This window comes from Zingiber officinale, chromosome 7B (genome assembly GCF_018446385.1).
Source record: "Zingiber officinale cultivar Zhangliang chromosome 7B, Zo_v1.1, whole genome shotgun sequence".
In the NCBI taxonomy this organism is placed as follows: domain Eukaryota; kingdom Viridiplantae; phylum Streptophyta; class Magnoliopsida; order Zingiberales; family Zingiberaceae; genus Zingiber; species Zingiber officinale.
The window spans coordinates 72,915,895-72,977,336 of NC_055999.1; the positions used below are offsets into that span (position 1 = coordinate 72,915,895).

At 43.8% G+C, this 61,442-nt stretch overlaps 2 protein-coding genes across 3 annotated transcripts; one reads left to right on the forward strand and one right to left on the reverse strand.

Moving 5' to 3' along the window:
- Positions 1-5,477: 5,477 nt before the first annotated feature.
- On the forward strand, positions 5,478-7,254 carry LOC122006009 (WRKY transcription factor 23-like). Of its 2 annotated transcripts, none has more exons than XM_042561305.1 (3): positions 5,478-5,972; positions 6,301-6,444; positions 6,841-7,254. In XM_042561305.1, the coding sequence occupies exons 1-3, from the start codon at positions 5,608-5,610 to the stop codon at positions 7,085-7,087; spliced, it is 756 nt and encodes a 251-aa protein (XP_042417239.1). In that variant the 5' UTR covers positions 5,478-5,607; the 3' UTR covers positions 7,088-7,254. The 2 variants fall into 2 exon arrangements, with proteins under 2 accessions (XP_042417239.1, XP_042417240.1); XM_042561306.1 differs by having other exon boundaries at positions 5,483-5,972; positions 6,313-6,444; positions 6,841-7,251.
- A 1,070-nt stretch (positions 7,255-8,324) lies between these two features.
- Positions 8,325-26,048, reverse strand: LOC122004436. Its single transcript, XM_042559326.1, has 3 exons — positions 25,818-26,048; positions 9,386-9,928; positions 8,325-9,308 (listed from the first exon to the last, which is right to left on the reverse strand). Exons 1-3 carry the CDS (start codon positions 26,046-26,048, stop codon positions 8,994-8,996), a joined length of 1,089 nt encoding a protein of 362 aa, XP_042415260.1. The 3' UTR covers positions 8,325-8,993.
- Positions 26,049-61,442: the final 35,394 nt, after the last annotated feature.

Consider the following 61,442-nt stretch of genomic DNA (forward strand, 5'->3'; position numbering starts at 1 on the left):
AAGTTAGAGACTGAATTTGTATTATGGTTTCAAATATATGTATTTTAGATAATTTATGAAATTTTTTAGTTCATGTGTATTAAGAAATATCCTAATTTATATCATAATTATGTTTATAGGTGAAAGACAGTAGAATATTAAATGTGTAAGATAATAGGATAATGAATATTATATCAAGACCCCTCAATAAAATAAAAGTGTACTCTGGTTACTATGTTAATGGCCTCAAATTCCATGAAGCACAACGAGATTCATGGAGATTTAATCTATAATTCTACTATTTGCGTCAAAGGATCTATAGACAATAGTAACACTGAGTTTGATTACTATGGTAGACTTGACGAAATTATAGAGGTTGAATATCTTGAATTACCTATAAAAAGGTGTGTATTATTCAAATATTCATGGTATGATTCGACCTCAAGAATAGGTACCAGAATATATCCAAATTATAATTTAGTTTAGGTTAATGTAAACAAAAGGTTTAATAAGTTTGAACCTTTTATTTTCGAGATACAAGCATGTCAAGTTTTCTATCTTGAATACCCTATGATGAGAAAAAGATCTAGTGAATGGCGGTCTATTTGTTGAATAAACCATCGCTTGACCATAGAAATGTCAAACACCATTACTGCTCAAAACTATGATGCATTTCAGAATGATGAAGTGGAGAAACATTCAATTGATTCACAACTTCAATTCACATCTCAATTACTTGTAGATGTTAATGTCACTTACGATGATACAGATAATGGAGAAATATCTAGTAGTGAGGATCTTGTTAATCTAACAGAGTCTAGTGATGAGAACTTAGAAAGTGCTAATGTTGATTAATCAGATGTTAATGATGATTAAATATTAGCATTATTGTTAATTAAGTAAGTTATGCTTCCATATTAGTTTGTATTTATATTATCATGTTAGTAAACATTATTATAATATATTCTAATGTTATTTTATAGACATTATGGCAGAGCAGCATCAGATAATAACACTCCGTGGCTATAAGGTGCTACGAGTTGTTGGGGACTTGTAAATATTTTTTGTTATTAATAATTTAAATTCATATATAACTGTATTTATAATATATTGCCCATACCTTAATATTTTTTCATATAAGTTTATTCCAGATGGTCACCAGGTTGCCACACCTATATACCGAAAAATTCAAATAAAATGTATGCACTTTTGGTACTATATGAAGAAGACATGTAGACCAGGAGGCGAAGAGATTTTATTATAATGAATTTGTAGTAAGTAAATTTAATATATTTTGTATTCTATAATATATTTATCCTTTAATATACTAAATTTTTTATTCAATTTATAATTGTAGAAACAATATACATGGGCGGTCACGAGGAATAATTTAAAAATACTTGGAATAGTTATTGTTCCAAACTTTATAGAGATCTTCTTTATTATATGAGAAAGAAGGGCACCATGCAAGAGTATGTGTTAGCTAAGATATGGAGTGCATGGACGATCACTTGGACTGTAGAAAGGTGACAAGCAAATGTTGAAAATACACAAGCAAATAGGAATATAGAGCCAGGTGGTCCGAGCACCAAAATCGCTCGGCATACGTCCATATCTAGATCTATTATTGAATATGCTATGGATCTGGTGAGTTTAATTTAAAGTTATATAAGAAAATTTTGTATTTATTATCAAACTTTAATAATTTTATCCCAAATTATTTGTGTATGCAAGAACATGAACTATCTCGCCAATCCACTTGTATGGAGGTCTTTCTCAAGACTCACAAGAAGAAGGATAACACATTTATCGATCCTCGATCCTAGGTCATACGAGTAAAATTATTAACTTTATTGTATTTAATTAATTTTATCTTGATTAATTTTAGTAATTGTGATCAAATTGAATATTAATCATATTATATTTTTTCACACAAGATCAAATGATAAATAGAGTGGCTCAGATATCTCAACCTCTAGCAGGAGGGAGTCACAACCTCTATGCACCAAGGTGCTTAATGAGCTTTATAATGATATTGTCGGTAGATGGACAAAAAACTCCACCCTCTATGGCCTTGGCTCCCATGCAAAAGTTGCATTTGACCATCTGAGGACTCCTAGGGGCCATGATAGTTTCTCTTCCTCTTCTTCTATTGAGGTGCAGTCTTTAAGAAAGGAATTAGTGGATGGCTATAGAGGAACAAAAGAGGAGGGTTGCTGATGAGTAGAGGAGAGTCGAGGATGATCGGAGGAGAGTCGAGAACGATCGGAGGAGAGCCAATCATGAGGCTCTCATGGTCTATATCCGAGCGATTGTGGTTAATTTCACCAGATCTAAACACCACATGGTTTTGAGTTATAGAAAATTCAAGACCCATCAGATCATATCTGAAGTTTGTTTAACTATAACTTAGTTTTTTATTTATTCTAGTAAAATATATTTATTCTATTTTGATATTTTAATCTGCTCATTTCTAACTACTGTATTACTATATGTTTAAGGAATCTTGATCTATTGACATATTAATGATCATCATCATCTGCTCATTTCTATCCCGTTATTAAAATTATTTATATATATATATATGCAAAAATTGTAATTATACATATATTTGATATAAATCTTCGTATTTGACTTTTTATAGGTTTTCTATTAATATCTTATATATGGATGTATTATATTTGGATAGTTTAGTTTTTTCTATTATTTTGATTTGTTTGTTTTAGATGCTTATGATTATTGGATATTTAAATACTTTCTATAGTGTTTTCATAATTTAGTATGTTTGTTTGTATAAATGTTAATTTAATTTGTGTTTGTGAAACTATGGCTTCTAAAAAATGTATGTATGAATTGTTAAGATATATGAAATGTGTTTTTATATGTGGATTGTGTGAAATGTGATCGTATGGATGTAAATGTATAAAATATTATGATTTCTTGTGTATATGGAAATTACAAATAGGGTAGACACTAAATATAAATAGTTCCTAGATTTTTTTTATAATACCGACTAAATCAGTATTCCGTCGATAAATATTGAAAATTTTTTACCAATGAATTTCCATCGGTAATATCAAATGGAATTATCGACGAAAACAGTAAACGTTACCATTGAAATTTATTTTTCGTAGTAAATTTTACCGACGGAATACTATTTCCATCGATAATCACCGACGAACCCTATATTGTGTCAGTAAAATTATTTCTGACAAATAAACTCTCGATAAATTATTTTCCATCGTATTCGATCCCTAAATCTCTTCATCGACGGAATTACAATATTCCATTAGTAAGCCCAATGTTTTTTAGTGCTTGTAGCATAGTTTCATGCTGAGAAATTTTCTTCGATACTGATGCGATGATGATGAGGGGCCCCACCCCCGCTGTCATGGTTGAGGTCAAAGTCCAGAGAGGGTCAACGGGTGGACGGTGTTGGCCAGTCGAGCGAGTCATACGCCGGTTGGGGACTAAGCACCAACCCACCGTCTTCGACACAGAGATTAATCAAACCGATGCTTAAGGGACGCGTAGAAGCTGGACCAATCGGCTCCTCCGCTCGGTCTAGCATCAGACTCGACATCAGCTGAGTACGCTGACAGTGAACTACCTGCCGAGTGGCTATCCCGCTCGGCTCAACAATCGAGCATGCAGACAGTGGGCTTCCGGCCAAGCGGCTATCCCGCTTGACCCGACAACGGATGACACTTGGATAATGAACTTTCAGCCGAGCGGCTATCCCGCTCGACAGGACAGCAGATAGTGCAGGGATAACAGAATTTCGGTCGAGCAGCCATTCCACTCGGCTAAGCAACAGACACAGCAGGATATCTTTCGACATCCTTTTGGGAGTTAGTGCCGCTGACAGATGGCATGGTCAGACAGAAGATCGTACAGCGGAAGCTTCCATTGTCACTTCAAAGATATGCTTGCCCCATTAAGGTACTGTATCAGAGATACTTTACTGACACGTCTTTTTAAGAAAAGCTTTGATATGCATGTTCGCCTTGGGAAGCGTGCACGTGCGCTTCCAAGCCTATATAAAGGGGGTCCAAGCATCGGCGGAGGTATACTTTACACGGGATTTCTACTGTTGTGATACAGTTCTCGTTTCTTGTTTCTTCTTGTTTCGCCGAACACTGACTTGAGCGTCGGAGGGCCATCGTCGGGAACCCCTTTCCTGGCTCGGTACTGACGCTGCTTATGTTGCAGGCAGGAGCGAAGTCCACCGGAGATCAATAGAAATATCACGTCCCCAGCATCCATCTCTTCGACTCTTGGACAGGATCAGATACTATCCAAAATCATATTTCAAAACTTGTTATCTTTTTCACTCAGGAAAGATCCAAGCTACAAGAAGATGGTAATAGCATGTTTCACACTTACTCATCCAAAATTGATGGCATTCATTTGATTTATTGTCAACAGATCATATATATTTTTTTTATGCTTATTTGAAGTTTTTAGGATATGGACGTATCTCTGATATAATGATTATATTTATCTTCCTCTCTATCGTTGATCCTAACACTAAGTAAGTCGTTAAGATAACGGATACATATTTTTCCTATTTATTTGAAGTTCATCTATAACAAATTTAATTTAATTTTTATAAGGTCTGGTTTATTTGGGAGGATGGAAATAAAATTATGGAAAGATTTCGGAATTTTTTTTCCTTATTTAATTGAAAAAAGGATGAATTATTTTTCTTAGTTCTGGTTATCTCCATAGACGGATTGTTCTTTTTATTATTATTTACTTCCGTCCAAGTTGGAATTCCTTCCTTCAACGTTTTATCGTGAATGCGAGCGAAATCGGCCCCACGATATCTGCCCCGCGAGAGCTACCGACGTCGAAGGTAGCTAAAGGCTCCAATTATTGACTGTTTTAGATGCAACTGCCACTCCATTTGCGAAAGCAGAGTCGCATTCCCCCATACCGGTCCACAATTTTTCTTTCGATTTTCTACATCCTCAAGTTTGACTCTGCGAAAGTTTTCAACGCAAAGACTTGGGTGTGCCGTATTTAATGTTCTCTGTAGTTTTTCGTTTGGTCTGGTCGAAAGTCTATGTATATTCCTGTAGCGCTATTGAGAAAGTCAAAGTCCATGTTCAAGTCACACTGCTCGCTTCGTAGCCTCCCAGCAGTAGATGGGGGAATTGGCTGCCGTCTGATTACGATCGGACGTCCAGAAGAGACTTCCATCTTTCTTGGCGCCGTATAAGCTGCCAAGCCTACTGGCTACGGTCGGACAGCGGGTGGACCAGTCAATGCCTGTGCCCCTTCCACATGCGACACTACATAGATTGAAAGAGCAGCGAGTAGTGAATTGTTTTTTTTTATTCAACTCTCTGAAATCGTTTTAGCAACTATTATTTTATAAAATTATCTTCTATCAAAATTTCTCATAGATGAATTCTGACACATAATCTAACGTCATAAGTCATTTAAACTCCCGTCTATCATCATCACACTGTAGCAAGCACAAAACTATCTAAATATTATAGTATAAATTAATAAGTGTGTTAATCAAGAACCCTAAAATTAAAGCCTCTTCCCCTCTCCCTCTTTCCTTCACCACCAAGCTAAGTATCTACTCGCACCATATCTCTCTCGCGTTCAGTTTCCATGTCGGGATCCGGAAGAGAACTCTTCTTCTCCGATGCCGGTGCCTACGACTATTCCTCACTTCACGATGATAGAGATCCTCTTTCACTCTTCATGAGCTTCGACGACGACTACTTCTATGAAGCTCTTGGCTCACAGAGCAGCAGCTTCACTGAGTCAGGTCATGAAAAGCTTAATTTAGCAGCTGATCACGTTGCCGCTCCATCCTCTCCGGCACCGTCTAGGAATTTGCCGGCTTCCTCCTCCTTCTCCCTTGATCCAGTGAAAGAATCAGGTGAGAAACCAGTGCAAGAGGGTAAAGCAGCTGCTGGTGAAGCAGCAGCAAATATTCTTGACGACGACAAGGACAAACCTAATAAAGTACTGTAAGTAGTTAACCTAAATCTAATCCATGCGCAAGATCTTCTTTTAACTTTAAGTTCTTTTAGCTACTTTTGGAAGTGCATGCGTGCTACTTTGCCACTTCCATTGATTCTGAAAGTCTGAACATGTGTGAAAACTTGCTGCTAGGGTTCCTCACCTTTTGCCTAACAAAACAAACAGCTACTGGTTGATTAGGGTTTCCACAAGATTCCCATCGATCTATTGGTCATATATAAGCACTACTTCAGGATTGATTGATTGATTGATCAGGAGAAATCAATCGATGATGATGACTGCAATTAATTTACAACAATTTATACAAATATATAGTTATAATTACAGGAAGAAAGGAGAGAAGAGACCAAGGGCAGCTAGGTTTGCCTTCATCACCAGAAGTGATGTGGATCATCTGGAAGATGGCTACAGATGGAGAAAGTATGGCCAGAAAGCAGTCAAAAACAGTCCTTTTCCAAGGTCAGAGATTATATTTTTTGCACCCATTTATTATTTATATAATTTACATTCTAATTTTCCATACTTAAATTATTATAAGCTCTTCTATTCAACCAACCTGTTCAGTATATTTGGTTCGACTTTAATTTGTTTGGTTCGATCCATCTATTTAGCCTATATTTTTAGTTAATTGGTTAGGATCAATGAATTTGACTTGTTTTATCCATTTGGTCTTGTTGGATATCCATCTAACTTACTCGAACTTGTTAATTTGTTTCGAGATGTTGACTTTGATAGGCTTATCAGACTGGTTCAACTAGTCCAAAATTCTACTGGTTCAAAGTGACAGACATGTATAGATTTTTCTTACAAAATTAATAAAAATATATAAAATTAAAAAATCATTTCCCATTTCAGAAGCTACTATAGGTGTACCTCTCAGAAGTGCATGGTGAAGAAAATGGTGGAGAGGTCACACCAAGACCCGACCATTGTGATCACAACCTACGAAGGCAGACACACTCACCTGAGCCCTACTCCTACTTCCCAAGTGGGAACCGGTGCAGTGAGAATGCCACCGGGGATGACACTATTTCCGGCCCCGGCCTCGATAACCGGAGAATGCCTCCAGTGGCATGCACCAAACAACCTCCGTGAGTATTAGACAGTGATCTAACTTGTTGTGTTTGTAAACTTCATGGCTTTCCTCTCATCACTATATTTATATGAGATTGATGTTGTTGATGAGGTTAATTATCGGTTAAGTTGGGGCGATGAAAAAGATTTTGTTGCTGAAAAGTTAATAATTTGTCGAAAAAGGTTTCGTTATAAATCAAAAGTACTTTCGGTTAAATTTGAAGGCTTTGATTATATATTTTGTAAAATTTATGATGTCGATAAAATAATGTCCGAAGCGGACATGAGAAGTTATTAAGGATGCAACAAATAGCGATTTACGGCTTAGTTGTGACTCTCGATCAGCCTAAAACTCGCGACTATAATCCCCCAAGTTGCGGGAGCAACTCGTTGGCGTGAATTTGCTTCTTGTTGGTTTGGAGTTTGCATTTGCTAGAGGTTTTGCCAGAGATGGTTTAGAGTGATCGACATATTTCCATAATGGATGAGAAAAGGACCCAAAAATGTTCCACAAATAGATTTAAAATTCATCCATTACAATTATTCATCCTTTCTCTCATCTATCCTTCGGAAATAATAGTGAAAAAGAGAAGGTTAATATTTGTGAGTAAGTTTAGTGTTTGAATTGATAAGAACTTAGCTTTTTATGTTCGGTTAATACGCATAAAATTAATTAAATAAATAAACTTAAATCATTCATCAAATTAAATGAATAATTAAGTTTGTTCATGAATAAGAATTATAAATTATTCTTGAATCATATTCATCAATAAATTTTTTAATAATATGATAAATAAATAAAAAAATCTTTCAAAATGAATAAATAATCTTATATTTATCATGTTTAATAACAAGTCAAATAAACTTAAAGCTATACAAATTTTAAGAATTAAACCATCTTAAATTGAGAGATAGATAATGTCTAAATGAATCAAGCTTAAATTAAACTTAAAACATGCTTAAATTTGTCAAAAAGAATCTAAAAATTAAGTTTGAATAACTATATCAATGGTTTGATTTATTTTAAAAAATGATAATCTCAATTAATCTCATTGACTATCCCGGTGGTGATCAACCTAACCCCTATGAAAATTTTCCACCGACCACAAAGATAAATTGAAAAATACACGCGATGACTAGTCTAGAAGTCCAACAACGGTACTATAACCATGGGGATATGATTTAATTTATTTTAAACTTGACTTAACGGGGTTAGATTACCTTATTAATTTTACTAATTATTGGACTACAGAGCACGAGCCCAAACGAGTACTCGGTCAAGCCGGGCTAGACCCGAACCAGGCAAGTCTGTGAGCCATCTCACAAGAAGAGAAGATCACGCTCTTGTTGTCGCTCAAATAACAAAATGCTGGCCCTTACTGTTGGGACTCTGCTTCTTTTTTGGGGTTTTCCCCCGGCGAATCAAAAACACACCGCGCGCATTCCTCGATTCCGTTGCCAAATTCCTCTTCTATTCGACCTGTGCGATCACTCCGATCATCGAAACGATCAAATCCATTTGCAGCGATCAACACAGAGGCGGAAACAAATCGTCCATGGAGGAGAAGCAAGCGTCGAGCTTTAAGCCGTACGCCAATCTGGCCTACTGCTACTTCATCGTCTCCATGCTCCTCTCCTTAGCCTCCGTGGCGATGACGCCGGCGAAGCTCGAGTGGCTCCTTGAGCTCTGCTTTCGATGGGGCAACAGAGTTCACCGCGGCCAACTCCTTTTGCTGTTGCTCCTAGTCCCGTTCTCCATGATGCTGATGTATCTCGCAATGCGGCGGCCGCTCGCGGTCTACCTGGTGGACTTCGCCTGCCACCTGCCTCCGCCGGAGTTCAAAATCTCCTTCAATGAGCTGGAGGAGCTGTCGATCCCATGCGGGAAGTACGACGAGGAGACGATCGCGTTCCAGCTCAAGGTTCTCGCGCGCTCAGGCCTCGGCGACGAGGCATACATCCCGCCGACTCTGCACCAGGTGCCTCCCTGTCCGTCCATGGCAGCCGCCCGCGAGCGCGAAGAGAAGCAGCAGGTCGTCTTCAGCGCCCTCGACTCCCTCTTCGCCCGCACCGCCCTCGACCCCTGCGACGTCAACGTGCACGTCGTCAATTGCAGCCGCTTCAACCCCACCCCCTCCATCTCGTCCATGATCGTCAACCACTACAGCCTCCGTTCTAACATACGCACCTTCAACCTCAGCGGCGTGGGCTGCAGAGCCGGCCTCATCGCCGTCCACCTCGCGCGCGACCTTCTCAAGGTGAGCTAAAAATTGATCGGTAAAAGATTGGGAAAGGCACAAATTTAGATATGAAAATTCAGGTATACCGTGAGGCGTATGCGGTGGTGGTCAGCACCGAGAACATCACGCATAACTGGTACATCGGTCGCCGCCGCCCGATGCCGGTCCCTAACTGCCTCTTCCGGGTGGGCGGCGCCGCCGTGCTGCTGTCGAACTGACGAGCGGAGAGAGGCCGCGCCACGTATAAGCTGACCCACGTGGTGCGCACGCACCACGGCGGCGACGACAGGGCCTGCCGCTGCGTGTTCCAGGAGGAGGACGAGGAGGGGAACATGGGCGTGGCTCTGTCGAAGGAGTTGATGCCCGTGTCGGCCACAGCGCTCCGCGACAACATCGCGGCGCTGGGCCGGCGGGTGCTGCCGATGAGCGAGCAGCTGAGGCTCTTGGCGAGCAAGTCGGCAGGGGCAGGGGCAGGGGCAGGGGCAGGGGCGAAGGCGGCAGCGAAAGTGCCAGACTTTAAGAGGGCGTTCGAGCACTTCTGCATCCACGCCGGCGGACGGGCGGTGATCCACCAGCAGGAGGTCAGCTTGGGGCTGAGGCCCATGGACGTGGAGGCTTCTCGTATGACACTGCAGTAAGAAGAATAGGGAGAAAGTAATAAATAATATGAAAGTAATAAAAATTATTGTTGATTGGTATTTGTTTAAGGATAATATAATATATAATGTTTAATCAATTAATAAATAATATAATTATTTTGAGAATTATTTTAATAATTATAATATAATTATTAGAATAATCTAAATACTAATTTGATTTGATTTGATGATTTGATCCGGTTAATTCTGATAATTCTTTCTTATCTCTTTTATCCCCGATAAGCTTAATGGGAGATATTTGACGTTGAGTTTGCTTGCTAACTTGTTGAAACGTTGTCTGAATAATGGTTTAGTAAAGATATCAGCGATTTGATCTTCAGCAGAAATATAAAAGATGAATAACTGCTGAGTTGTCACATGTTCACGAACAAAATGGAAATCAATTTTCACATGTTTTGTACGAGTATGAAAGATTGAATTTGCTATCAGATATGTTGCTCCAATATTACTGCACTAAATTTTTGGTGCAATATTTGATGCAAGATGAAGTTTAGAGAGAAGTGATTGAAGTCAAATAATTTCTGACGTTGTATTTGCTATGACTTTATATTCTGCCTCAGTGCTTGAACGAAATACTGTAGGTTGCTTTTTCAAATTCCATGAGATAAGATTTCGTCCTAGAAATATTACATATCTACTAGTAGAGCGTCTATCTTCATGAGAACTTGTCCAATTCGTATCATGATATGTGTGTTAGGATGTATACTAAAAGCCTAGCTTTTGGTATAAATATTTATCTAGAAATAAGAATCACATTGGTCAAATGTCTACATTTATAATAAATGTAGTTGCTCAATTAATTTATATTGAAGATAACATGGTGTGTGGTGTCATACACAGAAGATCATGTTATCGGTTCCTTATAACTTATAAACAGTAGCTCACGACCAAGATGGAAAGGAACAAACCATTGGAAGGTCGTAGTGTAATTAGGTATTAGTTTATCTTAATTATATAATTACACTAGTACACTTAGAGTGTATTGAGTAGGACCATTTGAGTTCATTCCTTTTATACTGACTTTATAAAGGAACAAATACCTCAGTTATTATGGAAGTGTGTGCTCTTAATTCTAATATAATAACAAGCACATATATTTTATATTTATTTCTTTAATTTATCAACGGGTGAGATTTAGTTCGATGAATCAATAAGCCCGATAAGTTGGGAAATGATATCACTTATAGTGTGTGTTGTTGATTATAGAAGGAAACTATGTCCTAGAGATACTAGGTTGAGAATGTCCCCAAGAGGAGCTCAAAAGGATTGTCATGTTAAACCCTGCAGGTGGACTTAGTCCGACATGATGATGAAGTTGAGTGGTACTACTCTTGGAGCTAGATATTAATTAAGTGAGTTGTCAGTAACTTACTTAATTAGTGGACATTTGTTATCTTAAACACAGGGAGACTAACACACTCATAATAAGAAGGAGCCCAAAAATGTAATTTGGGATTGGTGCGGTAGTTCAATAATAATTCTCTAGTGGAATGAATTATTATTGATAAAATTAAGTTGTGTGTTCGGGGCGAACACGGGATGCTTAATTTTATCGGGAGACCAAAACCAATTCCTCCTCTCAGTCCCTATCGTAGCATCTTAATTATAGAGTACTATACCCACCTATACCCACCTTCTTACCCATCCTATAGGGGGCCGGCCAAGCTAGCTTGGAGACCAAGCTAGGGCCGGCCATGTTTTGGTTCATGGGTGAATTCATGTGGCCGGCCCTAGCTTGAACTCAAGCTTAGGTGGCCGGTCCTATTAAAATAAAAAGGAATTTTATTTTTAAAATTTTTATTATGTGGATAACATGATTTAAAAGAGAGTTTAAAAATTTAAATCTTTCCTTTTATAAGATTCTACGAAATATTAAGAGAAGAGTTAAAATCTCTTTCCTTATTTGTAGATTAAAAGGTTGATTTTAATTTTGGTAAAAACTTTCCTTTTAATCATGTTCATGATTTAAAAGAGTGTTTAAAAATTAAATATCTCTTTTATAAAGCTTCTACAAAGATTAGATATCTTTCCTTATTTGTAGATTGGAAGAGATTTTAATTTTAACTTTTTTTTATCCATATGTTTAAAAGAAATATTTTAATTTATAAAATTTCCTTTTTATTGACCATCATGAAGGGAAAAATTATTAGAGAAATTTTTTATAAAATTTCCGGAAACAAATTAGGAAAGTTTTAATTCTTGATTGAATTAAATTTCCTTTGCTTGGTTTAAAGTGGCCGGCCACATTGTTGATGAGAAAAAATTATTTTTAATTAAATAAATTTTCCTTATCAATGGCAAAAGAATTAAGGAAATTTTTATTTAAATTTCCTTATTTGCCAATGCCAAGGATTATAAAAGAGAGGGTAGAGGTGCCTTCATGGCTAACAACTCTATTATTTTTCCTCTCTCTTTTTCTTCCTTGGTGTGGCCGGCCATCCTCTCCTCCTTTCTTCTCTTTGATGGCCGAACCTCATCCTTCTTGTGGAGACTCATATGATGGCCGGATCAAGTTTAGAGAAGAAGAAGAAGAAGAAGAGAAAGAAAGCTTTGTTTCTAGCATCCCTTGGAGCTTAGTGGTGGTGGCCGAACCTCTTCATCCTAGAAGAAGTTTTGATGGCCGAAACTTGCAAGGAAGAAGAAGGTGCTTGGTGGTTCTCATCTCGGAAGATCGTTGCCCACACAACGTTCGAGGTTAGAAGAGGAATACGATAGAAGATCAAGAGGTCTTTCTAAAAGGTATAACTAGTATTTTTCCTTTCCGCATCATACTAGTTATTTTTGGAAATAATACCAAATACAAGAGGCATACGATTTTAGTGTTTCGAATTTGTTTTCGATATAGTGTTCTTTTATTTTTCTTTTCCTTGTGATTTGATTGTTCTTTTTGGTTTACCTAAAGTTATTTTAGGAAATTAAATATTAGCTTTCCATAAAAGGTTTTGTCTAGTCGGTGGTGGTTGCTCCCATATCCAAGAAGGTCATGTGCCTCGCCACGTCAGTACTGGGAACCAATTATGGAAATTAATATTTAATGGAATTAATAACTTAAGGTGATTTGGATCAAACGTGTTAAGTTCCGCAGGAGATCCAAGTCAAAACCTAAAAGAACAAATAGATTAAGTTTTGGATCAAACGTGTTAAGTTCCGCAGGCGATCCAAAATTTAATTTAAAAGAACACATGGTAGCTAGGAAAAGGTTTAGACCTTTGTACAAATTTTTTGTACAGTGGAACCTCTAGGCTTTCCGAGTAGCAACCAACAATGTGATCCCGTCCGGAGGCTGAGTCGGACGGAGGCTGGTCGCGGCGGCTTGGTTGTTCACGGAAAGTCGTAGGTGATTCGGCTCCCACGGGTGGTTGACGCTGCTACAGGACCCTGCGCACACTCAGACAATCCCCCCGCTCACGTTAGAGACCAAAACCCAGGGAAAAAGTCCCCGGATCAGACCCTCCGACGCTCAAGTCAGGTCCTTTTTCCCCAGAAAAAGCAGAAAGAAGAAGAAGAAAATGTTGATATAGTCTGACCTGGCTGTTGTTTTGATGTTGACACTGATTTAAGTTTGTATCAGATAGTGTTTAAACTCAGAATGACTACTGATCGAGGTTGATCAGTTGGGAGGGAAAGTCCTGGTGAGTGAAGCCAGGCAAGGGAAATCCAGATGGGTCAAGACATCTGGTGAAAAGTCCAAGCAGGGAGCTTGGCACGGGAAAAGTCCAAGTATGGCGACTTGGCACGGAATGGTCAGAGAGGGCTCGGTAGCTCGTTCTCTGGACCGGACGAAGTCGGAGAGGGCTCGGTAGCTCGTTCTCCGGACTAGGTCAGAGAGGGCTCGGTAGCTCGTTCTCTGGACCGGACTAGGTCAGAGAGGGCTCGGTAGCTCGTTCTCCGGATTAGGTCAGAGAGGGACCTAAGTGGACATTACATGGCACATTGGATCGGTCGGTAGATCGATCCAGTGACACAAGAATCAGTGGATCCAGTGAAACTAAGTTCCACGGATCGGTCTGATGACCGATCAGATGACACTCAGTAGCACACTGAGTGAAATCTGATCGGTCTGCAGACCGATCAGAAAACACTCAGTAGCACACTGAGTGCAATCTGATCGGTCAGAGAGACCGATCAGGAGAAGAGCCTGCAGAAGAAAGAAAAGAGGTGGATCGGTCTTTGGACCGATCCACACTCAATCTGATCGGTCACTACGACCGATCAGAATGGCCTCAGATAGCCTGATCGGTCCAAGGCACTGTGATCGGTCTGGTGACCGATCCACACACTCTGATTTGTTCGCTGTATCAACGATTCCTTCACTGCTTTTGATATATCTCATTCATTTATGTGATGTAATCCTCTGTGCTGTTAGCTTTTGAGTTTGCAGGTTAACAGGTATCATTCCAAGCCTAATTTCAAATTAAGTTCGTAAGAGGAATGCGACAAATGGTCTTTCTGTTGGTTTCAGCGGCGCATGGTGCATTTCAGGCATCAACGGATACTGCTGTGATCTGGCTGCGATCTGCTTGACTCCTGGGGATTGGTTCGAGCTCAGAAGACGCCAGTGTTGACTGTGATATCATTGGTGTGAGTTCAGAGAATCAGAGAAGGAGGAAAAGGGATTGGCTGCAGCGCTGATTTGCGCAGTTTGGACCAGATCTGTGACAGCAGAGATCAGGTTTTGAGAAGCAGTAAAAACAGCGAGAGGGGAACAAGAACAGAACAAGAAAGCTTGAAAGAAAAGTCTGTGCTGTTGTGCGAAGTTCTTGAGCTCTCGGGTGAACTGCGATCTCTGTTTTCTGCTACTGATCCTCGCGTGGTTGTAAGCATTTCTATTCTCCTTTGCCACCGAGTTTCTGTAAGTCTCGTGCCTTAACTTAGATATTTCTTGAGACTTTGTGGGAAGGTTACTCCACCTAGAAGGAGGATCTTTAGCCGGAATTCTTCCGGGGTGCGATCTACCGAAGATCAAGGAGTCGTCCACCTTACGGACACGCCGAGGAGTAGGGGCAAGTTATCCCCGAACCTCGTAAATCTGTGTATCAGTGTTTGTGTGTTGGTTTTCGTTTTGTTTTAGTTTGCTTATTCCGCTGCGCTAACTAGTTTCTGTGTAGAACTCTCTGCTTAAGTTTTTAAAGAGGCTATTCACCCCCCCTCTAGCCATCTAAGATCCCAACAAGTGGTATCAGAGCCTGGTGCTCTTCATTTCGGCTTAACAACCCAAAGAGCTAAACAATGGCCATGAAGGAGGGATTCAGCACCAACCGTCCACCCTATTTCGAGGGAGCAGATTTCCAATACTGGAAAAGCCGCATGGAGTATTACCTCAAGACCGATATCTCCATGTGGTTTTCCGTCAAGGAGGGTTTTACACCACCAAAAGATGAAGAAGGTAAGGAACTTGATTCGTCTAGGTGGTCTACCGAACAACTACGCAAAGCACAAGCCGATGCCAAGGCCATGGTCACCTTGCAATGTGGAATCGCCAAGGACCAACTCGTCAAGGTAGGTCCGTTCTCGAGTGCAAGAGACCTATGGAACAAACTCATCGAGCTCCAAGAGGGAACTCGAGATTCTCGGATTGCCAAGAGGGACCTATTCTTGAATCAACTCCAAAATCTAACTATGAAGGACAATGAAACGGTAAGTGAGCTTCATGGGAGATTCAAGGAGATCATCAACGGTCTACACTCTGTGGACGAACGAGTGGAGAATCGCGATCTCGTAAGGTATGCTCTAAAAGCTTTTCCTAGGAATGCCTTGTGGTCATCTATGGTAGATGCCTACAAGGTATCCAAGGATCTTTCCATTGTTAAATTAGATGAATTTTTCTGTGAGATGGAACTTCATGAGCTTGCTAACAAAGGTCAAAAAGAGAAGGGTATTGCTTTGTTTGCAGGACCAAAGAGCAAGAATGGAAGAAGGAAGAAGGAAAAGAAGAAAGAAAAGGAGATTTCCTCATCCACCTCTTCCTCAGAATCCGATGATGAAAGTGGATCATCATCAAGTGAGATGGCGAATTTCGTAAGAAGAATCATGAGAAGGAGCAGGAGATACAAAGGAAAAGGTAAACCTAGTGAACAAAATATTGACAAAACTAATGTTACGTGTTATGAGTGCAGCAAAAAGGGACACTATCGAAGTGAGTGTCCAAAACTTAAGAAGAAGGAGGAACGAGCCAAAAAGAAGGAGGAAAGAGCCAAGAAGAAGAAGGCTCTCAAGGCCACTTGGGATGAGTCCTCATCAAGCTCATCGGAGGAAGAAGAGAAGATGGAAAAGAGCACACGACAATTAGCACTTATGGCAAGGGAAGTTTCGGACTCCGGAAGTGAGGGAGATTCGAGCGACGCTTCAACCGCGGCTTCATCATCGTCGGATGATGAAGAGGTAACCTCTTCTCATATAGAAAAGTGTTATAAGACTATCACTCATTTATCTACATTGCTTAAAAAGTCAAAAACAGAAAATAAATTGTTAAAAGAAGAAGTAAAAACCTTAAGGACCCTTAGGGAAGATGAGGTCGATGACCTACATCTAGAAGTCCTTGAGGATGAGAACAAGGCGTTAAAGGGTGAGGTTGAGAAACTCAAGAAAATGCTTGAGAAATTCTCAACTAGCTCTAAGACTCTAGACATGATTCTAAATGCCCAAAGGGCAGTCTACAACAAGGCCGGGCTAGGGTATCAACCCAAGGAGTCGAGTTTCATTTCTCTAATGTCTAGAACTCAACATAGTAGATCACATGTTTCTAGGGCTCATGGAACTAGGAAAGGTATGACCAAGGCATGGGTTCCTAGGTCTTTCGTTGTAGAAGCATTAGGTCCCAAGATTTGGGTACCTAAAACCTCTATCTTCCGTGTCTTGTAGGCATTGGTCGAGGGGAGCATCTATCAACTTGGTTTGTTGATAGTGGATGCTCCAAGCACATGACCGGGGACAGATCACTGTTTTCTACCATTCAAAATAAAAATAGAGGTAATGTGTCATTTGGTAACAATGGTAGCCTTAAGGTTGTAGGAGTTGGAGACATTCATATATCCGAATGTCTCCATATCAAGAATGTCCTTCTAGTCAAGGGGATGACTTTTAATCTCCTAAGTGTCAGTCAATTGTGTGATACGGGTTACACAATTGAATTTCATTCAAGTCAATGTTTGGTTAAACACATTGACACACTTGACACGGTACTAGTAGGCACAAGGGTTGATAATATTTATCAAGTATCGTTTAAAAGTGCTACTAATGCTTTGATTAAGTGTTTCATGTCGAAAGAAGAAGAGTCTTGGCTATGGCATAGAAGGTTGGCACATGTAAACATGAAGAACATCCGAAAGTTGGCCAACCAAGGATTAGTGCGAGACTTACCCAGCATCAAGTACCACAAGACCAAACTATGTGATGCATGTCAAAAGGGTAAGCAAACAAAAGGTGTTCATAAAGGTAAAAGCACTGTAAGTACATCTACTGCTTTAGATTTATTGCACATGGACCTATTTGATTGCAGTAGTGTAATATCATTGAATGGAAGTAGATATTGCTTGGTAATCGTTGATGATTTTACTAGATACACATGGACTTTCTTTTTGAAACATAAGGACCAAACTATAGATATTTTTATTTCCTTTTGTAGAAGAACTGAAAATGAAAAATCTACAACAATTAAAACCATTAGAAGTGATCATGGTGGGGAATTTTAAAATCATAGGTTTCTAGAGTTTTGTCAAGAAAAGGGATATAGGCATGAGTTCTCTACTCTAAGGACCCCACAGCAAAATGGGGTTGTGGAGAGAAAGAACCGAGTCCTACAAGAGGCTGCACGAAGCATGCTCAATGAGTACTCACTACCGAGTTACTTATGGGCTGAAGCTGTGAATACAGCTTGCTATGTGCAAAATCGAGTTTTAATACATAGGTTCTTAGGAAAGACTCCCCATGAACTTTGGTTTGGGAAACCGCCTACAATTAAACATCTTAGGGTGTTTGGTTGTAAGGTGTTTATCTTGAACACCAAGGATCATCTTGGGAAGTTCACGGCTAAGGCTGATCAAGGGATACTGGTCGGGTACTCTCTTACCAGCAAAGCCTATCGAGTCTACAACAATAGGACTAAATTGATTGAAGAGTCCTCTGATGTAGCTTTTGAAGAAATCCCTAACTTAAATGATCAACCAAGGGATATAGGAGAAATTCAATTTGAACTTAGAAATCTAAGTTTGAATGATCAAAATGAAGAACGAGTCGAAGTTGACTCTGATGTTGATGAGCAAAGGCAACAAAGAACTCAATCTGATCCTTTGCCTGATATTGAGTCCTTGCCTGTGCCGAGTGAGACCACTCATGAGGCACCGCCAACACCAAGGCAGTCTAGGTTAGCCACTAGTCATCCCCAAGATCAAATTGTGGGAGACATCCAACAAGGGGTTAGGACTAGGTCATTCTTTAGAAATGAATCTAATGAAGTCGCATTGATTTCAGAGATTGAACCAAAAATAGTTGATGAGGCATTACACGATCCTGATTGGATCTTAGCTATGCAAGATGAGTTAGGTCAATTTGAAAGGAGCCAAGTGTGGGACTTAGTTCCTAGACCTAAGAAGACCACCATTATTGGAACTAAATGGGTCTTCAAAAATAAGTTAAATCAAAAGGGAGAAGTTGTAAGAAACAAGGCAAGACTTGTAGCCAAGGGCTATAGTCAAGTCGAAGGTCTCGATTATGATGAGACTTATGCTCCCGTGGCCCGATTAGAGTTCATTCGTTTGATGCTAGCTTTTGCTGCACATAGAGGTTTCAAGCTCTAACAAATGGACGTTAAATCGGCTTTCTTAAACGGTCTCATCAAAGAAGAGGTCTATGTTGAGCAACCACCGGGGTTTGTGAGTACCGAAGCTCCAAACCACGTGTACAAGCTCAAGAAAGCTCTTTATGGGCTTAAACAAGCACCTCGAGCTTGGTACGAAAGGCTGTCAACCTATTTACTAGAGAAGGGTTTTGTAAGAGGCCAAATAGACCCAACACTATTTCTACGAAGAGATGGTGAAAACATTTTTGTAGCCCAAGTATATGTCGATGACATAATTTGTGGCTCAAATAACAAGGGCTATTTGAATGAATTCATTTCTCACATGGAAAGTGAGTTTGAGATGAGTCTAGTAGGAGAGTTGACATTTTTCCTCGGACTTGAAATCAAACAAACTCGAGATGGAATTTATGTCCATCAGACAAAATACACTCAAGAGATGCTTAGAAAATTCAATATGAGTGACTCTAAGGAAGTGTCCACTCCAATGGCGACAAACACTCGCCTTGACAATGATGAGAGTGGAAAACCAATTGATCTAACGCAATATAGAAGCATGATTGGTAGTCTTCTATATCTCACAGCTAGTCGACCGGACATACTCTTTGCTGTGGGCATGTGTGCTAGGTATCAAGTCTGTGCCAAGGAATCTCACTTAATTGCAGTTAAGAGAATTCTGAGATATCTCAAAGGCACAATGAGAGTAGGACTGTGATACCCTCGTACGGAGTCCTTTGATTTGATAGGCTATACCGATTCCGATTATGCTGGATGCAAATTGGATCGGAAAAGTACTAGTGGGGGCTGCCAATTTTTAGGTTCATCTCTAGTTAGTTGGTCGAGTCGGAAGCAACATTGTGTTGCTCTCTCCACGACCGAGGCCGAATATATTGCCATGGGAGAGAGTGTATCACAGTTGTTGTGGATGATACATACCCTAGAGGATTATGGACTTTATTATAAGGGTGTACAAGTGCTATGTGACAACATTAGCACGATCAACCTAACTAAAAATCCAGTCCATCATTCGAGGACCAAACACATTGAAGTGCGTCATCACTTCATAAGAGATCACGTAGCTAGGGGAGACATTGCACTCACATATGTTGAGTCAAAGTCAAATATAGCTGATATTTTCACCAAACCCCTTCCGGAGAATGAATTTAGTCATTTAAGGAGGGAGTTGGGAATGTGTTTGGCTCCTTAGGTCCTTAGGACTTCATCATGATCAATAAGGACTATTAAAATGACAAGAGTAATTGGGACAATAATTTGGACAACTTGGGAACATCTCACACAAACTATAAGGTTTAACAAAATATTTTTGTTTGCTAGAAATGGGGTGAGATGCTAGGATCAATCAAATTATTCAAAATGTATCATGCATCCCTTGAATAATTAGGTTGAAGAGACATAAATTGAGTATGGGGAAGGCCATTACATAATTCATGTGTATTTGGCTCCTAGATCTTACTCATATATTCCAATCAAGGAATCTTGGTTGGACTTTTGCCTAGAAATTATCTATTTATGGTTGTTGGTTGATGTGTTGATTGATATGGTTGTATGATTCATTTCATGACTTTGATTGTCAATACGATAGGTTGTTAAAGGAAATAATATTAACTTGGATATATTTTGGCAAACTTGAAACTGATCATAGCAATTCTAAGTCTTAATTAATACCTTGGCTCACTATATAGTTTTATAAGGGTTTCTGAGATTGAAATTCTAAGATTCCAAATGTCTGAGTTTTTGGATTTAAAGTTTGAAACTTTCGGGCTCTAAACAAGCTCAGACCATAAGAGCTCATTTTTTTAAAAATATATTTGTGGGTGTTGATTCGTAGATTCTAGGTTATGAATTTGGGAGATTTTGAATTCTTGAGTTCTGAACTTTTCAGAATTCTCGATAGATAACGGCTCATAATTTGACCTCTGAAATTATATCAGACACTGATCGGTCCAGGGACCGATCAGGATGATGCCTGATCGGTCTCCACGACCGATCAGGAGATTATACGATCCTGATCGGTCTCCGCGACCGATCAGGACATTCCTAACCACAGAAGGTTCACTGGATCGATCCAGGGATCGATCAGGAAGACACCGGCACGCATCGACCCTTCTGATCCACATCTGATCGGTCCAGGGACCGATCAGGAAGCTCCCTGATCGGTCCCCACGACCGATCAGGACAATCCCTGACCGATCAGGACGTTCCCTGATCGGTCAGGATTTCACTGATCGGACAACCGTCCGATCATTTCATCAACTGTATACCCATCAGTAACCATTAAAACCTCCTGATTTCTTCTTTTCCTCTTTCACGCGGAACCCTAGCTGACTCCTTCCCTAACCTCAATCTCTTCTCGTTGCACGCCGAACCCTAGACGAAGCTCTAGCCCTCGGAAGCCCTAGCCTAAAGTTAAATGGCACCAAGGTAACTCTCTACCTCTCTAGACCTTTGGCGTTTCGGTTTCATTTCTCACCATATATGTTTTTTTTGTGCTGGTGGCTCCGGTGCTCACTCATTGCCCCATTTTACCACATTGTTGACCCTTAGAAAGAAAGTAGTGGGTGAAGGGAGCTCTAAATCTAAGTCACCTGAGAAATCCAAGTCCCAGGCACCCACCCGACTTCAACCTTCCTCCTCTTCAAGGTTCCCGAACCGCCATTTTGAGCAAGCATTTCAACAAAGGACATTCAAGCTGCTTCCATGTCGATCTGTGGATCGAAAGTATATGGATGAATTTTGTCCTTCTGTGTCTGAAACCCTAGCCTATTTTAAACTTGACTCGGTAGTCTACTTAGAAAGGGACATCAACCTTGCCCTAGTTTCTGAGTTCTATAACAATCTTCATCAGAACAGTGATGGTGTTTATAAAACCCGAGTCGCTAAAATACCTATCGATTTCTCCATCAGAGAATTTTTTGGGTATCTAGGCTGCCGAATGTGTTCGGGGGATCTTTTTTCCATTTATCCTGATTTACCAGAATCATTACGTCCTCCACTTGATGTCTCACCTGACTCCATCTGTGAGTACTTCTTCGGTCATCCTAGACCAGATGACCTGGATGAGTTGGATGTTGACTTTCCCACCTTTGCTGCCCTACGACTATCTGCCCCTAACTATATTCTTTTTAAGATAGTCACAAACTGTATTCTTCCAATCACATCCAAACCTCTTGCTGAGATCCGACCCTATCATTGTTTGATGCTTTATGGGTTACGTCGGCGTCTCGACTTTGACATTATGTCCAGCATCTACTCTTCGATCATCTCATATTCTCGGCCCAGCGGCTCCACTATTTATATGCCTTATGGGCATATAATTACAGATTGGCTCGAGACCCTTCAGATAGATGTGTCTAAGGGTAGGGTAGTCAAAATGGTCAGGCAGGATTGCCGACTTGGGAAACGGGCATTTTCCAAGTCCGCATCATTGGACAAAATGGGGGTGTTCAGTGGAAGGATGGGAGAGCTTTGGGTGAGTTACCACGGGACCTCCACGACAGGTTGCTGCTGCGCTCCTCCTGCTGCCGACGATGGAGAGGCCGATCCTCGATCGCTACCGCATCGCCGAAATGAGAGCCGCTTTGATCAAGATGATGAGATGATATCTGCCGAAATGGATGGCTCGCGATTCGGATAGACCAGCATGATGACTGCGTGGGCATATTGAGCTGATGATATGCGCGTCATCGTGTGGTGACCAGCTTGCTACCTGGATGGATGGCACGCTACCCGCCTCCGCAGCCTTACCTGTGCTATCCATCCTCCAAGCACCTCGTGATTTCACCCTCCCGCCGATGATGGTGATGTTCCTCGGTGAGGATGTTGATTGACTGATTTGTTTGTTGACTGTCTGTATTTTGGATGTTATTTGTTAGTCTTTATGACTGACCTGGATGTTTGCACTTCTGATGTTACTCCTGTATTTATGCTACTCAGTTTTATATTTACTTGCTCGTTATTATGCTTCATTTTCTATCGGTCATTAATATGCTGTTCACTTGCATGTCTTGTTTTGTCTTTTATTTCCTTATTACTGTCTTAGAATACACTTAGAGGGAATTCTAAGCGCTTTAAGAACCAGACGGTAAGGGTTAAGGGGGAGTTCTTTAAGTTATCTTACCTTATTCGTACTTTTTCGGTGTTTGACAAAGGGGGAGAAGATAACTAAGTTTAGATGAATGCAAATGTGAAGACCCTCACATAGTGTTGTATCCGTCTTAGGGGGAGGATCTTGATTCCCCTAAAATTATGAAAATTTGAACAATTCTGATCTAAACTTAAATCGTGTTGTCAAACAACAAAAAGGGGGAGATTGTTGATACAGTCTGACCTGGCTGTTGTTTTGATGTTGACACTGATTTAAGTTTGTATCAGATAGTGTTTAAACTCAGAATGACTACTGATCGAGGTTGATCAGTTGGGAGGGAAAGTCCTGGTGAGTGAAGCCAGGCAAGGGAAATCCAGATGGGTCAAGACATCTGGTGAAAAGTCCAAGCAGGGAGCTTGGCACGGGAAAAGTCCAAGTATGGCGACTTGGCACGGAATGGTCAGAGAGGGCTCGGTAGCTCGTTCTCTGGACCGGACGAAGTCGGAGAGGGCTGTAGCTCGCTCTCCGGACTAGGTCGAGAGGGCTCAGAGCTCGCTCTCGGACCGACTAGGCCGAGAGGGCCTCGTAGCTCGTTCTCCGGATTAGGTCGAGAGGGACCTAAGTGGACATTACATGGCACATTGGATCGGTCTGCCGACCGAGTTTCACAAAGAATCGATGGATCGGTCGGCAGACCGATCCGGAAACAGTTCCACGGATCGGTCGATGACCGATCGATGACACTCATGAGCACATTGAGTGAAATCTGATCGGCCCGCATCGATCGAAAACACCGCAGTACATCGAGGTAATCTGATCGGCCGTGAGACCGATCGAGAAAAGCCCGCAGAAGAGAGAAAGAGGTGGATCGGTCTGTGGACCGATCCACACTCAATCTGATCGGTCACTACGACCGATCAGAATGGCCTTAGACCGATCGGTCCAAGGCACTGTGATCGGTCTGGTGACCGATCCACACACTCTGATTTGTTCGCTGTATCAACGATTCCTTCACTGCTTTTGATATATCTCATTCATTTATGTGATGTAATCCTATGTGCTGTTAGCTTTTGAGTTTGCAGGTTAACATGTATCATTCCAAGCCTAATTTCAAATTAAGTTTGTAAGAGGAATGCGACAAATGGTCTTTCTGTTGGTTTCAGCGGCGCATAGTGCATTTCAGGCATCAACGGATACTGCTGTGATCTGGCTGCGATCTGCTTGACTCCTGGGGATTGGTTCGAGCTCAGAAGACGCCAGTGTTGACTGTGATATCATTGGTGTGAGTTCAGAGAATCAGAGAAGGAGGAAAAGGGATTGGCTGCAGCGCTGATTTGCGCAGTTTGGACCAGATCTGTGACAGCAGAGATCAGGTTTTGAGAAGCAGTAAAAACAGCGAGAGGGGAACAAGAACAACAACAAGAAAGCTTGAAAGAAAAGTGTGCGGTTGTGCGAAGTTCTTGAGCTCTCGGGTGAACTGCGATCTCTGTTTTCTGCTACTGATCCTCGCGTGGTTGTAAGCATTTCTATTCTCCTTTGCCACCGAGTTTCTGTAAGTCTCGTGCTTTAACTTAGATATTTCTTGAGACTTTGTGGGAAGGTTACTCCACCTAGAAGGAGGATCTTTAGCCGGAATTCTTCCGGGGTGCGATCTACCGAAGATCAAGGAGTCGTCCACCTTACGGACACGCCGAGGAGTAGGGGCAAGTTATCCCCGAACCTCGTAAATATGTGTATCAGTGTTTGTGTGTTGGTTTTCGTTTTGTTTTAGTTTGCTTATTCCGCTGCGCTAACTAGTTTCTGTGTAGAACTCTCTGCTTAAGTTTTTAAAGAGGCTATTCACCCCCCCCTTTAGCCATCTAAGATCCCAACAGAAAAAACAGTTGTGGAAAAAAGTGACGAGGGAGTGTGTCCGCGTACCTGCGTACGAGGGATCTCTCCCCTTTTATGCGTCCTCCTCTTAGAACCTGCCATCCTGTCAGAAAATGTTAGACGCTGGGCTTTGTCGCCTAGTTCCGGACACCTGTCGTGCTGCTATTTGTCGTGAAAGCATCTTTCTGTTTAGGAACCTCCGCCTTCACACATGGGTTTTGTCTTGTAGTGAGGGACAGCTGGCAGGCTACTACTGGTTATGAGGGCATCTTTTCGTTTTAGGAACCTCCGTCTTCGCCCGCATTGTTGATATGTAATGATTATCCTTGACGGACCGTTGAGATTCTCCGCACCCGCCCTACTTAGCTCCTCCGATCCACTGTGACCTGCACCGGCTTGCACCCGTGGTTTGCATTTCCGGGCCTCCAAATTGCAGACCTACAGCCCGAGCTGTCTATACACAGCTACGCCGATCTCGACCTGCATCCTGCGCTTTGTCTTTCCTGGCCCTCCACCGCAGGCCTGTAGCTCGAGCTGCCTCTACTTAGCTCTGCCGATCCCGACCTGCCTCTGCGCTTTGTATTTCCTGGCCCTCCACCGCAGGCCTGTAGCTCGAGATGCCTCTGCTTAGCTCTGCCGATCTCGACCTGCCTCTGCACTTTGTATTTCCTGGCCCTCCACCACAGGCCTGTAGCTCGAGCTACCTCTGCTTAGCTCTGTCGATCCCGACCTGCCTCTGCGCTTTGTATTTCCTGGCCCTCCACCGTAGGCCTGTCGTCTCTCTTCGTTCTCCTACTGCTTCGCCCCTTCGATCAACAAGCCTGTCAGGCCTCTGGCTATCCCCTATGCTCAACTCTGACTGCCTCGTCAGCTTGACTATTTGACCGCCAAGTCGCTTTGACTATTGACTGCCACATCCTCCTGACTTTTGACCGCTATATGACCTTGACTTTTCTAACCCTTTCCTCATGGGCCCCTCCATTACCAGCCGTATCACAAGCCTCCCCCACAAGTCTAGTCGAAGGAGGACGACAGTCTGACTGACTAGACCTCCGCACATCTCTATGACCTCAGTATATCTCTGGGACCTCAGCATATCTCTGTGCTTCTACCTCAGCACATCTCTGTGCTTCTACCTCAGCACATCTCTGTGACCTCAGCACATCTCTGCGCCCTCTGCTTCCTGCGTCACGCGTCAACTTTTGTGTCGCGTCGCCTGGGATACCATGCCTCCTTAATTGCATCGCCAGTCGCTTGGGGCGCCGTCCCCAAGCAATTGCTTTGACTCGGGCACCCACCTTCTTTATAAAGAGCCTCATGGTCACTCCTTTACTCTATCCTTCTCCATTCCTGCTCTCCTACTTGCTTTCTTTCTCCCCCCAAGATGCATTCTCCTTCCTCTAACGAAGTTGATCAACCGCCCTCCCAAATGCAGATAAATCAGCTCACCTCGCTACTTGTCGTGAGAGAACGCGAACTGGAGCGCGTGTCCCAGGATCGGGATCGCCAGAAGGCTGCCCTGCGTTCCATGGAAGATCAGTACCGTCTAGCGAAGCACTGTGTACATGCGGAGAAGGCGAAGAAAGAGGAATGCCAGGCTAGCCTGCAGCGCCAACTTAGCCTCCAGGAACGTTTGCAGCGAGAGCATGAGGCGGAGTTATCCCTTCTCCGCACGTGCCTTGACGTTAAGCAAGACACGATCGCCCAGCAACAGGCGGTCATCGACTCCTTACGTGCGGAGCTGGCTCGGGCTCAGAACGCCCCTGAGTCTCCCGACAGGTCTTCACGTGGAAGTGCTCATTCTCCATGGTCAATCCCTTCCACGAGTTAAAGCTGGTCTGGGGGATGGTTGTCTCAGTGGCTCCTTTGTCATACGGCATTCCTGCATGTGGCCTTGGCTGTATCACCTTCTTATTGGACTGTGCTGCGGTGCTTGTACATCTGTCTCCTTTCGACATGGTCTTTTCTGCTCAATTTTCATCTAGAAAGTATTTTTTAGAAACTGGCCCGTATGTAAGAGTCAAGAATCGCTTCATGATTCCTTTTCATGTATGAATTTTGGATAATAAAACCGACATAGTGCTTAAGACTTAAAACTGTAATGAACGCACAAAACCTGATTTCGTAGTTAATATTGACGCTCTAGGAGTAGGGTAGATGGCCTTCCGCATCCTTTGCCCTGCGTATTTGCTGCATATTTGCAATTTGCGTAAAGTAAAGCCAGATGTAGCTGACCTGATTATTGAAAATGCTCCGCTCAATGTGAGGCACATCCCTCAGAAAGGTAGTCAGGTGTGGGCACCGAGCTTGCTTATGATTTTCGCAGGGGAGTTGATTTTTGATCCCCGCGTGAGGGCCGACCTGAAAGGTCGTTGGGCGTGAGGACAGAGCTCACTTTCGATTCTCGCATGGGAGCCGACCTGAAAGGTCGTTGGGCGTGAGAGCAGAGCTCACTTATAACTCGCACTGAGGCGAGAGTCTGGGGCTACCGACCTAAAAGGTCGTTGGGCGTGAGCACAGGGCTCACTTATAATTCTCGCATGGGAGCCGACCTAAAAGGTCGTTGGGCGTGAGAGCAGAGCTCACTTATAACTCGCACTGAGGCGAGAGTCTGGGACTACCGACCTAAAAGGTCATTGGGCGTGAGCAGAGGCCAGATTCTCAGGACACCGACCCGAAGGTCGTTGGGCGTGAGAGCAGAGCTCACTTATAACTCGTGACCGAGAGAGTCTGGCACCGACCTAAAAGGTCGTTGGGCGTGAGAACAGGCTCACTTATAATTCTCGCATGGGAGCCGATCGTTGGTCGTGAGAGCAGAGCTCACTTATAACTCGCATTGAGGCGAGAGTTCTGGGACCACCGACCTAAAGGTCGTTGGGCGTGAGCACGTGGCTCACTTTGATTCTCAGATGGGAGCCGACCCAAAGGTCTGGGCGTGAGAGCAGAGCTCACTTATAACTCGTGACCGAGGCGAGAGTCTGGGACTATCGACCTGTGGTTGGGCGTGAGCACGTGGCTCACTTTTGATTCTCGAGGAGCTCGGTCGTTGGGCGTGAGAGCAGAGCTCACTTATAACTCGCACTGAGGCGAGAGTCTGGGACTACCGACCTAAAAGGTCGTTGGGCTTGAGCACAGGGCTCACTTTTGATTCTCGCATGGGAGCCGACCTAAAAGGTTGTTGGGTGTGAGAGCAGAGCTCACTTATAACTCGCACTGAGGCGAGAGTCTGGGCTACTCCGGTCCGAGACCGGTGGCGATGGCGCTGGTCCGAGACCAGTAATAATACTCCGGTCTGAGACCGGTGGCGATGGCGCTGGTCCGAGACCATTAATGATACTCCGGTCCGAGACCGGTGGCGATGGCGCTGGTCCGAGACCAGTAAGAACTCCAAACGGCAAAGGCCTAGATGCACTGCCTTCATCCGTCCCGCCTACGCCGACCTCATTGCTTTAGTTAATCTGGTCGCTATTGCTAGCTTTGGGCTTAATCATTTGCGTCGCGTTTCTTCCTGCAATTGCATCACGTATGGTATAGAATTAAGAATAAGAGAGGGAGCGTAAAAACCTTACTCCACCCTTGGGCCACAACGCCCTTGCATCTTATGATGACCCCGCAGTTCTCGCGACGCGCTCGGTTAGCTGCTCAGATCGGGGGCTACCTACGCAGAGCTGCTTGCTCGGCTGCTCCGAACGGATAACACCCCCGCAGACCTGCTTGCTACTTTCTGATCTGGCAATCGCTCCCGCTGCCCTGTCCTATTTGCGACTCTTTTGAATTGCCTGGCTTCTGTAGCTTCATGAAACTTCCCGCCTAGCCTTGAGCCTTTTACGAAGAATGCTTCTTTTTTGAGGCCACGCCCCTTCATGATTACCTTGCCTTGTCGATCTTTAATGTGTTTCTTCTCGTTATGACACCTGTCTGGCGCCTTTACTGCGCACGCCCCCTAACGCCAGCATCTGACCCCTTTTTGCACCCTTCGGCGCTTATTTCCCATCCGGCGGCGTTGAGGCGCGTTACCCAAAAAGATACTCGGCTCGACTCTCGATGTTTCCTAGGAATGAATTGGCTTTATAAACCCTAAAGGTAGTCCGCTTTCCTTACTTCAACGCTTCGCTATCCTCCTCCTCTCATTCGCGGGCGTTTCTGGCAGTGCAACTCCTCGTTCCCCGGTTTGCGCCCGACCTGTGACCCCTCTTGTCTTCCTTCCCCTCGCCTGCTTACTCCTCGCAATCATGGATGGTAAGGAACTTTTCTGGTATTCGCGTTACATCTCCGACTTAGACCACCACGACCTGTCTTCACTGCAATCCAATCTGGGGCTAGGCGCCGCGTATGAGTTCCGCCTTCCCTCGTCAGATGAACATCCTTCTTCTCCTCCCGAAGGGTTTATCACTGTCTTTAAGGATCAAGTCTTAGGCGGTTTTCGCTTTCCTTTACATCCTTTTCTCTCTGAGTTGAGTCAGTATTGCGGTATTGATATCTCTCAGTTTACCCCCAATGTATTTTGAGCGGTCTGCGGAACCATCATCTTGTGTCGCATTTATCAAATTCCCTTGACCGCTAGACTGTTCCATCACTTCTATTCTTTCCGACGAGCTGAGGCAGGGATATTCAACGTTCAGACCAAGCTGGGCCATAAGCTTTTTGGTGACCTACCTTCTTCCAATAAAGGCTGGAGGTCTCGCTTTTTCTTCCTTAAGCCCCCTGCCCCCTTGGCTAGGCCTTCCCAATGGCGTCCTATCCTTGCTTCTGACTTTCCTTCACATGCTCACGATTCTGCCTGCTCCACAGCCTCAGGCAAGCTGAATGGTGTTGTCGTTCGCTTGTCCGTGCTGATGCTAGAAGGCATTCTGCACGCTTTTGGTCTTAACCCTGTCCCGACAGAAATCGGAGCTCCTTTTGGTAAGTTGATGTTTTTCATATGCCGCTCTTCGCTAACTGAGGTGCTTTTTCCTCTTCTTTTTGTAGTGGCGGCCATCCTCCGTTCCTTCGTCAGTCAGGAGAAACCCTCGGTAGCTGTTCTGCAAGCTCTGAACGAAGAGCTGACTCAAGGTCCACCTTCTGATCCCGTCGTCGCCGCCGGTCCACAGCTTTCAGAACCCCGGACTTTTGATGCGGAGGAGGCTCCGATGCTTATTGAGCCACCTGCTCTCAGCCCTGCAGACTCAGCCCTACCCCGCATCTCTGATCAACCTGCGGTTGAGCCATCGCCCGCAGGCCCAGTGTCTCCTCTCCCGCCAACTATGAAGCTGCGCCTTACGCGCAAGGGCAAGAGAACAGCCCCAGAACCCGCAACTTCTCCTCCACCTCCTTGCCGTCAACGTGTAGTGAGCATCTCTTCCCCCACCAGGCCCTCGGACACGAGCTCGACCGAGGAGACAAACTTGGCCCGGGAGAAGGCCTCTGATCTGGAGGTGGCAGACCCGCCATTGGACCTGACCGTTCCGGTGACAATCCAGAATATACTACCTGCCTCGCCTTCGTCCTCCGGCGATCAGCCCCCGGACTTACTGATGCCCTCTGCGTCTCCTCTCCTCGCGCCTCCGAGCTCGGCCATGCCGCTCCTGAACCTGCCCTCTACAGACCCAGCCTTTCAAGCGTTATGGAGGCTCACTTTGGAGACCGATCCAACCCACGCGCCCGCTGCCGATTCATCGCCTCTCTTCGGTAGGGTCAACTTCTATGGGGACCTGGCCATCTCCTGGCAATCAGCCAGTCAGCAGTTCTGGGGGAGCAGTTCCCCTTTGGGGGAATTTGATCAAATCGCTCGTTCCCTGGTGGCGGTAAGCTCTTTCTCTTCTTTCCCTGGTATCTGTGTATTTCTGTAACCCCCTTTCTATTCTTCTGGCCACTGGAAGACCTGCTCCGCGAGTCTGAGCGTCGTGCAACGAGCAACCGAGCTTCAGCGAGAGAACGCGGCGCTCAAGGCACGCCTTCAGGAACTAGAGCACCTTGCGGCTTCCTCAGCTCCTCCTGAGCCTTCTCTTGAGAGCTTGGACGCTTATCTGCGTGCAGCTGGGGAGTCGGCGGCCTCTGCTCGGGCCATTTCCCACGCTTCCTTCACTAAACTTCAACAGCTGGAGGCGGCTTTGAAGACAAGTGAGTCTTCCTTGGCTTCTGAAGCGGACCATCATCAGGCGACAGTTTCTGAGCTAAAAGCCAAAGAGGCAGAGCTACTCACCCAATCGGCGGAGTTGACGCTTCTACGGAAAGGTCAAGAGCTCTTGCAAATGAGGTTGGCCGATGCCCAGGCCCTGGCTAGTGCTGCCGCTGCCCGAGAAACAACCATGCGAACTCAATGGGAAGCGTGTCAAGCCACTCTCCAATCCTTGCAAGCGGATCTCTTAAAGGCCCAGGAAACGGCTACTCAGGGCCAGAGTGACTTGTCCGCGGCGCGCGCTGAGGCTGCGGAGAACCAGAACAGTTTGGAGGTGTACCGGGCTGGCGAATCAGAGCGGCTGAAGGCGTACAGACTGGCCTACGTCCGCTCTTCCTTCTTCCTCCATAAGCTGGGACGCTGGATGGTCTTGTTGCTCTGTCATGGGGCCGCTGGTGGGGTCAGACAGGCCTTTGAGCAAGGTTTCCTACGCTCGGCAACTCCTGCCACCTTCTTGGACACAGCTCGCCTAACCAGGGAATTGCCTCAGGAAACCTTCCCTTCCTTCGAAGCGGATGAGGGACTTTTCCTCTTGGAGGCTCCTCCCCCTACGGGCGATCCAGCTCCCGGGGATATTTCCGCCCAGGCCCCTCCTGTTGCTGCATATTTCCGCCCGCCCCGATCCTGCGTCTTCCGACACAGTGCCAGCCGACCCCGGGCTCCTCCCGCTGGCCTCCGTTGATTCTGCGCCTTCTCCCCCGGATGTCGTATGACGAGCGATGTGTTGTAATGTTCACCTTTTATGTGTTGATGCTGAACCTTCCGTGATTGTACTTATTTGTGTGGTCGTATTGAACTCCGGATAATTGTCTCGCTTCCCCTTCGTGCATCCTTAGCTTGTTTCTTTCCTTAGTAGGTCGCTCGTGGCTTTGGTAGATCTCTGCTAATCTGCTCGCCCTTGCTTATTTTGCTCGCTTTATTCGGCCACGTAGCTCTTCCTCCGATAGCTGCCTTTGTACCTAGCCCGGCCCGGGCCAACTCTTGCCTCGCATGTCCCTGAAGCCTGCTGACCTGCACTACCCGTCTTCCTGCTGCCTCTTCCGTACACTTTTGTCTTGGTTGGAGCGACCCCCTTAGGAGACGCTTCGTATCTCGAGCCCTCGCCTTTCCCATAATGCCCTCTGGTTATATTTTCGAGGCTCATCACAGAGCGCTCCCTGCCTATTTCCGCCCCTGCATCAACCATCCGTTGTTAACTTACGAAAATATCCTTCCTCCACCATACCTATAAGTATCTTCTTCCTCTCTCCCTTCTGTTATGATTCGCCATCACCACGGAGTACTCAAGCGTCGCCGCCGCCGACTGATCTTTTCCGAGACTGCGCCGCACTTCTTCCTTTTCTCCAAGCCTCCTCTTTTCGTCTGTTCTTTCTGCCTCCTGAGATAATCTCCCCTGCAATGGCCTCTCCTTCTTGGGTTTCCTTGTTGGCGGAACATTTCCCAAGCGCTTTAACTTTCGCTGAGTTGGATTGGGATGACCTACGGTACACTTACGAAATCCCTACTAGCTTTCGCCCCATCATTCCTACTGGTGTGAACTTGTACTTCGACCTTTCACCTGGTTCGTGTACTTTCTTTACTGAACAATTTGTATCTGGCCTTCGTCTGCCCCCTCATCCTTTTTTGTCTGGAGTGTGTCGCTACTTTAGGATTCCCCTAGGTCAGCTAACTCCCAATTCCATAAAGATTCTATGTGGCTTCGTGATACTCTGTGAAGTTTGTGAGGTTTCCTGGTCAGCCCCCCTTTTTCATTGCTTCTTCGCTCTCGCTCGGCGCGCCGATGGTCTTTTTGATTTCCAAGCCCGCAGCCAAACTGCTTTCTTTTCTCCTCTTCCTCCTCCCAGTGCTAACTGGAAGAAAAAGTTCTTTTTTCTCCGGTTTCCGGAGGAAACAGACTGGCCCATGTATTGGCAACCTGCGCTGCCTCTGACTCCGGCGCTGGATGAATTCCACATGGATCTTCACTATGCTACGGCTGCTACTCGAATGGAGGAGTGGCGCTTGAATCTGACAAGGCTGCTATCTGAAGACCTACTTTCTTTCTTTAGGTTGAGCCATTCTACCTCTGACACACCGCGCTCCTTGGGTAAGTTCGTGTTGAGTGCCTCCTTTCCCATCACTTTCCCTGTGAGAATGACTTTTCATATTGGCGCCTTCAGTTGAGGTTTTGCATCGTGCGTCAGAGGTTCTGCCTCTGCCTCTCGATGACCTGGAAATACTGCGGCGCGGTCGGGCAATCTTGGATAGGAGGCTACTCCCCCATCATGGATCCGCTTCATTCGAGGCAGCGGCTCAGCCTGCTCCCAGCCCTGCCTCATACGCCGCTTCTCCTTCATCTGCCACCCCGAGCCGAGATTGGGGTCGTGATCCAGACGGCCGTCTGGCCAGACGCGTCTTCCGGGGAGCCCCCCGGGCCTCCAGACGTGGTCGTGCAGCTCTTCATCGTGCAGGTCTAAGTTCCTCCGGCCGGGGCGCCACAGACAGGGCTGCGGCAGCCTCTTCACAAAGTCGGCCTCGCTCTGATGACTCTGACTCTGATAACCAACCCCTGCTTCACAGGCGGCGCCGAAGACCAGGTCTGACTTCACTAAAGCTTGATTCTGTTCCTTATACTACCACATTGCCCCTTGCTGCCGTCGTGACTAGCTATGACATCACTTCCCTCTTCATTTTTATTTACTTTATCTGGCAGCCTCTCCCAACCCTTACAGGGGAAGACCAGCTGCGTTCCGCTCTGTCCCTACTCCTGCAGAGGAAGACAACCCAGGCGATCATCCGAACCCCGTGCCAACTGAGCCCGTTCCCGAACAACCTCCTGTTCATCCTGGTGCTGACACCGGCCCTTCTCAACCTTCCTCCTCCGCCCGCCATCGTTACAGGACCACCATCCCCTCTGAAGTTGCTCTAGCTCGGCGGCCTGACGCCCCCGCGAGCCTTCTGATGATGAAAGGCTGCCTCGGCAGTTTGTGGGCAGAGAGCATGGATCAAATGGGTGGTGCGCCTCCATTAGTCCAGATGGACAGGTTTTCGAAGTCCTGGGCCAAAGTAAGTATTCTTCGCCTAACACTGGATATTGGTTTGCCTTAACTGAGGGTTATATCTTCCATCCAGACTCATGCAGAATCTTTAGTGCTGAACCAATCTTTCCACACCCTCTATCATGAAAGCAAAGAACTCCAGGAGAGAGTCTCCGAATTAGAGCTGCAACTGAATGACCCTGCCCAAGCTAGTTATGCTTTGCGAGCGGAGATTCAGGCCCTAACCAATCAGACCGACCGTCAGAAACGGTCCCTGATACAGGTGAAAGATGAACTCCGAGCTATGAGGGAGGAGAGAGCCGCATCCGAGGCAGGGTATCAGCAGCAACTAGCTCACCAAGCTCAGGTGATACAGTCCAAAGATACTCTTCTGCAGGAGAGGAGCGAGAAATTGGAAGTTCAGGCAGCTCAACTGGAAACTCAAGCAGCAAAGTTGAGGGCGCTGAAAGCAGAACTATCCCAGTCTCGAGCGGCATTGACGGGCGTATCCACCGCCTTAGCCGTCTATCAGGAAGGAGAGGAAGATCGTTGCCTGCGAAGTCGAATGTCGTATCTGACCTCTCCCGAATTTCTATCCCAGGCTGGGGAACGCTTTGCTGCAACCGTGCCATATACTGCGGCTGGAGTTATTAGGCAACTGCATGCACAGGACTTCTTGAGGTCCGTCCCCTCCGCATACTTTTTGGATCACGACCAAATCATTCAGGGCTTTCCGGATGGGATTTTTGCTCCTTTTAAATGATCTGTACTAGCCAATTAAATTGAGAAATTTTTACACGTACACGTGCCTCTTTGAATTTTTTTGCTTGACTATCCTACCATTTCCGGAACTCTGGGCCGACCTGGCTTATACCCGTAGAGTTGGCACCCTTCAAACTCGATAGGGCCGTAGGTAGTTAGCACTCCAAGGTCGGTCTAGGTTCCTTCCTTGAGCATCCTGCAAATAATAGGCCCCTGATGCCAGCTTCTTGATGACTTTGTATGGTCCTTCCCATTGTGGCGTCAACTTCGTTACTTCCCCTAAGGGTTTCATCTGCTTCCAGACGAGATCTCCTTCTCCGAAGAATCGGGGGATCACCCTTCTATTATAGTTTTACCTCATTCTCTGTCTATAGGCCTCCAACCTGGCCGCTGTTTGTTCATGAATTTCGCTGATGAAATCTAGCTCAGCCAGCAGTCGCTCTGCGTTCCCTTCATCATACATCATTCTTCTCACGGACGGTATCCCGACCTCCAGAGGCACCACTGCTTCATTGCCATATACTAAATAGAACGGTGTCAGACCTGTACTTTCCCAGGGTGTTGTGCGATAGGCCCACAAAATGCTCGGCAGCTCGTCCACCCAACTGCCTCCCGTGTGATCCAGCTTGACTTTGAGCCCCCGCACTATTTCTCGATTGACTACCTCTGTCTGACCATTGCTTTGCGGATGAGCCACCGAAGTGAAGGCCTGAGTTATGCCGAACCCCTTGCACCACTTTTGTATTTGCGTCCTTGAAATTGTCTGCCATTGTCCGACACCAATTTGTGAGGCAAGCCGAATCTGCAAAAGATATTTTTCCATAAGAACTGGATCACCGCATCTTCAGTGATTCTGGCCAGAGCTTCCTCTTCCACCCACTTGGAGAAGTAATATACTGCCACCAGCAAGAAACGTCTTTGCCCCGTAGCCATCGGGAACGGTCCTACGATGTCCATACCCCACTGGTCAAACGGGCAAGACACTGTAGAAGTTCTCAGCAGCTCTGTAGGTCGGTGTGTCAGGTTCTGGTACCTTTGGCACGATAAACAAGTATTCACCAGCTTCTGTGAGTCCCTCTGCAAGGTAGGCCAGAAATACCCGGCCAATAGTACTTTCCGAGCCAGCGTTCTTCCACCTGCATGATTGCCACAGCACCCCAAGTGTATCTCCCGCAAGGCCTAGTCTGCTTCTTCCATATTCAGGCACTTGAGCAGAGGTATGGAGAAAGACCTTTTGTACAGTTGATCTCCGATCATAACATAAGAATGGGCCTGTCTCCTGAGCATATGTGCCTCTTCTAGGTCGGCGGGTACAATTCCCTGCTGGAGGAAACTCATTATGGGCGCCCTCCAATCAATTACTCCTCCCAGATTATTTTGCAGATCGATCTGAGCTATAAGGAAGGTCTGCGCTATAGATCTGTCAAGTACCCAAGTAGTCAGGGAGCTGGCCATTTTAGCTAACTCATCCGCTCTTTCATTTTCAGCCCTGGGAATCTTGGTGACTGTGACCTCTTTAAAATCTTTCCTCATCTTCTCATAGGATTCCTTGTAAACTTGCATCTTTTCGTTGTTTGCTTCAAAATGTCCGGTCACCTGCTGAGTTACTAGCTGTGAATCCGAGTATATTACGACTTTGCTTGCCCCCACATGCCGAGCTGCTTGCAAACCTGCTAATAGGGCTTCATACTCTGCCTCATTGTTAGTAGCTCTAAAATTTAGCCGTACAGCCAGCTGCATAATGCCCCCCTGCGGAGATATTAGGAGTGCACCTACACCACTTCCCCGATGGGTAGCTGATCCGTCTACGTAAATCTTCCAGACCTCCTCCGAGTCTGCTTGATAAACTTCTGTCAAGAAATCCGCCAGAGCCTGTGCTTTGATAGCGGTTCGGGGCTGATACTGTATATCATATTCCCCTAGCTCGGTTGCCCATTTGATAAGCCGACCCGCTACCTCCACCTTGGTAAGAGCTCGACCCATTGTATTGTTTGTCAGGACGGTGATAGGATGTGCCAAGAAATAGGGTCGGAGGCGCCGAGCCATGAGAACAAGTCCGTAAACCAACTTTTCCAGGGTCGTATACCGAGAGTGAGCCCCCTTCAATAGATGACTGAAAAAATACACTGGCCGTTGTACATTGTCCTTCTCTTTAACCAGCACGGCCCCCACGGCCTCGGGGGTAGCTGACAAGTAGACCCAAAGGGGTTCTCCCACAACAGGCTTAAACAGTGATGGCAAGGACTCCAGGTATTGCTTTAGCTCCTCCAAGGCCTGTGTGCACTCCTCCGTCCACTGAAACTTGGCTGCCTTCCTGAGCACTTTGAAGAAGGGCGCCGCTCAATCTGCAGATCTGGAGATAAATCGGGATAGTGCTGTTGCTTCTGTGTTTCCTTCAGATTCTGAGGGATCTGCATGTTCCGAAGTGCTTGAACCTTCTCAGGATTGACTTCTATCCCTCGTTCAGTCACCAGGTAGCCCAGAAACTTCCCTCCTTTGGCCCCGAACAGACATTTCAGGGGATTCAGCTTTACCCCATATTGCCTCAGAGTCCCACATGTTTCTTCTACATCTTTTATTAGACTGGACGCCAGGGGGGACTTGATCAGGATGTCATCAACATAGACCTCTACGTTCCGCCCGATCTGACTCCGAAAGACTTTGTCCATCATCCTTTGGTAGGTAGCCCCAGCATTTCTGAGTCCAAATGGCATGACCGTATAGCAAAAAGTACCGTCGGCCGTTATGAAGCTGACTTTCTCTTGATCCTCCCTAGCCAAGGGTATCTGATGATATCCTTGATAAGCGTCCATCATGCATACCCTCTCACAGCCCGAAGTTGAATCCACCACCTGATCGATCCGCGGGAGTGGGTAGCAATCTTTGGGAGTGGCTCTGTTGAGGTCGCGAAAGTCTATGCACACCCTCCACTTGTTGTTAGGCTTCTTCACCAATACGACGTTGGAAAGCCAGGACGGGAATTGCACCTCTCGAACATGTCCTGCCCTCCTGAGCTGATCCACTTCAGCTCGGATAATCTTATTCTGGTCGGCAGAAAAGTTTCTCTTCTTCTGCTTAACCGGCTTGGCCTCGGGTATAATATGCAACTTGTGCTCAGCTACCCCTGGTTTGACCGTGGGCAACTCTTCTGGTGACCAAGCAAAAACGTCCCTATTGCGGATCAGGCACTGTATCAGCTCCGCCTTAAGCTGCGGCGGTAAGTCACTGGCAATGCGAGTGATGCTCTCTGCTCGGTCCGCATGCAGCCGAATTTCTTCCCAAGGGATAGGCTCCTCTGCAACAGGCAGAGGCTCCTCTTGGATAGCGTGTACTCCCCCATCCTGCGTCCTCCGGCTTTTGCGCGCCTCTACCCGGACCATATCTATGTAGCAGCTGCGAGACACCTTCTGCTCTCCCTTGACCTCCCCGACCTGCTCGCCGACCGGGAACTTGATCTTCTGGTGAAAAGTGGAGACGGTAGCCCGGAACTCGTGTAGAGTCGGTCTTCCCAGGATGACGTTATAGGAGGAAAGCGAATCCACCACAATGAAGGTGCTCCTCCGGGTGCGCACCAATGGCTCAGTGCCCATGGAGATGGCCAGCTTGATCTGACCCATGGGTTTGACTTCGTTACCTGTGAACCCATACAAGGAAGTGGTTACAGGTTGGAGCTCAGCGGCGTCGATCTGCATCTCCTCGAACGCAGCTTTGAATAAAATGTTGACCGAGCTCCCGGTATCCACAAAGACCCGAGCCACTCGGCTGTTAGCAATAACGACCTTGATTATGAGGGCATCGTCGTGGGGCAGTTCCAGACCCTCCAGGTCTTGAGGCCCAAAGCTAATAACAGGGCCGGAGGCCTGCTCGTGGCTGCATCCCACGGCTCCCACATACAACCGCCGAACGTGTGACTTACGGGCTCGGCCTGAGTCCCCGTCAGTGGGTCCTCCTGAGATCATACCGATCTCTCGCACAGCAGCGTTGCCCCGGTTCTCCAGTTCTCCAGCATCTCTTCGGTCTTCCCCGAGGCCAGCTTGGTTAGATGGGCCGGCTAGGTCGGGCCGGGTCTGCCGAGCACGCCCAGCTGCAGCCCGTTCTTCGTCCATCCTCTGTATTTGGGGTGCCAACGCCGGGGGAGGCAAGCCCTACTCTGCAGCTCGCCTAGAGTCACGGGCGAATTGGAAGCAGTTACTGAGATCGTGCGTCCTGGACCGATGATATGTGCAATATGGCGCTCCCCTTGGTCCAGGCCTGGGCGCGTGTACGGCGGCGACTCGCGGAGCTGGTCTGACTCCCTGAGCGGGCTGAGGGGCAGGCCTGGGTTGACCGCGCTGGAAGGGCTGAGCTGGTTGCGGTGCTCTCCTTTCAGGTCAGTTGCCTGGAGCCACCGTCTTTTCGGCTTTCCGCCTAGCGGCCTGCGCTTCTTCCACCTTGATGTAGCACGAAGCTTTCTCCACCATATCGTCAAAGCTTCGGGCGGGGTTTTTGATGAGGTCCCTGAAGAATTCCCCTTCTCGCAATCCGTGGGAGAAGGTGCTCATTAATATTTCTGAGGTGGCGGAGGGGACGTCATTGGCCACCTGACTGAACCGGTTGATGTAGCTCCGCAAGGGCTCGGTCGAATCCTGCTTGAGAGCAAAAAGACAGTGGTCGGTTTTTTGATACTTACGACTACTGGCGAAACGGCGTAGGAAGGCCGTTTTGAAATCCATGAAGCGATTGATGGACTCTGGGGGCAATCCATCGAACCACTTCTGCGCCGACCCGGACAGGGTGTGTAGGAATACTCGGCATTTGACAGCATCGCTGTATTGGTACAAGATAGCCGCGTTTTTGAACTTCCTCAGGTGCTCTTCCGGGTCCTCGCTCCCATCGTACTCTCCAATGTTCGGGGCTCGATACCCCTTGGGCAGGCTTTCCCTCAGGATTTGAGCCGAGAAGGGTACCTTGTCATCCAGATCTTCAGGCAGATCTCTGGCAGGGATTATAGCTTTTCCCATTCCTGAATCCCGAGGTGGATGTAGAGAGCTTTCCGCCACCGACGCCGATGGCTCCTCTTTCTTTGGACTGTGCTCACGGGGTTCGGCTCGATGATAGTTGCGGCGAGGCTCCCGAAATGAAGTACGAGGGAGTTCTTCCTGCTGCTTCCTCTTTGAGCCCCTGTCGGAGGCAGGAGCTGGCTCTTTAGATGCTTCGGGCGCCAAGCGAGGTCCTGAAACCGTTCCTTGTTTTTCAGAGGCGGCCTGCTTCCTGACCTCCTTGAAGAGCTCGTACTCCCCCGCAGTCATGGTCACGTTGATCCTCCGGCTAGAGCTTCGACCCGAATCCTCCATCTTCACGCTCTGGATCAGGCTGTTGTGTTCCCACAGACGACGCCAAATTTGATCCCGTCAGGAGGCTGAGTCGGACGGAGGCTGGTCGCGGCAGCCTGGTTGTTCACGGAAAGTCGTAGGTGATTCGGCTCCCACGGGTGGCTGACGCTGCTGCAGGACCCTGCGCACACTCAGACAATCCCCCCGCTCATGTTAGAGACCAAAACCCAGGGAAAAAGTCCCCGGATCAGGCCCTCCGACGCTCAAGTCAGGTCCTTTTTCCCCAGAAAAAGCAGAGAGAAGAAGAAAAAAAAACAGTTGTGGAAAAAAGTGACGAGGGAGTGTGTCCGCGTACCTGCGTACGAGGGATCTCTCCCCTTTTATGCGTCCTCCTCTTAGAACCTGCCATCCTGTCAGAAAACGTTAGACGCTGGGCTGCTATTTGTCGTGAAAGCATCTTTCTCTTTAGGACCTCCGCCTTCGCACATGGGTTTTGTCTTGTAGTGAGGGACAACTGGCAGTTGGTTATGAGGGCATCTTTTCGTTTTAGGAACCTCCGCCTTCGCCCGCATTGTTGATATGTAATGATTATCCTTGACGGACCGTTGAGATTCTCCGCACCCGTCCTACTTAGCTCCTCCGATCCACTGTGACCTGCACCGGCTTGCACCCGTGGTTTGCATTTCCGGGCCTCCAAATTGCAGACCTGCAGCCCGAGCTGTCTATACACAGCTACGCCGATCCCGACCTGCATCCTGCGCTTTGTATTTCCTGGCCCTCCACCGCAGGCCTGTAGCTCGAGCTGCCTCTGCTTAGCTCTGTCGATCCCGACCTGCCTCTGCGCTTTGTATTTCCTGGCCCTCCACCGTAGGCCTGTAGCTCGAGCTGCCTCTGCTTAGCTCTGCCGATCCCGACCTGCCTCTGCACTTTGTATTTCCTGGCCCTCCACCGCAGGCCTATAGCTCGAGCTGCCTCTGCTTAGCTCTGCCGATCCCGACCTGCCTCTGCGCTTTGTATTTCCTGGCCTTCCACCGCAGGCCTGTCGTCTCTCTTCGTTCTCCTACTGCTTCGTCCCTTCGATCAACAAGCCTGTCAGGCCTCTGGCTATCCCCTATGCTCAACTCTGACTGTCTCGTCAGCTTGACTATTTGACCGCCAAGTCGCTTTGACTATTGACTGCCACATCCTTCTGACTTTTGACCGCCATATGGCCTTGACTTTTCTAACCCTTTCCTCATGGGTCCCTCCATTACCAACCGTATCAATATGCATGTAAATTTCAAGACCATGTAGAATAGTACCTTTGAGATATCGAAGTATTCTTTTTACATTATCTCAATTTTGTTCAGTTGAAGCATGCATAAATTGACAAGCAAGATTTACCGAAAAAGTAATATCAGGGCGTGTGATAGTGACATATTGTAAGGTTCCAATAATACTTTGATAAATCTGTGGATCAGATAGAGCAGGAGAGGATAAAGTTGGAGGGTTGTTTATAGCAATTGGTGTAGAGACCGGGCGTGCTCCATCCATTTTGACTCTTTAAAGAAGTCCAGTTAGGTATTTTCTCTGAGAGAGAAGATAGTTATCCTCATGTGGAATAAGCTCAATACTAAGAAAAAAACGAGCAATACCCAAATCTCGAGTAAGAAATTTTTGATTGAGAAGACTTAATAAAGTTGTGATATCCTTGTGATCATTGCCGATTATTAGAATGTCGTCCACATAAATAAGAAAAATATCATAGATCCATCATTATATTTGTGAAATAGATACGAGTCAGTCTTTGATCCAGAAAATCCTTGATCTTGTAACCAATTAGATAGTCTATGAAACAATGCATGAGGAGCGTGTCGAAGACCATATAAGGATTTCTTAAGTTGGCAAACATGAGATGGAAATTGTAGATGAATGAACTCAGGTGGTTGCTCCATAAATATAGTTTCCTTAAGATGACCATGGAGAAACGCATTTGAAATGTCCAATTGTTGTACAAGCCAATTAGAACTAACAACTATTGATAATAATAATCTGACAGATGTAATTTTGATGATTAGGCTAAAAGTGTCATTAAAGTCAATACCTGGTGTTATGATGTATACTAAAAGCCTAGCTTTTGTATAAACATTTATAAGAATCACATTGGTTAAATATTTATATTTTTGCTAAGTATAGTTGTTCGTTTAATTTATATTGAAGATAACATGGTGTGAGGAGACACACAGAAGATTATATTATCAGTTCCTTATAAATTATAAATAGTACCTCACAACCAAGATGGAATGAGACAAACTATTGGAGTGGTTGTAGTGTAATTTGGTATTAGTTTATCTTGATTATAAAATTACACTAGTAACACTATGAGTGTATTGAGCAGGACCATTTAAGGTAGTTTCTTTTATACTGACTACATAAAAAAATAAAAACCTCTGTTATTATGGAAGTGTGTACTCTTAATCATGATATAATAACAAGCACGTATACTTAATATTTATTTCTTTAATTTATCAAAGGGTGTGATTTAACTCATTAAATAAATAGGCCCGATAAGTTGGGAAATGATATTGTTTATATGGTGTGTTGTTGATTATAGAATGAAACTGTGTCCTAGTAATCGAGGTTGATGATTTCCCCTTAACGAGCTCATAAGGATTGTCATGTAAACCCTGCAGGTGGACATAGTCCGGCATGACAATGAAGTTTAGTGGTACTACTCTTGGAGCTAGATATTAATTAAGTAAGTTGTCAGTGACTCATTTAATTAGTGGGCATTCAATATCTTAAACACAGGGAGATTAATGAACTCATAATAAGAAGGAGCTCATAATGTAATTTGGGATTGGTGCGGTAGTTCAATAATAACTCTTTAGTGGTATGAGTTATTGTTGATGAACTTGAGTTCGGTGTTCGGGGCGAATACAGGAAGCTCAAGCTCATCAGGAGACCAAAACCAATTTCTCCTCTCAATCCCTGTTGTAGCCTCTATAAAACCTTGTATCCACTAAGTCCACTTCTTATCCAAGTAATGGGTCGGACACAACCTTGCTTGGAGCAAGGGGGTCGACCAAGTATAGGCTCGGAGCCCAAGAAGTGGCCGGCCAAATCATGCTTGGTGTCCAAGCATGGGGCCAGCCACATAGTATTAAATGAGATTTTAATTTTTGTTAAATTTTTTCTTTTATAACCATTCATGAAAGAGATTTAAAAGAAAAATTTTATTTTTAAAATTTCCTTTTATAGTCATCCTCATGGTTTTAAAAAAGAGAGTTTTAGTTTTTAAAATCTTTCCTTCTATAGCTATCTACAAAAGATTAAAGAGATATTTTAATTTTGTTAAAATATTTCCTTATTTGTAGTTGTCTATAATGTTTAAAAGAAAGATTTTAATTTTTGATAAAACTTTCCTTTTATGTAACCATGATTTAAAAAAGAGAAGTTTTAATTAATCTTTCCTTTTTTATAGTTGTCTACATCTACATGTTTTAAAAGAGAGAGAATAATTTTTAAAACTTTCCTTTATTACCATGTACAATAGGAAATTTAAAAAGAGAGATTTTAATTGTTATTAAAATTTCCTATTTTAGAGGGAGGCCACAAATAAGGAAGTTTTAATTAAATTTAAAACTTTCCCTTTTATAAACATCATGGTTTAAAAGGAAGCTTTAATTTTTTTTTGTACAAATTTTTCCTTTTTAGTATACCATGATGTGGCCTGCCATAAGAAGATTAAAAGGGAGTTTTAATTAAACTTTCCTTTTTTACCAAGACCAATGATTATAAAAGAGGGGGAGAGGGTGCCTCATGAAAAAGACAACTTATTCTTATTCCCTCTCTATTTCCTTGGTGGTCGGTCATGCTCCCTTCCTTTCTTCTTTCTTGTAGCCGGCGGCACCACCTTCATCTTGTCACCTCTTTTGCTTCCTTAGGGCCGACAACATCGAGGGTTGCTATATCCTTGTGGCCGGTTGCTTGGAGAGGAAGAAGAAGAATAGGAGAAGCACTTGGTCGCCGGTTGCTTGAAGGAGAAGAAGAAGAAGAAAATTTCCTATTTTGGCATCCCTTGATGGCTCAAGAGTCTTGGAGAAGAAGAAGTGGTCCCGGTGGAATTCATCTTGGTAGATCGTTGCCCACACGACGTCTAAGAGGAGGTGAGGAATACAACAGAAGATCAAAAAGTCTTTAGCTACAAAGAAAGATATAACTAGTTGTCTTATTCCGCATCATACTAGTTTTCTTTGTATGGATTTTGAAATACCAAACACAAGAGGCTATCGGTTTTAGGCAATCGATTTTATGTTTCGATTTTGTGTTTCTTTTGTTTTTTGATCTTGTGATTCGATTGTTCTTAGTGGTTAAACCTAGGGTTACTATAAGGAGATTAAATATTGAATTTCGTTGAAAGGCTTTGTCTAGGAAGTGATGGATGATCCCATACCCAAGAAGACCTAGTGTCTCGTCATGTTTAACCTGGAAGTCGATCTTTGAAATAAATATTTAATCAACTTTGTAACATGGGTGGATTTGGATTAATAATGTTAAGCATCGTTTGTGATCCAAGTCTAAACCTCTAAGAACAGATAAGTTGAACTTGGAATCAATAATGTTAAGTTCTGTTTGCGATTCCAAATTTAATTTCTAAAGAACACAATAGGTTGTTAGGAAAGGTTCGACACTTGTATAAAATTTTTGTACAGTGGAACCAGTATGATATTCCGAGTAGCAATCAACAATTGGTATCAGAGCCTTGTTTTAGCCTCTGTGTGTTTGGTTTTCAGTTTAATTATGCACATGTCATACATAATTTAGGCATGATAATGGTAGGATATGCAAATAGATTGACTCTGTGGTTGCAGGTATCCTAGATCTAACTATTATGGCCCTAATGTGTTTATGTGTGATTGGACCCTTGGGCATGTCAAGGGCATTTTATGTGTGTGTGCATGATTGTAATATTAAATACAACAGGAGTTGTATTAGTTATTAGGATTTTACATTTTTGTTCGATCTAGATTACATGTACATTCCCTTGTGGAATATAGGATCGATAAATGTAAAATTTTATTTTTTTGTCGCGGATCGTATCCTTGCTAGGCGTGGTGCTATTGAAGGACCAGAGACATAGCAGAAAAGGAAGCTCGATGGACACGACGACATGAGCCTTAGGACTAGCGGTTAGGGTTGACGACTGCTAGGGTTGTTGGCACACGAAGGGCAATGATGGAAGGGGCCATAATAGTTGGAAATTTATTTTTCCATATTTATTGTTTTTATTTGTTGTATGTGTGCTTGCATGATAAAATTTCTCATTTTAAATAACTAAGTGGGAGAGGGATTTTAAATAAATTCCACGGTCTCCATTACTGGTTTGTAAGTGATGCAAACAAACTTGCGCGTTGGCTCTGAGTGCCTTCCTCCACATTGGATGAGTTTGTTTGAGGATCACTAGATCAAACTTCCTTAATGGATGATTATAGGAAATTATTTAGGATGTGTGTGATCTTATTCAACTGAACGGGCACAATCCTATATAGTGGACTTAGTATCAAGTAATGGTATACACTTAGGCGCATTTAATAGTATCCTCCCCATCGGAGTCACTGCTATTATTTGTGTAACCAAAGAAAAACCAACTATTAATTTATCATAAAGCTAGGTGAAACCCCCTCTTACAAATATTTGAATTTGTATACGTCCACACTATCGTGGCATACAAAATTCACGGTGTTTGAGGTAATAAAGTTATGTTGACAAGATAATTAATGGGTAAGATCCTCCTCTTACAAATATTTGAATTTGTATACGTCCACACTATCATGGCATACAAAATTCACGGTGTTTGAGGTGTTGGTGAATTTAAATGATATTGTTTTGAGGAATTAATATTATTTTAAATTCTAAAGTTTTGACCAAATATTTGATCAAAGACAGACCAACTATTAATTTTATTTGTCATAAAGATAGGTTGGCAAGATAATAAAATTAATCGATAAAATCTCCTCTTACAAATATTTGAATTTATATACGTTCACACTAACGTGACATACAAAATTCACGGAGATTTTGAGGTGTTGGTCTTGACCAAATATTATTGTGATTCTTAGGATTTCAAATAGTTTTCAATCCTCTTATAGGACAAACTGACTAGTCCCAAATTACATTGATTAGAAACAAAACTTGGACATTGGATACTATAAGGATTGTCCTCTCAAAAATAAGAATAAAATAGGTGTATCTTATTCATTAGTTGTTAAAACATGTTTAGTGGTGTTATCTACCGGTACCTGGTGTGTAGAAATGGGAGCTACTGATCATGTCTGCAATTCATTGCAAGAGTTTCAGGAAACCCGACAACTATATAAAGTAGAAATCATCTTATACATGGGCAATGCTACAAAAGTGGTGATTGTTGCAGTGGGAGAATTTTATTTTAGCAATAAAAATATTGTTTTTAAGAAATTTCCTTTATGTAAAAAGTTTTTAGAAAGAATTTGATTTCAGTTTCTAAAACTTTTATGAATGGATATTCTATTTCTTTTGATGACAAAGTAGTTGTCAAGAAAAATAGGGAAGTTATCTGTTCTGGTACATTGATCGGCAATTTGTTCAATAGCTCCCACGATGCAATAAATAGTAATTAATAACACATCTTCTAATTCTAATAAGAGAAAGTAGTCTTCAGAAATGAACCAAACATATCTTTGACATCTAAGGCTAGGTCATATTAGCTTGAGTATGATTCAAAGGTTAATAACTGATGGACTTTTGGGTTCATTGGTGGTGGAAAATTTTCCAACCAACGAATCTTGCTTGGAAGGAAAAATGACCAAGAGATCGTACAAAGGGGTAAAGAGCCAAAGATGTGTTAGAATTGGTTCATTCTGATTTGTGCATGTGGTCCTATGACTATCCAGGCGAGAGGTGATTTCGAATATTTTGTCTCTTTTAGACGACTATTCGAAATATGGGTGCATTTATTTAAGGCGCCGCAAGTCTGAGTGCTTTGATTAGTTTAAACAGTACAAGGCTGATGTGGAGAAACATCATGGTAAAAGTATCAAGACACTACGGTCTGATCATAGTGGCAAGTATCTCTCAGGATAGTTTAGGAATTACTTATCAGAAGTTTGGATTCAATCCCAACTGTTTGCACTTGGTACCTCCAACAGAATGGTGTAACGGAATGAAGGAATATGACTCTTATGGAAATGGATAGATCGATGATGAGTTATTCAAAATTACCAAATTCGTTTTGGGGATATGCTCTGGAAACAACAGTGTACATTCTGAATATGGTACATTCTAAGTCAGTACCCTCTACTCCCATAGAATTGTGGAATAGGCGTAAGCTTAGTCTGAAGCATATTCGGATTTGGGGTAGTCCAACACATGTGCTGAAGGGAGACACTGATAAGTTTGAATCACGTACAGAAGTTCGCTTGTTTGTGGGTTATCCTAAAGGAACAAAAGGTGGTTTATTTTATAGTCCTAAATATCAGAAGATCATTGTTGACACCAATGCCCAATTTTAGAAGGGGACCATATAATGAACCACAATCCTGTGAGTAAAGTTGTTCTTGAGGAAATAAAAGAGGACACGTCTAATCTAGTACCAACAGTACAAGATGAGATACCACAAAAAACTACAACACGTGTCACAAATGATGCACAATTACAGGCAGTACCTCGTCATAGTGGGAGGGTTGTTAGGCAACCTGAAAGATTCATGTTTTGGGAGAGTCTTCGGACTTGATCCCTAGTGAACATGAATTTGATCCCCGGACATGTGACAAAGCACTCCAAGATAAAGATGCAGTATCTTGGCAAAGAGCAATAAATACAGAAATAGAATCTATGTATTCTAACAAAGTCTGGGAGTTTGTAGAACCACCAAATGGTGTAAAAGCCATTGGATGCAAATGGATCTACAAAAGAAAAAGAGGGACAGACGGGAAGGTGGAAACCTTCAAAGTAAGACTTGTTGCGAAGGGGTATACTCATAAAGAGGGAATCGATTATGAGGAAACCTTTTCGCCAATAGCTATGCATAAGTCGATCCGGATACTCTTATCTATTGCTGCTCATATGAATTATGAGTTTTGACAAATGGATGTCAAGACAGCTTTCCTTAACGGAAGTCTTGAAGAAAACATCCATATGAAGCAACCAGAGGGGTTTATTGCAAAGGGCAAAGAGCATCTAGTATATAAGCTCAATCAGTCTATTTATGGACTGAAGCAAACTCCAAGGTCTTGGAACATTCAGTTTAATGAAGTTATCCAATCTTATGGATTCATTCAGTATCCGGATGAGTCTTGCGTATACAAGAAGAGTGACGGAAACGTGATGATATTTCTTGTACTATACGTAGATGACATTTTGTTAGTGTAACGCCCCGCCCCTCCTGCTAAGGGGACGAGGGTTACTTAGACATACATACCTACTTACTACAGCGGAAGTCTTACTTAGAGAATTTAAAAGCTTTTCCTTACTTTAAAATCACCATGGACATAAAAAAAACCACATAGCATACTTAACATGATTTTTTGAGTCATAATACCCAAACACATACTTAATGTCATGGAGTCATAAAGTAATAACATAAACATGGCATATTTCTTATTAAACAAAAGCATGTCTTTCCCTTTAGCCAAGCCACTACCGCACACATCCTTCTAGCCCATCCTGCTGCTCCCCTAGTTCATCCATTCCTTGCCTTTATCTGTGGTACAAGAAAGTAAACTGTGAGCACTCATGGCTCAGTAAGTTCCTTTCCTACTCACAAAAACCGTATAGCATATCAAAATCATAAGTCAAAATGCATGGAGACAAATTTATCATATCAAGCAGCATATCATGGCATATCGTAACATAATCATCATAAAGTATCATGGCATATTCTAACATGAACATCAAATGTATCCTGACATAGCATAACATCATCATAAATATCATGGCATAATCATCAAGTATAGGCAAGGTGAATTCCTAAACATGTATCATGAAACATATGCAACATGTCTTTTGAAAACTTATAATATACATACTTAAACATAATCTCAACATGATTAGGGTCCCGGCTTGTACCACATACATAAATACGCGCGTCCTATGTAGGTCCAAGGTAGCAAGTCTTGAACCCTACAAGGCATACATACTAGGCCCGTTTCTTAGTCCATCGACCTAGGGGCACTTAGGAGCCCATCCCTAACGAGGCCCGTTTCTTAGTCCATAAACCCCGGGGCGCTTATGGAGCCCACCCTTGGTACAAGCCATACATAAAGTAAAGTAGCATGTCATACATATCATAGTTCTTATCATTTCATGCATATCATATTTCTTAACATATCATAAAACATGCATATTTGGGCACACAGCACATGCATGGATCATAAGCATACATAATGAACATGTCATGTATCATATCATAAAGCATGCATATTTGGGCACACAGCACATGCATGGATCATAAGCATACATAATGAACATGTCATTTATCATATCATAAAGCATGCATAATTGGGCACATAGCACATGCATGGATAATAAGCATACATAATGAACATATCACCTATCATAGAAAGTCATAATCATACATGAAATCATTAAATAACATCTCTTAATTCATAACATAGCATGTGAGGCACATCTAGGTCACTAAACCTATTATGGCCGAAAGTTCAAGAGTAGAGACATGAACCCTAGACAACATACAAACATAATAATCTCATGATAACTTTGCATCCTATCATAAGAAATATCATAAGCATGTTAACCTAAATTTTTAAGCCCTCCTAGGTTTCTAATTCTTTCATGGCCGAAACCTTCATGAAGAGCAAACAAGTTCTAAGCAACATGCAAACATGTAAACCCTAAACTCATATCATATCATATTTCATAAGGAACAACTTGAGCATGTTTAGTTTGGGTTCTAAGTTCCCTAAGCTTCTAACTTTATCATGGCCGAACCCTAGCAAGCCTCATTCTAGGTTACAAGTAGCATGAAAGTGTTGAACCTTAAGCCAATATCCTACACATTTCTTGAGGAACATCATAAGCACATTTGGTTCAAGTTCCAAACTTCCTAAGCCCATTAATTTAAGGTGGCCGAGACATGTTAAGCATGGAAACTAGGTTTCTAGTGGCATAAGAGCATGGAAACTACAAACACATTTCATAGCATTTATTACAAGAAACATCATGAGCATATCTAAGTTGAGTTCTAAGTTTCCCTAGGCCTTTAGACCAATAGTGGTCGAAACATGTGAGGCATAGATTTGTTTTTCATGTGGCCTCAAAGCATGGAAACCCTACACAATTTTCATGCCATCATTACAAGAAACAACATGAGTAAACTTAGTTTAAAATCTAATTTCTTTGTAAATGGTGTTGAGACGAACGAGTGTGTCACCCCAGTATCAAATAATACTAAAGCATGCTGATTGAAAATAGGCAGCTGACCTGTAACGACAATAGAGGCGTTCGCCATATCTTCACTAGTAAGCGTGAAAACCCTGGCATTCGTCGTCGCTGGCGGGGCTTCCAATCTCCCTTGGCTGATCGAAGTCCCTTCTATAGCAGTTTGCATCTGGTGTAGCTGTGAAGGGCCACTCCTGCTCTGATTGTTCTGCTGGAATGGTATCTGAAACTGAGTAGGACAGTCTCTGGCCAAATGTCCTTCTTGTCCGCAATTATAGCATTTTCTTGTACCTTTGTGACACAATCCGGAATGCAGCTTCCCACAAATAGAACACTGGGGGTATCTCGGTTGCTTATTCACTGACCCACTTTTTGCATTGTCCCACTGCTTTCTTTTTCTGGTAGAAGTTCCTTTCCAGCCTGGTTTGGTACTCTGGGGTCTCTGTCCTTCGGCTCGTGTCTGACTTTTATTCTCATTCATTGCTTTCTGATAATGTTCCGTAATCAGTGCACTGCTGACTAATTCCTCTGTAGTCTGTGGTCTATTAACTCCGCCGGCCACGTTCATTGCTATCTCGAGTCGAAGCATCTTCAGCATCAGTTTGACCATTTCTCTTTCTGTATGAACTAATTCGGGACAAAGGCGTGCTAGACGGTTGAAGCGCTTTACTGCTTCGTTCACTGATAAGTCACCTTGCCGGAACTCGGTGAACTCGTCGTAATGCCGGTTCGTCACTTGCATATGGAAGAACTCTTCAAAGAACTCTGTCTCAAAGTCCGTCCAATTCATCAGATTAATTTGTCTCTTAGCTTTAACTCTTTCCCACCACATTCTCTCATCTCCGGAGAAGCAGAAAGATACGCATTTGATCTTCTCTGATTCGGGCCAGTCCAGTAGTTCCACTGTGCTTTCTACTGTCTTGAACCAGGCCTGGGCATCCCACGGCTCGCAAGTACCCGAGAAGTTCTCCGGCTTCAGCCTCAGCCACTGTATCAAGTAGGTCTCCTGTCGAACCCCTGGGGCAGGGGCTACCGGTGGTACTGGTGCAACCATTGGCACGACGGGCACTGCATTATGATTTACTGGCGGGGTGGTAGGAGTTCCTTGTTGACCCATCAAAGTCGTGATCAACTGTTGTTGTTCCGTGATCTGACGTTGGAGGTCGGTAACTACCTGAGTCAGATCTGGTGGAGTTACTGTCTCGTCTGCTCGGGTAGTACGTCTCATAGCCATGCTTATCTTCATTAAATAGCAACAAATTATCGTTATTCCTATTCGACTGTCATAAGGTCATTACTATTCCTATCCTACCATCATGCATACCTAAACTAAATCAAAGAATAAGTAAACATGCATAATATTAAAGCATCAAAACAAAAATTAAATTAAGCATATAAAATCTTACTTGGAGCGGCAGGATGGAGGCTTGACATGTGTGTAGTGAAAAGGCTAACTTGGCTCTGATACCAAACTGTAACGTCCCGCCCCTCCTGCTAAGGGGACGGAGGTTACTTAGACATACATACCTACTTACTACAGCGGAAGTCTTACTTAGAGAATTTAAAAACTTTTCCTTACTTTAAAATCACCATGAACATAAAAAAAACCACATAGCATACTTAACATGATTTTTTGAGTCATAATACCCAAACACATACTTAATGTCATGGAGTCATAAAGTAATAACATAAACATGGCATATTTCTTATTAAACAAAAGCAGGTCTTTCCCTTTAGCCAAGCCACTACCACACACTTCCTTCTAGCCCATCCTGCTGCTCCCCTAGTTCATCCATTCCTTGCCTTTATCTGTGGTACAAGAAAGTAAGCTGTGAGCACTCATGGCTCAGTAAGTTCCTTTCCTACTCACAAAAACTGTATAGCATATCAAAATCACAAGTCAAAATGCATGGAGACAAATTTATCATATCAAGCAGCATATCATGGCATATCGTAACATAATCATCATAAAGTATCATGGCATATTCTAAAATGAACATCAAATGTATCCTGACATAGCATAACATCATCATAAATATCATGGCATAATCATCAAGTATAGGCAAGGCGAATTCCTAAACATGTATCATGAAACATATGCAACATGTCTTTTGAAAACTTATAATATACATAAACATAATCTCAACATGATTAGGGCCCCGGCTTGTACCACATACATAAATGCGCGCGTCCTATGTAGGTCCAAGGTAGCAAGTCTTGAACCCTACAAGGCATACATACTAGGCCCGTTTCTTAGTCCATCGATCTAGGGGCACTTAGGAGCCCATCCCTAACGAGGCCCGTTTCTTAGTCCATCGACCCCGGGGCGCTTATGGAGCCCACCCTTGGTACAAGCCATACATAAAGTAAAGTAGCATGTCATACATATCATAGTTCTTATCATTTCATGCATATCATATTTCTTAACATATCATAAAACATGCATATTTGGGCACACAGCACATGCATGGATCATAAGCATACATAATGAACATGTCATTTATCATATCATAAAGCATGCATATTTGGGCACACAGCACATGCATGGATCATAAGCATACATAATGAACATGTCATTTATCATATCATAAAGCATGCATAATTGGGCACATAGCACATGCATGGATCATAAGCATACATAATGAACATATCACTTATCATAGAAAGTCATAATCATACATGAAATCATTAAATAACATCTCTTAATTCATAACATAGCATGTGAGGCACATCTAGGTCACTAAACCTATTATGGCCGAAAGTTCAAGAGTAGAGACATGAACCCTAGACAACATACAAACATAATAATCTCATGATAACTTCGCATCCTATCATAAGAAAGATCATAAGCATGTTAACCTAAATTTTTAAGCCCTCCTAGGTTTCTAATTCTTTCATGACCGAAACCTTCATGAAGAGCAAACAAGTTCTAAGCAACATGCAAACATGTAAACCCTAAACTCATATCATATCATATTTCATAAGGAACAACTTGAGCATGTTTAGTTTGGGTTCTAAGTTCCCTAAGCTTCTAACTTTATCATGGCCGAACCCTAGCAAGCCTCATTCTAGGTTACAAGTAGCATGAAAGTGTTGAACCTTAAGTCAATATCCTACATATTTCTTGAGGAACATCATAAGCACATTTGGTTCAAGTTCCAAACTTCCTAAGCCCATTAATTTAAGGTGGCCGAGACATGTTAAGCATGGAAACTAGGTTTCTAGTGGCATAAGAGCATGGAAACTACAAACACATTTCATAGCATTTATTACAAGAAACATCATGAGCATATCTAAGTTGGGTTCTAAGTCTCCCTAGGCCTTTAGACAAATAGTGACCGAAACATGTGAGGCATAGATTTGTTTTTCATGTGGCCTCAAAGCATGGAAACCCTACACAATTTTCATGGCATCATTACAAGAAACAACATGAGTAAACTTAGTTTAAAATCTAAGCATCCTAGCCTTAAAACTGTGTGGCCGAAAGTCATATGTAACCAAATTTCTATGTAACAAGCAAACATAAGAACATCAAACTAGTTTCATATCATTTCATCAAGAAGGTCATGAGCATCTTAGACTTGTTTTAAACTTTCCTAGGCCTCAAATCTCAACATGGCCGAATCTTCATAAGCATGGAATAGAGTTCAAACCAACATACAATCATGGGCATAACATTTTAGCTTCATATCTTGTCTTAGAAAAAAAATCATAGCATGCTTAGTTTTAGGTTTAAAGCTCTCCTAGGCCTTTAGTTCTTCCATGGACGAATATTCATGAGCATGAAAATGGAGTTTCAATCAATATACACGTAAGAGAAAAGTTAACAATGTTGGTGCAACCTTGGGTCAAGGTTGACCTGGTTGACCCGACTCGAGTTGACCTGACTCGAGTTGTATTTTGATGTTTGACGAGAATAGAAAAGTTGTATCTTGATGTTTGACAAGAATACAAACTTGGGAGATTGTGGGTGCAACCTTCGGTCAAGGTTGACCTGGTTGACCCGACTTGAGTTGACTTGATTCGGTAAAGTCCAAGTATGGAGACTTGGCACAGGGACAAGTCCAAGTATGGAAGCTTGGCATGGGAAGTCGCAGAGGGCTCGGCAGCTCGTTCTCCGGACTAGGTCAGAGAGGGCTAGGGAGCTCGTTCTCTTGACCAGACGAAGTCGGAGAGGGCTCGGTAGCTCGTTCTCCGGACTAGGTCAGAGAGGGCTCGGTAGCTCGTTCTCTGGACCGGATGAAGTCGGAGAGGGCTCGGTAGCTCGTTCACCAGACTAGGTCAGAGAGGGCTCGGTAGCTCGTTCTCTGGACCGGACGTGGAAGTCGGAGAGGGCTCGGTAGCTCGTTCTCCGGACTAGGTCAGAGAGGGCTCGGTAGCTCGTTCTCCGGACTAGGTCAGAGAGGGCTCGGTAGCTCGTTCTCTGGACCGGACGAAGTCGGAGAGGGCTCGGTAGCTCGTTCTCCAGACTAGGTCAGAGAGGGCTCGGTAGCTCGTTCTCTGGACTGGATGAAGTTGGATAGGGCTCGGTAGCTCGTTCTCTGGACTAGGTCAGAGAGGGCTCGGTAGCTCGTTCTTTGGACCGGACGTGGAAGTCGGAGAGGGCTCGGTAGCTCGTTCTCCAAACTAGGTCAGAGAGGGCTCGGTAGCTCGTTCTCTAGATCAGAAAGGCTTTAGGGTTTAAGGCTGGATCGGTCTGCAGACCGATCCAGTGATACACTGGGTCATCTGATCGATCTGGTGACCGATCAGTAACCAAACAGATTGGGAGAAGGAATGGCCTGATCAATCCACAGACCGATCAGGGCTCTGGCAACCAACTCTCTGTGAGAGTTGGAATCGGTCTGGGGACCGATCAGACTAGGGCCTGACCGGTCCACAGACCGATCAGAGATCGCGGCAACAACTCTCTGTGAGAGTAGGGATCGGTCTGGGGACCGATCAGCCTAGGGCCTGATCTGTCCCTTGACCGATCAGAGCCATCCTGGACCGATCAGGGTGGAGCCTGATCGGTCCAGGTCTAGCCGTTGAGACACAACGACTAGATTTCTTCTTTCTTCTTCTTCGCAGGTTCATATAAATCAAGGGCCTCTACAGTAGAGAAGACTTCTAATTCTTTCTCTTCCTCCTTACTGCGATTTGAGCTTTGCTGAGCTCCTCTTTGCTGAAGCTTCGTGTGAGCTTCCCTCGACTGATTGATCAGCTGTTGTTGGCATCATCCGTGAAGTTGCTGCTTCATCAATGGACTCCAGTCGACGAGAAGAAGGCAAGCAAACTTGGTAGAGTGTATTTACATTCATATTATCCATTGTTTCTTGCTTTATTTCTTGTACTCCTTTATTGCTGTTGCAAAAGAGATTGTGGCGAGGTTTCTCCACCCAGAAGGAGTATTTATTAGCCGGTTTTCCGGGGTCTCATCCACCGACGGATTGATAGGATTCGTCCACCTTACGGACACACCAAGGAGTAGGAGTATCATCTCCGAACCTCGTTATATCATCGCGTTTGAGGTTTGATCTTCTCCACTTTCGTTTCTACATTATATTTCCGCTGCGCTAACCTAAATTATAGGAAGAAACGATAATTTGAGGTCGGCTATTCACACCCCCCCTCTCTAGCCGCTATCCGAAGGTTCTAACAAGTGGTATCAGAGCGAGGTCGCTCTTCGTCGGATTAACACCCGAGGGAGCACGAGCTAGAGAATGGATCAACTTGGAGAAGACATCACGATTCCACCCTTCTACGATCGAGACGACTTCGCGTATTGAAAGGTAAGAATGAAGTATTTTCTTATGACTAACCTAGAAAATTGGAATTGTGTACAAGTAGGTTTTATTCCTCCGATGGATAAAGGAGGAGAACCTCTCGAGAAGAAGAAGTGGACGAAGGAACAAATCCACCAATCCACAATCAACGACGAGGTAACGAAAATCCTTGAATTTTCATTACCTAATGATATCTTGTGTAAGATAGGTGGATACAACGATGCCAAGGAGTTGTGGAACAACTTGGCTAAGTTCCATGAGGAGAGCTCCAATTCAAGTCATGAAGAGGAGTCAAGTGAGCCAAGTAGCTCACATCATGGAGGTATGGAATTAGAAGTTGAGGGCTACTCAACATCTAAGGAAGAAGAGGAGGAGAGTTCTTCATCAAGATTGGTGCAAGAAGAAGCCTCTACCTCCGGAAGGGATGAAGAAGAGAGTTTATGTTCATCCTCAACCCTAGGTAACTCAAGCAACTTAATTTCAAGTAAATTACATATAATGTGCTTTGAGTGTAGGGAATATGGGCATTACAAGAGTAAATGTCCAAAGATGATTAGGAAGACTCCACCGGCACCAAAAGTCAAGGAAGCCGGAGTCCCGATACGCAAGGGCAAGGAGCACGTGGTGTGCTTCCAATGCAAGAAAAGGGGACATTATAGGAGCCAATGTCCGAGGGGGAGGCAACTTCACAAGGACAAGAGACCAAGCACATCTATAGGGGGAGCTAAGGCAAACCCTAAGGTACCCTTTAAGGCACATTATTGTAATTCTAGTAAGAAACATGCTAGTAGCTTTATTGCAATTGCCAATGATGATAAGCATGATAACCATAGAAACCGATACATATGCTTAGGTGCCAAACATGTTAGTCTAGGTAAGGATAATACTAGAAATGCCAACCCTAGAATTAACTCATCTAAGGTTAAGGAAAACCTAGATAGGAATCCCAAAACAACTAGACATATGCCTAGGAATACCTCAAAGAAAAATGACAAATTAAAACTTGAGGTATTAGAGAAGGAAAATCAAGTCTTGAGGTCAAGACTTGACACCTTAGAAAAGACTCTTAAGAATTTGGAGAAGCCAACTCTAGGGTCTAAGGGTCAAAAATCAAAGCCTAAGGACATGAGAGGTTTGGGTCACAAACCTAAGTCTCAAGTGGTCAAGCCCACTTATCATAATGTTCCATTCGATTATGGAACAAGATCTAGGGCTAGGAAGACCATCATCAAGGTCACAAGGGGAGTCACCCCTAGAGTTGATCTTGATGAGTCCCAAATGACCAAGGCTTTAAAACCTAGGAGGGTCATTAGGAGGGTTTCTAGGGAAGTCATCCCTAGTGAATATTTAGTGAACCCAATGAGCTCAAATAGGTTTTGGGTTCCTAGGAGCGTGATTCCTTCATGCTAGATGGTTTAGGGTGTGCCAACCTTAATTGGATAGGTAGTTAACCTACTCATGGCAAAAGGTGACATTTTAGGAATATTCAGGGTGTAATCAAGCCTTGAAAATGAAATTAAGAACTATTCCTAAGGTGATTAGGATGTGCCAACCACATTTGAGGAGTTTTCTAGGATCAATCTAATTGGCACATAGTGATCTAAAAATCTTTAGTATATGATTTTAGGTCTATTACACTTAGGAATATAGAATTTGTGGCAAAATGATCAAAATTATCAAAAATGGCAACTAAGGCTAGAATTAGGTATTTTCTATACCTTTATATATTTTTTGCCATATATTGTTTGTCATATGTCATGTCATGACATCATATTTATTTTATTATCATTTGAAATGTCATGATAATGCTTAGGTTAGTTATATGTCATGCCTTATTTAAGTTTCATACTTATGACATGACATCATGACATTGGCACATGTTTTCACTTATGATATTATTTTATGCCATGTGATCATCTCTTGCATTTATGATCAATTAAATTGATTTAAGGATAAAAACTCAATTTGATATGGAAATCAAATTATTGTTTAGAAAATGCATGAGAACTTAGCTTAAGATGACTTAAACCCATATCCCACATCAAAATTGACTTGGATGTGTTTGATACACCTTAGATGTGTGTGAGATATTAGGATTATGAGTTATGATCAAGGTGCATAGTTCTTGTACCTAGATGAGCCTAATTCGTAATTGAGGATCATAGGGAAAGGTTGTGTACAAGTCATGTACATTTAGCCCTAAGATTGTGGTCCTAAATTGAATGGTTTAAAATCATTTCAAAATTGATTTGAAAAACCTTGATGAAGCTTTTCTAGTGATAGCATTCATCATTGGGCAAGTTGATACAAAGATGGATTAACCTTGAGCTATTTCAAAGTTTTTCGAACTTTGTATCAAGATTTGAAAATGGAAGTTATTTTTATAGAAAACTATTTTTCCATGATAATATATGGTATGAGGAATGTATCCTCAAAATTTTTCAATTTTTGGAATTTTCTGTAATTTTTTAGGGGTTTCTGAATTTCGGGAGGAAAAAATTCAGAACTCTTATCAGAGAGTTGTGGACCGATCAGAGAAGAGCCTGATCGGTCCAGAGTAGTGTGGATCGGTCACTGGACCGATCCAGGGAAGTCTGATCGGTCTGGTGACCGATCCAGAGGAGTTCTGATCGGTCTGGTGACCGATCAGAGCGTGCCAAAATGCTGATTTTCGACTGATTGTCTGAAATTTCAGCTGTGGAAGTTGTGTTTTAGATTTCTAAAGGGTTGAAACTCTCCAAGACATTGTTGGTGCAATGGTCAAGGAGGAGTTGACCTTTAGGGGGAGTTTTACCTAATGGTCAAGGGGTAATTGACTTTTAGGGGGAGTTGTTACTCGATTTCTGAGGATGAGTGATATGAGATTATCACTAAGTTGATTATTGTCTTTAGTATCAAGGGGGAAATTAAGAGTTTCAATGAAAGGTATGGGGCTTTCATTAGGAAGAAACTCTTAACCTTGATTCACTCTTTTTGATGTGTGTCAAAAAGGGGGAGAAATGTCTAGAGAATGTTCAAGGAAGAACATTGGAGTTTGGGGAGAATGTTCAAGGAAGAACATTGATTGAAAAACTATTGGAAAACCTAAGTTAGGTTATCGGGTTAACCTAACTTGATTATGGTTTTTGTCAAACATCAAAAAGGGGGAGATTGTTGGTGGAACCTTGGGTCAAGGTTGACCTGGTTGACCCGACTCGAGTTGACCTGACTCGAGTTGTATTTTGATGTTTGACGAGAATAGAAAAAGTTGTATCTTGATGTTTGACAAGAATACAAACTTGGGAGATTGTGGGTGCAACCTTCGGTCAAGGTTGACCTGGTTGACCCGACTTGAGTTGACTTGATTCGGTAAAGTCCAAGTATGGAGACTTGGCACGGGGAAAAGTCCAAGTATGGAAGCTTGGCATGGGAAGTCGGAGAGGGCTCGGGAGCTCGTTCTCTGGACCAGACGAAGTCGAAGAGGGCTCGGTAGCTCGTTCTCCGGACTAGGTCAGAGAGGGCTCGGTATCTCGTACTCTGGACCGGATGAAGTCGGAGAGGGCTCGGTAGCTCGTTCTCTAGACTAGGTCAGAGAGGGCTCGGTAGCTCGTTCTCTGGACCAGACGTGGAAGTCGGAGAGGGCTCGGTAGCTCGTTCTCCGGACTAGGTCAGAGAGGGCTCGGTAGCTCGTTCTCTGAACCGGACGAAGTCGGAGAGGGCTCGGTAGCTCGTTCTCCAGACTAGGTCAGAGAGGGCTCGGTAGCTCATTCTCTGGACTGGATGAAGTTGGAGAGGGCTCGGTAGCTCGTTCTCTGGACTAGGTCAGAGAGGGCTCGGTAGCTCGTTCTTTGGACCAGACGTGGAAGTCGGAGAGGGCTCGGTAGCTCGTTCTCCGGACTAGGTCAGAGAGGGCTCGGTAGCTCGTTCTCTAGATCAGAAAGGCTTTAGGGTTTAAGGCTGGGAAATTGGATCGGTCTGCAGACCGATCCAGTGATACACTGGGTCATCTGATCGATCTGGTGACCGATCAGTAACCAAACAGATTGGGAGAAAGAATGGCCTGATCGGTCCACAGACCGATCAGGGCTCTGGCAACCAACTCTCTGTGAGAGTTGGAATCAGTCTGGGGACCGATCAGACTAGGGCATGACCGGTCCATAGACCGATCAGAGATCGCGGCAACAACTCTCTGTGAGAGTAGGGATTGGTCTGGGGACCGATCAGCCTAGGGCCTGATCGGTCCCCTGACCGATCAGAGCCATCCTGGACCGATCAGGGTGAAGCCTGATCGGTCCAGGTCTAGCCGTTGAGACACAACGGCTAGATTTCTTCTTTCTTCTTCTTCGCAGGTTCATATAAATCAAGGGCCTCTACAGTAGAGAAGACTTCTAGTTCTTGCTCTTCCTCCTTACTGCGATTTGAGCTTTGCTGAGCTCCTCTTTGCTGAAGCTTCGTGTTAGCTTCCCTCGACTGGTTAATCAGCTGCTGTTGGCATCATCCGTGATGTTGCTGCTTCATCAACGGACTCCAGTCGACGAGAAGAAGGCAAGCAAACTTGGTAGAGTGTATTTACATTCATATTATCCATTGTTTCTTGCTTTATTTCTTGTACTCCTTTATTGCTGTTGCAAAAGAGATTGTGGCGAGGTTTCTCCACCCAGAAGGAGTATTTATTAGCCGATTTTCCAGGGTCTCATCCACCGACGGATTGATAGGATTCGTCCACCTTACGGACACGCCGAGGAGTAGGAGTATCATCTCCGAACCTCGTTATATCGTCGCGTTTGAGGTTTGATCTTCTCTACTTTCATTTCTACATTATATTTTCGCTGCGCTAACCTAAATTGTAGGAAGAAACGATAATTTGAGGTCGTCTATTCACACCCCCCCCTCTCTAGCCGCTATCTGAAGGTCCTAACAAACAACACCATTTTCATAGGGTACATAACACAAGAACAAGGGAGCATGTTTAGTTTGAGTCTTAAGCTTACCTAGTCCTCTTATTCATGCTTGGCCGAGAGTCTAAGGTTCATGGATCTAAGTTCTCATTAATCATTCTAGCATGGAAACATTAGATTAACCTCCTACATAAGATACATGTCACAAGAAATATAATAAGCATATCTAGTTTAAAATTTCTTAGACTCTTCCTTTTGTCTTGGCCGAAATTTCCATGAAGCAACCCTAGGTTTTTAAGCAATCTATCTTCATGAAAACCATATGAGCTATTGTACCGCAGGTGAGGGGAAACTTACCTAGTGTTCACTTGTTGATCCTTAAGGACATGGTACCCTTGGTGAAGAGG

Excerpts from the sequence above, each read along its gene's own strand:
- LOC122004436 (XM_042559326.1), bottom strand. The coding sequence starts at position 26,048 with ATGAGGCTCTTTATAAAGAAGGTGGGTGCCCGAGTCAAAGCAATTGCT. Across the intron at positions 9,929-25,817 it reads AAGCACAGAGATATGCTGAG|TGTCATACGAGAAGCCTCCA; the intron begins GTCCCAGAGATA and ends TTCTTACTGCAG. Across the intron at positions 9,309-9,385 it reads ACCACCGCATACGCCTCACG|GTCGCGCGCGAGGTGGACGG; the intron begins GTATACCTGAAT and ends CACCTTGAGAAG.
- LOC122006009 (XM_042561305.1), top strand. The coding sequence starts at position 5,608 with ATGTCGGGATCCGGAAGAGAACTCTTCTTCTCCGATGCCGGTGCCTAC. Across the intron at positions 5,973-6,300 it reads GACAAACCTAATAAAGTACT|TTATAATTACAGGAAGAAAG; the intron begins GTAAGTAGTTAA and ends ACAAATATATAG. Across the intron at positions 6,445-6,840 it reads AAAAACAGTCCTTTTCCAAG|AAGCTACTATAGGTGTACCT; the intron begins GTCAGAGATTAT and ends TTCCCATTTCAG.